The 72089-nt window shown below is 34.8% G+C and overlaps 5 protein-coding genes and 1 pseudogene across 5 annotated transcripts; 4 read left to right on the top strand and 2 right to left on the bottom strand.

The window, feature by feature from the left end:
- Positions 1-3590: 3590 nt before the first annotated feature.
- On the bottom strand, positions 3591-14435 carry LOC25482881 (DNA topoisomerase 1 alpha). The gene is made up of 16 exons (XM_013611491.3): positions 14239-14435; positions 11556-12820; positions 10893-11087; positions 9611-9691; positions 9153-9212; positions 8902-8996; positions 8653-8809; positions 8413-8538; positions 6462-6545; positions 6242-6332; positions 6030-6163; positions 5089-5157; positions 4906-4995; positions 4694-4782; positions 4436-4604; positions 3591-3925 (listed from the first exon to the last, which is right to left on the bottom strand). The coding sequence occupies exons 2-16, from the start codon at positions 12744-12746 to the stop codon at positions 3857-3859; spliced, it is 2700 nt and encodes an 899-aa protein (XP_013466945.1). The 5' UTR covers positions 12747-12820; positions 14239-14435; the 3' UTR covers positions 3591-3856.
- A 31689-nt stretch (positions 14436-46124) lies between these two features.
- Positions 46125-46989, top strand: LOC25482880 (non-specific lipid-transfer protein). Its single transcript, XM_013611490.3, has 2 exons — positions 46125-46533; positions 46756-46989. The coding sequence occupies exons 1-2, from the start codon at positions 46184-46186 to the stop codon at positions 46763-46765; spliced, it is 360 nt and encodes a 119-aa protein (XP_013466944.1). The 5' UTR covers positions 46125-46183; the 3' UTR covers positions 46766-46989.
- Positions 46990-51629: 4640 nt separating this feature from the next.
- LOC25482879 (non-specific lipid-transfer protein) lies at positions 51630-52409 on the top strand. The gene is made up of 2 exons (XM_039834424.1): positions 51630-52025; positions 52248-52409. Exons 1-2 carry the CDS (start codon positions 51676-51678, stop codon positions 52255-52257), a joined length of 360 nt encoding a protein of 119 aa, XP_039690358.1. The 5' UTR covers positions 51630-51675; the 3' UTR covers positions 52258-52409.
- A 3212-nt stretch (positions 52410-55621) lies between these two features.
- Positions 55622-58335, top strand: LOC25482877 (benzyl alcohol O-benzoyltransferase-like; annotated as a pseudogene).
- A 2401-nt stretch (positions 58336-60736) lies between these two features.
- On the top strand, positions 60737-63051 carry LOC25482876 (benzyl alcohol O-benzoyltransferase). The gene is made up of 2 exons (XM_013611486.3): positions 60737-61344; positions 62134-63051. The coding sequence occupies exons 1-2, from the start codon at positions 60907-60909 to the stop codon at positions 62947-62949; spliced, it is 1254 nt and encodes a 417-aa protein (XP_013466940.1). The 5' UTR covers positions 60737-60906; the 3' UTR covers positions 62950-63051.
- Positions 63052-65383: 2332 nt separating this feature from the next.
- LOC25482875 (soyasapogenol B glucuronide galactosyltransferase) lies at positions 65384-67316 on the bottom strand. Its single transcript, XM_013611485.3, has one exon. The coding sequence runs from the start codon at positions 67133-67135 to the stop codon at positions 65624-65626; it is 1512 nt and encodes a 503-aa protein (XP_013466939.1). The 5' UTR covers positions 67136-67316; the 3' UTR covers positions 65384-65623.
- Between the last annotated feature and the right edge of the window lie 4773 nt (positions 67317-72089).

The raw sequence follows: 72089 nt of genomic DNA, 5'->3' as shown, positions 1-72089 counted from the left end.
AAAGATAAAAAAAAAAAATCTACCAAAAAAAAAAAGATAAAAAAAAAAAACCAAATTATAACTCTAAAAAGTAAAAACCATTAAATCAACTGAAACTAAGAAACAAAATAAAGAAAAAATAAAATATGTTAGCCTAGAAAAACATTATGTTGACCAACTTTATTTGTGTGTGGCTCTTAAAACCTCGTATGTTCATGATTCATGAGGTGATTAGGCCCTAATCATTAGGGGTAGTATCGGTATTTTAAATTATTTCCCGCAGCTTTTGCTTTTGACAAAGATTATGGTTATTCTTGTATCAAAACATTGAAGGAAGGAATATATGTTTCTTTTTTTGCTAATAGAAGGAATAAATGTTTACTACTAAAGGTTAAAAAGAAGAAGAATATTTGTATGATTGCGATAACAAGCAATGGATTGATACACATAGTAAAGTGTGTGGGGCATTTCATTCCAAAAAAAGTAACATGCACGTAAATTATCTTGGATAGTAACATGGTTTCAAGTTGAACCGAATTATGATGCCAATGTTGGGGCTTATGTGGGTGCCTACAGTCAGGTGGATCATTTCATTGGACTAAGAAAGATCACACAAGTGAGGTTGGAGACCACATTTTCACTCAAAATCTTAAAGCATTAAGTATATGGGTTCTCACACTTATATTTTACTCAAAATTCTTCTATCCAATGTGAGATTTTAACTAACATATACGTTTCGAGGGGTTAGTGTGGGAGCTAGTCTTATCTTTAGAGTTGAGTAGTGTTCTTGGTCATTTTTTGGGGCTTGGGGGTAATGGGAGGAAGGTTAGGGCTTTTGTGGTCTGACATTAAGTTGTGTGGTTTAAATGAAGGTCTCGGAAAGCATCAACTACCTGGTAAGATCAAATTTACCTCGTGAAAAGAGTTATTGTCAACATTGAATGATTATTTTAACATCAATGACTACTTTGACTAACATAGTGCACAATCAGTAACTATTTTAAAATTTTCATACATTCAGAGACTATTGTGCCTACTCCTTACACGACCAAAATGACTATTACCCCTTAATTAAATCCTATGTATTTGATCAAATTAGTAGGTTTTTGATATGCTAAGCTCCTATAAAAATATATATGCTGATAACAAAATTAATTTAGTATATAAAGAAGCTAATTATTCTTTGATAGAGCAATCTTTTTAAGCAATTTGAGAGAGCATGTTGTCACATGTTCTTGTCAAGAGTTTTGGAGTAACTTCAAACTTTTCTTTATGATGAAGAAAATATGTAGATACGATCTTCAAGAAGTCTTGTTTTTTGTTGTTGGAGAACTTGTATACAAATCAAGCTTCTTGCGCACTTTTCAATAAGCACCGTACTTAAATCCTCTCAAAAAAGAAAAAGGGGTCATCCTTAAATAGTATGCCAGGATTAAGGGGATTGTTTTCTTATTGAAGCTAGCCTAATTAGGTTCACTAAATTAATTAAATCTTATTTGATTATTTTAACAAACAAAAGAAAGTGCAAAAGCATCATTTTCTATAACTAACATCTTGACTATGTTGTCACCTCGGCAACACAACAATCAACCACAGACTACAACACCTTGAACGTGTTTCCTCCGTTTCACAATACTTGTCGTTTTTAGAGCATAATTTTGTTTCACTTTACTTGTCGTTTTCAAGTTTCAATGCAACCTTATATTGGTTTGTCAATAATACTCTTACCTATTTATTGTAGAGATAATGAAATAATAAATATTCAAAGATATTATCGAAAATACACAAGTAGAATAACACTCGAGCCATAAGTTATGTAAACCTTGTTCAAGAAACCAACTTGTCTACCCCGCCCAAGGGCAACACAAACTCATCCAGTAATTCATTGTAATCAATCTCCATATCCTCAACATCCCTCCTATTCTTCAACCCAAACTCTTTAGTTCTCTCAATACTAACAACTGGTGGCGTTTAATTTGGGGAAGGAAAGTTGTTTCCCACCATGGGAAAGCTAATTTTGACCATTAGATAAACTAGAGAACATACTTTTATCATAGACACTCAACACCAGATTTTTTTCCATATTGGCCCACCACTTGCAGCTGCCCCAACTCTCTTTTCTTTCTCTCCTTCCCGAATTTGGCGACGCTTGCATGCTTCAACAATTCCAGGATGAATATAAGAGGAACAGAGTGATGGCACATGCTGGAACTTGATTTTTGAGAATTTGACCCCACATCTATGTCTCCACAACAAACACAAAAACACCATCACCTGATTCACCTCTATTGTCTCGTTTGCAGTATTATAAAGTGACTACCAAGAATGGTGAAGATCCATGGCAGATTGAGTGGTGAATCTGTGTTCCTCGTTTTAAAAAATTTGTGAAATTAAATGATATTGAAACAAAGCCAATTCAATTTGTTATTTTCTAGAACAACACCCATATAAAACTTGGAACTTTGAGTTTTCCGGCAGCAGCCTAGTGGTGTGTGGTGGTGGTCAGAATGAGAGGAAGAGAGTTGAAGTAGCGGTGCATGTTGTTGTTGAGTGGTGAGTGTGGAAAAAAAATCTGGTGTTGAGTGTCTATGATAAAAATATGTTCTCTATTTAATTTAACGGTCAAAATTAGCTTTCCCATGGTGGGAAACAACTTCCCTTTCCCAAATTAAACACCACCCTAACAACTAGATTGTTTATGCATCAAACTTCACCTACTGTATTGGCATAAAGTTACTTCTACGGTAGATTGCCTCCTAACAAGCGTTTCTTTACCGTCACTAGGTTGACAAGTGACAAAGTCAAGGATCATGTAAAATGACAGGAAATCTCACTTTGTCAAGTGGAAACAATATGATGGAGCAAATAGGGTGAGTCGTCGAGTTAGTCTTTCGTTCGACAACCACGATTTATTGAAGTGTATAAACAAATAGGGTGAGTCGTCTAGTTAGTCTTTATTTATCCTGTAAAATAAAGTACACTTTAAAGAACTACTACTAGTACTACTACTACTACTAATTTCCAACTTTAAAAGCATTGAATATGACCCTTGAGGTAAGCAACCACATATAATAATAACAATAAAAAAAATCTGGTGTTGAGTGTCTATGATAAAAATATGTTCTCTATTTAATTTAACGGTCAAAATTAGCTTTCCCATGGTGGGAAACAACTTCCCTTTCCCAAATTAAACACCACCCTAACAACTAGATTGTTTATGCATCAAACTTCACCTACTGTATTGGCATAAAGTTACTTCTACGGTAGATTGCCTCCTAACAAGCGTTTCTTTACCGTCACTAGGTTGACAAGTGACAAAGTCAAGGATCATGTAAAATGACAGGAAATCTCACTTTTGTCAAGTGGAAACAATATGATGGAGCAAATAGGGTGAGTCGTCGAGTTAGTCTTTCGTTCGACAACCACGATTTATTGAAGTGTATAAACAAATAGGGTGAGTCGTCTAGTTAGTCTTTATTTATCCTGTAAAATAAAGTACACTTTAAAGAACTACTACTAGTACTACTACTACTACTAATTTCCAACTTTAAAAGCATTGAATATGACCCTTGAGGTAAGCAACCACATATAATAATAACAATAAAATAAACAAGAATGAAACTACCAAACTTTGCCTCATTATCCACATTTAACCATGGTTATCACATTAAATAATAAATATGAATGTTTGACAGTCCATGAAGAAAGGGGACAGGGATAACTCACCCCAGATTAGTTAAATGAACAATTTGCAACTTAAATTTCCGCTGAACTTAAATAAAAAAATTATTTTGATTTCATGTAAAAGGAATGGGCAAAAAAAAAAAAATGTTTTTCCCCTGCATAATTGTATTTGTATGTCTTCATCTTATAGGTCTCAGAATCTGAAGTCAGGATCTACATCCATTGCCCAAGCAAACTTTTCCAGCAGAGTTTTACTGAAAATCTGAGCATTTCAAGCCCAAAACGAGAGTATGTTTGTCAGAAAGCCAATCAAAATCAATACTATAGTTATTACATAGATCAGTTCAAACCAAAAACAACATTTCGGGGACTACAGCAAAAAACGGTATATGTTATACTCCCTCGGGTTCTATATATACGGAAAAGTTGAGTCAACAAAAGTTGATGTATCGGACCAAGTTTTAGACCATATACATCAACTTTTTTTTACTCAGCTTTTTCTTATATATAAGATCGGAGGTAGTATGAGATATCAAAAACACATTAAAGCATTTATGGATTACTAGTCTGATTATGGTGGGAAGCAACCTAGCTTCCAGAAAATAAGCAACATCATACAAACAAGGGAAAGTCCAATAGAAGATTGACTGTTATTTGTTTTTCATCATTTGGGGGAAATAAATTTACTTCATGCACATTATTTTCGACATTTGATCGAGAGAAGAAATACTAGAATCAAATGTAATCATTTAAGAAGTGAAGAAGTCCAGACCTTTTCAATAGGAACCTCGTGCCGCTTGCACCAGGCAACTGATATCCTGGGATCTAGGTAGTTTATCTTGGACGTGCCAAGTGCCACAGTTTTTAAATCTTCTTTAGTCATCATATCACGTTCCATTTTCTTAATTTTTGCGCTGGTTTGATCCATCTTTTTCTTTATCCTGTATGTTACATAAATCACAATCACATGTTATACTACTTAATAATTATAATAATGAAGTGTAAGGATGCTAAGAAAGCTGTATATTACGCTTCAGGAGCCAAGTTCCGTTTGGTCTTTAGAGGCGCCATTCCTTTTTTTGCCCTGTCGTAATCTGTTTTCAGCTCCTTCAAAAGAGCCTACAATTACAAAGTGTCAGCTTCGAGTATATGTTTACATGCCCTCTAAATTTCAAACAAAATGAGCCGGTGAGGAGAAATTGATCCACACCATGGTTTCCAAATTCTAAAGAATATTATCACCTTAAGTTCATCAATCTTTTCATTCAACTTTGAAATTTGTGTGCCGTGAGATTTCGAAACAGCACGTTGATGATTACAAATGATTGCAACCTGTTATGGAAAAGACACGTCGATGCAACTTAGCAAACCAGTAAAATACACAACAATCTGTGCACATTAACAAAGGAATTTTGTGAAGTCTACCTGCTTGTTTGCCTGATTATAGACAAGAAGTTTTTCTGCAACATCTCCATCTTTAGTATCCTTATTCAACTGTTGTCATATAATTCAAGTGAAATTAAATATACAAGACTTGAAACTACATGACAGAATTAAATCAACAATAAACCTTTAATTTGATCTTTTAAAGCGTGATATGACTTCAATATAGTTTTTAGGCTTAAGTGCAGTTTTTCCCCCCCTATTTTGACAGAATCGGAATTTTACCCCCCCTATTTTAAAACTCGGAATTTTACCCCCCCAATTTTCGGAATTTTGCCCCCCCCCCCCCCCACCCACCACATTTGAGTGCATTTTGGCGGTGGTGATTTGGATTTTAAAATATTATCTTATTATCCACCTAATTAATTATTTAAATCAAATAATTTTTAATTACAAAAAATAAATAACTTTTTAAAAAAAATCGAAAAAAACTTTAAAAAATACCTTAAAATGCAGAAAAAATTCTAGAAAATAAAGATAAAATGTAGGGAATAAACGAAAAAAAATTCCATTAATATTGTTTAAGCCACATCAGCCAACTCCCGAAAAATATTAAAATGGAGGGGTAAAATTCAGATTTTTAAAATAGGGAGGCCAAAATTCCGAAAAACATTAAATTGGGGGGGTAAAATTCCAAGTTTTAAAATAAGAGGGGTAAAATTCCGATTCAGTCAAAATACGGGGGGCAAAACTGCACTTAAGCCTAGTTTTTAAAAGGAATTGTATAAATTCAATATGCTTTTAAAAGAGCTACTCTCCTAATCAGATTCTAGAGGGTGGCGAGGTAACCAACATTAACGCCACACAGACACAAATGACAAAGGGATTAATTGAGATTACATAAAAGCAAAGCAGAAAACAGAAAAATTTCTTTTTAACGACAATCTGAATGTCTGAGCACTAATTTGCAAAGGACTTTTTACCATATCATCCAAAGTGAATGATGCATTGAATGTACGGAAGACTTTTGCTGTCAGGTTGGGCATGAGTTCCTTCAGATGAGTATTTAATGTATTTGTATCCAGCTCGTCAAAAAGTTGCTCGCTAGGTTTTTTACCTGATAATTGAGAAAAGCAGATACTTAACGACCTCAGTCTAATAGGCAAGATATCAAAAAGTGTAAACATTTTCTCACCTTTTTGGAACTTCAAAATGGCATTGTAAACAGGAAGCTCCACCTCAACTGTATTTTCATACCTGATAGAATCTTTACCAAGGAAGTCAAACTGCAATAAACCAGCAAGGAATCACGGTCATTATTACCCTTTTAAGTATTAGCAGTTAAGAATAAACCAATTTAAGACGGAGGCAAAAAGGACAGACAAAAAAGTAGACAGATGTTGAAGCTCAAATACCTTCAACTTGTTGTCACCTTCTGCAGTCACATTTTCTACTTTTAATGTGCAACAACCAACTGTGTCAGCAGCTTCGTCGTCATCCTGAGCAAATATAAATCATAAGCAACTATATTTGATTTGCAAAAGTCATGGTAATTTCCAGACAATAAAACGCAATGAAGAGATAGGAAAGGTATATGCTTGGAACCGGTCCTTTTTCAATTCAAAGAATAATTTAGTTCAGCAACATCCATATTAATGTAGTTCAGTTGTCCAAACTCCAAACCTTCTTCAATAGCAGATTTTTCAAATGGTAAAATAACAACCAACAAACAAAAGCCTTTTCCCACTACGTGAAGTAAAACAATGTCCCCTTGGAACTGACTACAATAACCAAAGAATATTCTAATCAAATTATCACCCAAAAAAAGGAACAAACAGAAACACACCAACAATTGTATCTGGTTGAGAGAACTGCTTCAGTAGAATAACAAGACCAGAAAGCAAACTACCTAACAGGATACCTAGAGACTTATAAAACAATCATTCAATTTTTTAACGCCTTCCTGACACACTTGCAAGACTTATAATAGATAGTATTAACTGCAGCCTTGTGCTATGTTTTCTACGTTCATGTTATGAATTCTATACATTTGGTCAAACAGTTACTAAAATGCAAGACCAAAACAGATACAAACCACTGACATATGACATTGTTTTCCTTGCTTGAGCTTAAAGTCCTCGTAGGTTGAAATTTATAATAACCATTCAGTATCCCGCATTAGATGAGATACTACCTGAAAAAAATGTTTTAAAACTGAGACATCCCTTAGCTTAGAAGTCAAGGTAGAGTTGGGTTAGACTCAACCCTTACGATGGTATCAGTCTAACCAAGATCGGTTGGACCGCTCTCTATCAGGCCAAATGGGTCATGCTGCAAATGTCTAGTCTTTGGCGTAAGTGGAGCTGTGTTGAGAGTCTCACAGTGGATGAGATATAGCATAAAAATGTGTTAACAGGTGGCTCACCTTACAAGACAGTTTTGTAGGGTTGAATCAGACCCAACCCAGATTTCAACTATCAAGGCCTATTCAAGATTCATTGAACCACCCACTGTCGGGCCACTCGGATCACGATTTAGATGTTTAGTCCTGGGTATGAAGCGGTGTGTTGAGAATGCCATATTGAATGAGGTATGGCCTATAAAGTGATTATAAGTTGAGGCATCATTCACCTTACAAGCCGGTTTTATGGGGTTGAGCTAGGAGTTAGCACCAACCCAAATTTTAAGAATAATGTAATACAATTTAATAACTAAGTTTTAGATACAATAAACAGGCTTGTGTGAATAAGCTACAAAAAAAGCTCTCCTATCATGATATAGGAAAATTCAAATTACTTTCCACTTTCTCACCCATTTGAAGCATCAAACACTGACTATGATTGTGGGCACGTACTTTGTACAACAAAATGAACGTGAAAAGATGAATTTTATATTATAAAGATTATAATTTAACTGAATAATGACACATGTATTTTTATTGGACTACGAATTTGATATTGTAAAGATTATACTTTAACTGAATAATGACAGATGTGTTTTTATTGGACTAGCCACGCATTTCCAATGCTTTTGGCAAATGCCATATCATGAAGCATAAATAATTGCCATGAGATGGAACTGTTACACTTTGAAAATGAAATAAGGTGATTAGCACACACTGTTTTCAATCCTCTTGGTAAAATCTTATATAAAATTTGAAAAATACACATTGAAGGAATAAAATATTTTCAATAATACTCCACTTTCCAAGTATTTAGCATACTTTGACTTACAGATGACTTGAGCATTGACAAAATAATATGTATGTATCTGTCTTGTCCTCTTTTAGCACATCTATATGTTATTTAAGGAAGGGGGTAATTTCTAGCGAACAAACAAGCAAAACTGCAGATATTATACTTGTACCTTCTCATTGCCAGCCCTCAAAGCTAGTTTGTCGATAAAATAAGTAGCAACAGCAATTTGCTGCTTTTTAATATCTTTGCTCGTGAAATCTTTCGTATATGCCGCCCTAATTCTCTCTATATAATTCTGCACCCAGATGTTAAGGTATTCCAAAATTAAAAAGGTTCTTTTAAATATCATACAAAATATCATGTGAAAATGCAGAATTAATAAAAGCTGATAAATAAAGCATGAAAGCACCTTCAACGCCCTTGCTTTCTCATACTTTTCCTTGTCGCTTTGCCCCTTCCAAGAACTACTAGCTCCCAGAAATATGTATTTGAATAACTTTGAATTGATTGGGTCATTCCAATACGCCAACCAAGTAACTGTATTATCATGTCTTATCTCCTTCCAGCTGCCAAGAGCACACAAATCAATGATTTCAGAAGATAGCAATGACTTCCAATCCATAGTATTCATTTGCTTAAGTTATGGAACAGTAAGTACCTTTCACCAGGAATAGGACATTCAGGAATTGGTGCATCCCTTCCAATATTAATTACAACATCACTTGGACCAATGCGTCTTTTCAATTTTCCCATCTAATAAAATAAAGTATAAGATGTAAAGTGCAAAAATTTGTCAGATACTTGTAAATATTCTCAAGATGCAGCTAAACAGTATGAAAACCATTATATCCTAAGCAAGTTTACATTTTTTTTTAATTTCCAATAAACAATAACAATTATCATAACAACCTTGGGATGCTCTCCACGTCCACGGAACAGTCCTGGTGGTTCAGCTCTAAAATTGCCAACCTAAAAGATTTAACAAAAATTAATCATAAATAGCTTTCAAGAGAGAAAAATTGAAACTAACAGTTTCATAGGAACATTTCAAATGTAAAAGCTTAGATAAAGGTCAACAGGAGAAAAGTTGAGAAGAAAAAAAATCATGAAAACATAACCCACTCAAGTTCCATTAATGCACAAGATAATCCAACCAAAACAAAAGGGAAAAATTGTGTTTCAGATAAATCAATAGTTGTTTATCTCAGTCTCTAGTCCCCACCCTAGAAGAAATTGTCAATTACTTTGTTTTCCTAACTACGCTTAAAAGGAAACTTCTTGTTAGCCTACATTATGCTGTGAACCGCTGATCAAACATTAAAAAGACAAACAAGTTTGGGCAGAGAAAGAGGGAGAGAAAATTAAACCTTCTCTTTAACACCATCAACAATAGCCCACATGTATTTCTCCTCTTGTTTCATTTTCTCCTCCTTCAGGGCCTTCTTTTCCTGATAAAAACAAGAGAAGAGGGTCAACACTTAAGCATCTTAAATTAATAAAACACGCTAATGATCACATCTCAAGCTAACTAAGAAAAAGCTTCACAAAAGGAATATACATGCATAAAGATGTATATGCCTGTATTAACCAGAACAAATCCCATATATTAAAATCCAAAAGCTTCAAAAGGGAGTATGAGGTTTACCATGTAAACTTTATAAACTAGCCTAGGTTCATATCAACTTCCTTCCCAAAGATTGAAAAAGAAATGTAAACAAATTTATGCAATTTATGATGTACTCAATTATTTGGACTATAGTTGTCAGAACTAGATATCAGATTGTTGAAACACATAATTCTACATGATATGCAAATCTCAATGATCCTGAACCCAACTCAGAACTCGTTATGTTGGGACTGGTAAAATTGCAAGCATGGACATTAAACTCTGTATGAGATACATGTACCCCTGCTGAGACACCAAATCCAACCATATTCCAGCGCAAACTCAGGGAAAAAACCTACCAAATTTAACCCTTCGTCTATTCTGGAAGGTTGTAAGGGAAAAAAAATTCAAGGCTAACAAACTGCAACGAACAGAGCAGCAACTTCAGTTTTGCGACAGCAAACTGAATGCTTGGACTCTAGAACTTCACTTGGGTGCCACCTGGGAGGATACGGGACATGTTCTTTCCGTGATTTCCACTGCTTCTGAGTTGTCATTTCAAGTACTTTTGGGAAAGGTTGTCTTCCAGAAGTGGGAAAACGATATTGTAAGGGTATGCCGTATGATGATATTAGGAATTAGGAATAAACAAATGGAAAGCTTATAACTTATATAACACACTCTGTTTCCTTGTGTTCTGTCAGTTACTTCTATCACGGCCTTGAAATTTCTCAGACTTGAAAACGTTGTATAATTTTAATTTGAATACTAATTTATTTAATGTTAGGTGTTGTAACATATTTTGCCTATCACACGCTTTACATGGCTAAATATCCTTGTCCAATCCAATGTAAGATTTACGAACTTGACAACTATGATCCGGAGAGTAAAAACTAAACCAACCAAATGCAAAATTAATTCTCAAAACAACTAATATATGCATGTGGTATTAGAAGCACGCATGATATCCACGTAAAAACCAAATGATGCTTTGAGATATTCATTTCTATCATTTTCAAATGAAAATACATGAAACAACTTACTGCTGCGCTCATTTGTTTCTTCTTTTCCTTTTCAATTTGGCACCAATCATAAATCGGTGTAAAGTCACAATCTTCCAAATTCTGAATCACATGATTTTTTCCCAATATCACCTTCCAGTCAGTCCAAAAGTTTTCCTTGAATTTTGCTTTTTGCATGTATTCTGTATCCCGCATGACCGCATATAATGTGGCAACCTGCATATACATACTAAGTTTATTATAACTCTGAGAAAAAGACTTTTCAATATGAGAACTCTCATAAAAATAATTGACACACCTCAATTTCACCTAGAACTAAAATTTAGAAAAATAAAACTCTTAGGATTTGGATAGGGTCTGACTCAGCCCCCCAAAATCAACATGTAAGGTAAGAAATTTCGCTCACTTATAAACAATTTTTTGAGCTAATAACACATCTAATCTGAGACCCTCAGGCCTCAACACACCTCCCTCACGCCCATGACTGGACATCATGAATGTGATTCTGACAGAGCCAAACTCTACCCCACAAAATATACTTGTAAAGTGAAAAACTTGTCACACTTATGAACACTTTTTCCAAGTCAAATAACATCCACTGTGAAACTCACAAAAACAAAACAAACAAAAAGAGCAAAAAGCCACCCAAAACAGTAAAAACATTTTTAACAGACAAAATCCTACCTCCTCTTGTTCAGGGGTCAAAGTCACCGGCTTCCCCTTATAGAGCATCTTTACCCCATGGGGCTTGTACGGAGGTGGGAAGATGATACCATTGTGAACCAAAGTAGTCCATTTTTTCTGCCCATCACCGGAGCTTGGAGGAAGTTTAGTAGATTTGAACTGTTCTGATTTATTGCCTGGTTTTTTGAAATTTGCCTTTTTCTTAAAAGATGGAGCAGAAGCCTTGTTGACTTTAGTGACGTTTGTCAGCTTCTTCACAGAAGATGATTTATTCACTGATGTGGCATTCTTATTCATTCTTTGGGAAAGAGGAACATCATCATCATCATCGTCCTCCTCCGCAACCTTCAGTTCAGATTTCACCGATGTCTGTTTAACATTAATCGATGGAGCTGGATCTGAGAGTTTTGATTTCTTAACAGAAGAATGCAAGGAATCAGTCTTATCTAGTGGTCTCTTAACAGGCAGTGTAGACGGCCTAATACCAACATTGGAGCCATGTTGCTGTCCTTTCTGAACATTTGAAAGTGGTTTCTTCTGATCAGAGCCACCATTGTTATTACTAGATTTTCCCAAATTATTATTATTCTGTAGCCGCCTTGCTGACAAAGGAATATCATCATCAGAGTCTTCTTGAGATTTCTTGACAACAACAGGAGTTGTTTTCTTAGAATCTTCATGAGATTTCTTGACAACAACAGGAGTTGTTTTCTTAGCACGGTCACTGTTCATCTTCAACCTAGCACTCAATGGTATATTATCCATCTCGTCTTCGGATTCTTCACAACTTTCTTCCTTACCATGTTTGCTAGAATTATTTTCCTCCTTAGCATGAACATGAACGGGAATTTTCTTCTCTATAAGAGACTCTTTTTTATTTCCTAATGATGCAAATTTTGAACTTCCTGAAGGGGACCTCACATATGTTTTGAGATTTGTTGATGTTGATGCTTTTGATATACCCACAGAAGATTCCACGGCAGATGCCTTAGCCGTTGAGACAACCTTACCGTTCTGTGAGCTAGAACTTTGGCCATTTGCAGAAGGCACGTCAGGCGTCTTTTTAAATGACCGTCCGTCATGACTATGAGAAGTTGACTTCCTTGTTTCTGAATGCAATTGAGTACTCTTCGACACTGAACTCCTTTTAAAAATTACTGGCCCGTCTTCATCATCAAATTCGTGCGCCATATTTAATTTACCAGAAGCCTCCACAGCTATTTGTCAACTATGGAGTGTCTTAGCATGTAATCACAACATATGCTCTGCAGGGAAAAGCAAGAAGTTATTAGTACTAGTTACTCGGCTAAAATCACATAAGAAACATAAATGACAACAATGAAAAATTATCAATTCTATATAACAGAGACAGTGAATGTATGTTCTAATGCATGTGTATATTGAATTCTGAAGCTAACTGAACTTATGAAACATTCGCATAGTTGTCAATTTAGTAAAAAATTTAAAACTCATTATAATCTTTACGTTGAAGATGCAGCCCCATGAACCAAAAAGAACATTCAAATACCAATTATTGCTTCATAATTACGAATATATGAACCATATACCAAATGTTAGGGTTTTTAAATAGCGGATTTAGGGTTATAGCGTAACAGAATTTGAAAACCCTCTTTTTCCACCATCCACAATCAACAACACCGCCAAATGCTAGGGCTTACAATAAAAAAGTAACAAAAAAGTGTAGAAAAAACAGAAAACGAAGATTGAAAATTCATATCTCCACTATATATGCAATAACCAAATTTAAACAATATCCAGTCAATAAGAAAGAAGCATAAATTAAGACAGAGTATGTGTATAAGTCGGTATCGTTTCTACAAAGTAAGAGCAAGCCTAACATCAAATTTCCACAACCAACTAAAGAAATGAACTTTCCCATCTTCATAATGAATAAACCCATTATCAATCGACAGAATAAGATAAATTTGAACAAACCCTTTTTTCCACTATCTGTGATTAACAACATCCCCTAATGCTAGCTAAAATGCCTAAGGAAAACAAATAGAGTTCTAGGGTTTGCAATAAAAAAAACAACCAAAAAGTGCAGAAAAAAAAAAAATAATCAGCCAGCAAAATGAAACTGCATAAGACAATCTTGTTTAAAAACAAAACATAAACCACAAACACAAAAGGAAGATTAGAAATTCATATCACCAAAATCTATATTTTTTATGAACCCTTCCCCCTGTAATCCAGAGTTCGGCCAGGAGATAAGTAAAATTCGGCCAAGAATTGTTCCACCCAAAATCGAACTAGGGATTTCCCGATCAATTCTTCCTATGGGGAGCTCATTACCCAATTCATTCCAATCACATAAAAAAACTGAATTGAAACAAAATCAAGTCAATAAGAAGCAAAAATTAACACACAATTTATCAAAGAATTGCAAGCTTAAGATTAAATTTCCACAACCAACTAAAAAAAATATAATCTTTCAAACTTTCCAATGAATCCAATCTTAATCATAATCATAATAATAAACAAAATCTAATACCAATCAACAAAATAACATAAATTGCATGCAAAAACACATAAGATCGACCAAAACACATATTCCACACAAACAACAAAACCAAGATGAATAAAAATTTGATAACAGCTACAATATCAAGAAGTAACAAACAAAAGGGTAACTGAAATTGATGATTATGAAGGGTAAAACCTTGTGATTATGCTTTTGCTATGGTTGATGATGGAGATGAAGATGAGTGAGGAAGAGAACGAGGTTGAGATTGTGTGGTCGGAGGAAGGAGGGGAGTTGGGGAGTAGCTGAAGAACAGGTGTGGCACGGCAGATGATTTGATGAAGCTCAGGTTGCCGGTGACCGATTATCTAACATCTATATATTTTGCTTTCGTACAACGTTTTTTTGTGTTCCAAAATCACTTTTTCGGTTTTTTTGATTTTTTTTGTTCAATGGGCTTATTGATAATGGATAATGGATTCAAGCCCATAAATCGTTGACTTTTACTTTCTCCACCCTATCCTATTCTCGCGCGCCCTATTTTTTCTCAAAATACCTTTTGTTCGGATTATATAATCCGAACTAAGTTTGGATTATATAATCCAAAACTTTACAACCCTTTTGTACCTGAATCACCCTGGAGGATCTTGATGTTGAAGTGTTTAGGATAGGTTCGAATTATATAATCTGAATTTGTTTTAGGCAGTTTGGATTACATAATTTGAAACGTGTCAAACACACCATGAAAAGTCAAAAATTGGAGGGAACATGGGGTGTTTCGGATTAAATAATATGAAATGTCTAATAAACATTTCGGATTATACAATCCGAAGTGTATCAGCACACAGACATACAAGGTCTGTTTTGGCTGACACATGCATTAGGCTTTTTATTTAAATCGGTTCTATACATGCATTGTTCAGATGTTCAAACTTAAAATTCAATCCGAAATAGAAATTAACGACACAACACAATTTTCAAACATTAAATTAAAAACACAAATTATCCAAATGTTACAAACCAAATGTCAATACATAAAATTAAAAATATAAATTATCCAGATATTACAACAACATAACATATAAAATTAACCCCTTCCCCTGCCCCTACCACCCACAACATCACGCCTACGGCGGTAAACTCATCCTCCATAAACCTCTACCAAGACTCCTTCCAAATGAACTCATTCAGGAGACCCTTGCACAATCACACCATTGGACACACATCATAGACATGGTCTTTGATACGGCCCAACCTTCGGACCAGATCCAAGTATGAGAGATGAGATAAAACCATCTAATGTAGCCTGCCTTCGCCTCCACACCCTGAATAGCAAATTCCCCCAACTGCTGAGCTGTCAGCACATGATCACCATGGTTCGCACAACGGTAGCTGATCTAACTTAAGGTCATCTGAACAGGTGCACTATCATTTGGAGATCTTGGGACGGACTGCATGTACCCAAACTGGCGAATTGCTCGATCCGACAGATATCTCACCTTGCGGGTACCGTATTTGAACCATCCATAGTAAAGACTGACTTGCTCAAACGAACATACAACACAATGTTCAGCATAATGGGGCCATGAAAACAATCACCTGATCCAGATGGTTTTTGTACTCGTCTGGTGGAGACATACTCCTGAGCGGTACAAACATCATGGCGTGTGGATGGTAACATTCCCGATATCATCTCCATACATCCTTGATACCCATACCCATACCCCTTGAAATGATGATACACCCAAGTCTGCAACAAAGACAACCACATGTAAATATACAAACAATAATGACATACGTTTGAGGGCTACCAAGCCATGAAGGAAATCCACTATAATAGTGTTAATTCAAAGTCCTATGTGAACAACCTCTGGTTCACACGTGAACAGTCCCAGTTCACTGCATTCTCACTTAATCCAACACCGTGTAATTTCTATCTAAGACTCTCCTAGATATGAGATCCCCCTCTCACTTCCTCTCAACCACAATTCCAGTGATTGACTTAATGATAATATCATAAATGGAGACACACTCCTAGACAAAGAATCAACTCTTGCTTACAAGCTTTTGAGTGATTCTGAGTTTACAACTCAACTACAGTCCAACTCAAGCATCAACGTGATACAAAAGTGGCTCAAAAATAGCAAGGACAAACTAAAACCCTAAAGACACTTTTGTAAATGATGGCTTCGGTAGTGAATTAGGTCTTAGTCTTCCTTTTATATAACCTAATTAAGAATGAGCTTGATGCATAAAACGGGCTAAACATACAGCTGATCCACACGGTCTTCAGCACAATATTTAGAAGCAAAATATATTTTTAACAAATATATTTCCATCAAATATTACTTCCATAAATATTTTTGCAACATACAATACAAAAATATTTTGTTGCCCATAAATATATTTTTAGCAACAATATCCTTGTAGCACAAAAATATATTTGAAGTAAATCATTTATATTTTCTCAAAATATATTTTTACCAAATCTATTTTAGAAATACAATTCAAATATATGGCAACATTAAACCGATAAAGGAAGCTTCTGGAAACACACGCCTCTTGGACCACAAGTCACGTGAATAAAATCTTCAATCAAATCTTCAAGAATTTCACACACAAATATAATCTTCCAAGAATGCGAAACAAGGCACGATGTGATGTCGTACCAACATGTCAAGACATTTGTTCCGACATCTTGCTAGAACTCTTGTTTTAACAAAATGCAGCCAACACAAGTCTACAAACCTAACAATATTTATAGGGCGCATGAATACCTCATAAGATGGAAAAGTAATTGTCTAAATTGTTTTCTTATATTCAACGCAGTCTTGATCAGTTTCAAGGCAAAAATTCATCGGATATAAAATAAAAATTGCACGAGGTTACTTATGGTATGTATAACTCTTTCAAAAAAATATGACTTGATACAATTAAATGTGGTTTAATTTGAATCGGTTTTTTTATATCCAAAATACATTTATAAGAAATCCTATTAATTAATAATTTTTATGAAAACTCGTATCCAGTTCAAGAATTGACTAATCTAATGGGTACAATCTCAACGTCCACTAATAGAGGGCCCGTTTAAAGACAGAGCAGAGCTCCAAGGACTAGACTATCATAATTGGCTTCGAGAAGAATCGAATTTGAACCTTGAGAGGAGCGAACCCAAGATCTCAAACCAATACCAATGTGAATCGAACTTAAAATTTCTACTAATATTAATATAACATATACACAGTATAATAAAAGGGTCGACGTAGAAATCACAAATGCTTTAACTAAAAAAGGAAGACTCCGAATATGAGTGGATAAAGCCTTATGCCGCATAGAGAATAAGATTATGAGTTGAAAATCACAAATGCATTAATCACTAAGGCAATGTTCAAATGTGAGCGGTATAGAGATTTTGCATCGTAAAGAACAAGAGTATCAAATGGAAACCACAGATGTGTTAATTGTAAAAGGTAGTTTTCCGTTGCGAGTGGCATAAATCATTATGCTTTAATTGCAAAAACAGTTTCCCAATGTGAATGTAATACAACCTTGCAACACATAGAGATGAAGAGTATGAGTTGAAAATACAAATGCATTAATTGCAAAATGAAATTTTTCAATGGGAGTGGCGTAAATCCCTTCGTCAATCTCTTGTTAAGAAACATTCATTTTATTAAGGGTTAATAGTGTTTTACTCCCCTGTAATATAGGTCATTTTCGGTTTTCCCCTATAAAATTTTCTTTTTGGATTCCGTCCTTGTAATTTGAAGTTTTTTGCTTTTGGACCTTCATGAATTTTAACTGTACAAAATCGATGATATGGCAGGGGGTAAACTGAAATTTTCTCAAATTAACAGGAGGTAAACCAAAATTTGCTCAAATTGTAGGGGATAAACCGAAATTTCCTCAAATTACAGGGGGCAAAATTTTTCATGAAGGTCTAAAACCAAATAATCTTCAAACTACAAGGACGAAATCCAAAAAAAATAGTTTACAGGGAGGAAAACCGAAAATTACCTATATTACAGAGGGTAAAGCACTATTAACCCTTTTATTAAATCTAGAAGTCATAAGTACGCATAGTTATTCAATTTATGACAATAATAAATAAGATTAAATAAAACTTTTAGAGTAACAATCAATATGAAAACAAAAATGGAATAAACAAGTTCAAAAACATATTTGTGAAACGCATGGAAATGAGTAGGTAAGAGAAATTATTCTCAGCCCAGTCAGTTCTACAATGCAATACTAGTACCAGTGTCAACAAAGATATGACTAGTAATTTTTACATATTTACTTAAACAATTGTATGCTTTAAAATACAAATCCGCACATATATGAATAATTGATCCTAACACAAGTATAAATCAAATATCAATTGATAAACTACTATTACTCTATAAGAAATCAAATGAAACTTTTATAAGTCAAAATTCCTAACTTTATATAATTATCTTAATCAATAACAAACATCTCTCAAATAGACTTTACCATTTTTTTCTCTCTCACAATACCTCAAACTCGCTTTTATTTAGATCATATAGTGTACATACTTTGCAATCATCACTCGAAATTCATTTACAAAGCATCCTTGCAACTTAAGTTCTTTTCTTTTTCCTTTTCATAACATTGTCTTGATGAAATTTTTGTGTGTAAGTTGTATTGAAATAAATAAGTTATGATTCCTAAGACTATTCTAACTAGCTCAATATGTTTGTTAACAAAACTTCAGAAAAAGTGATGATGTAGAAATTACGTACCAACAAAATTAAATATAATAAAAAAAACATAGAGAAAACATTGCCCCATTAACAAATATATATGTTAATAATATTCATAACTAAGCACACTCCTCTAGTAAAAAATAACTAAATTATGGTAACAAAGTTGTACTACAATATGGAAATAGTTTTAAAGAGTAATGAATGAAGAAAGAAAAAAGAATATATATATATATATATATATATATATATATATATATATATATCATAACATGTCGCCAAAACAATTTATAAGATTATTAATCGTTGTTATTTTATTTCAAGAGCAAAAGCTAATATAATTATCTGAGCAAAACAACATTGAAAGAAACAAATCACTTTAAACATTGATAAGTTTATTTATTTGATGAAATAAGAATTATTTCAATTTTGAATAAGAGTGAAAATAAATTAATGCCATGAGGTAAATGATATAAGAAGTAGAAACCAAGTATATTAAAGAAATTATTCTTTAAATTCAAGGTGGATCTTTCAAAAGATTATGACAAGATCGTATCAAACTTTATTCAATAAGTGCTGACCACGGTAAGAATATATAAATCTATTACGCACCTTATTATGCATCTCATTACTATTATTAAATTCAATATGTTATGGAATGGAAACCACTTTGAATTTTTAATCTTTGAATTGGTATCCATCAAGGGGGTCATATTTCTCGATATATCTTTGTACTTTGTAGTGATGTAGGCCTAGTTGAGGTTAGTATAGTGCATATGCACCATTTACCAAGATAGTAAATCATATTGGGTGTTCTACCTCCCTAATAAAATCTACACAGTTCAACTTCTCAACCTCTACCAAAATAGCAATTCTTTTCTCCATGCTTATACAACTCTTCCTTTCAGCGGTCAACCAATCAAAGAGCACCCCATCCAACTTCGGTCGCTCCCACCAAGGCGACGTGACATGATTAGTAAAATAAGAAACCACGTCTTAACACATCTCCTCTTGACACATCTATGAAAAAACTTTGAATTCACATCACCTTTTTTCAACTAGTTTGACCAAGATCCTTGCACCAACATACCATTTTTAGCCTCTAGAAGCCTCCATAAATCACCAAACATAGTTTTTCGAACATGAACCTCTATCCCATTCAAGAGGCCTACCTCTCCCTTTTCTTCTAATTCAGCAATATCCTACTATACATCTCCACATATTCCTCCCTATTACACTCCTTCAAATGATGATCCAAAATAATATAATCAAAGAAAGTATGTGGTTGAGTCGTCTTATTGTTTTGTTTTTGTTCAAATAGAGAATAAAAACATTACTTTTAAAAACTTTTATAACGAAAACTAATAGAAATCTAAAATACATTTAACTGTATATTTGTGACTCTTGAAATTGTGTTATCATATTTCTTTTCAATTTTAAGGTGAACCCGTTCAAAATTCGATTTTCTTTTGTTGTTTTTCTTTAGAAAACTCAAAACAAACATTTAAACGCGATTACAGAGCCCTGTAAAGGTCGTTTGATGTATTTTAATATTTGAACTAATGTACCTTCAATCTTCTTTTTTAAAAAGAAAAATATTTTTAATGTTCTTTTTAAGAAAAACATAATTGAATTGAACAGTAAACGACCGAACAGTAGTCAATCCCATATGCTTCTTACTTTAATCCACTGGTATTGCGTTGACTTACTCCTTAGCATGTGCGTTTTTTTCCTTCTTATTCAGGAGCGATGGTTGAAATTAATGGTTTAATTCAATTGGTATTTGCATAGGATAAATGCAACTCTTTTTTGTATTTGATTGAAGGTGAGAGATAAATAACTCTTCAATATGCAATAGTTTAATTAAACCACGTTGATGTTTAACTTAACATATGTATAGATGCCATCGTGTGTATTTCTCCAACTAACAAACACTTTTACTTAAAGTTGAGTTCGCCCATATGGTGTTAGAACATTGGTGTGAGTCCTCGTGAGCTTAACTCAATTGGTATGAACAATGTATAATAATATGTAAGGTCGGGGGTTCGAACCCCACCACCACCAAAAAGAACATTGGTGTGAAGTTGAAAGGAAATTGAAAAGTTGACAAATTAAACACAAGTTATGAGACTTTAAGCTAGTGTTTTATGAATTAAAAAAAATAGTGTTATGTCCCATATAAAATATAACACACATTAATATTGTTTATATTGTGATATTAATTTTTAAATAATCAATAATGATAAAAATGATAGTAATGATTAATTTTTATTCGTGCGTATTTACTTCCTATTATTTTAGCATATGTTTGTTGTTATAAGATTGATAATCCAATTAAATTTCTTATTTTTCCTTCCGTTCATATCCAATTAAGAAAAGGAGAATTCACGCAATTCAGTGTCCAATTGAGTTTCCTATGACAAATAAAAAAAAAAAAGAACTCTAACGAGTGTCGTTTTCCTTCAAAAAAAAAAAGTGTCCTTAGAATATATTTTTTTTTTAAGGAAATGTCCTTAGGATATTATTTAAAGTATTAAAAGTAGTAAGGGGGCATATGGCACTAGCTTGTTAGCAAAACTGGCAAAAAAAAAAAAAAAATAGTAACGGAAATCGTATCATCTAATTTGTGGAGAATTTGTTTTAGAGTCTAATATATAGAAAATACACATGTTAAGATACCGAATATAAAAATTATGCGTTGAAAATTATCCCAATTTATTTTTTTAAATTTTACAAATTACTTTTCTCAATAAATACTTTTATTTTTAGAATCCTTAACATTACTACTTTTTTTCAATAAATCCCTGGTAAGTAATATGAATACTTACTAATATTGAATTATCCAAAAATTTACTTTTAAGTTATACATATATACTTCCCTAAAAAAAAAAAGTTATACATATACTGTATACTTTTGTAATTTTTTTTTTACATATATACGTGTGAAAGTCTTCTTTATTATAAAAAAAGAGTTATTTATAATATATATCTTATAGATTCTTGGAGTGATGAAGTGGTACAGGAGAAGGCTATTCAACTCTATTCTGATTTGGAAATAAATTCACATCCTATGACTATGGTTTGCTAGCTAGTATAACCTTATCAAATGCTATTATTGTTAGTGACTTTTCAGAAACAACAAGTTTTGAAGGATAAAGATGTTAAAGAAATTAAGCATATATATTATGAGTTAAATATATTTTTGGTCTTTATAAATATATCAATTTTTTGTTTTAATCCTTTTTTTCTTTTTTTTAACTTTTAATTCCTTAAAAAATTTTCAACACCACTTTTGATCCTTACTTTTAAGTCAACTCTTGTTGTATAGCCTTCATATTTTAGATAAGAATCTCTCACCAATATTTTTTTTTTTACAAAACATAAACAATTCATATTTTTTTAAATTTTTTTGGAATTTTTTTTATAATATTCTAAACAAACCTTCATGAAAATTTCCATTCAAAAATATGAAGGCTACATATGAGTTGACTTAAAAGTTTGGACCAAAAGTGATGATTGAAAACTTTTGAGGGATTAAAAGTTAAAAAAAATAAAGGAACTAAAACGAAAAGTTTGTATATTTATAGAGATCAAAAACATATTTGTCCTCGTGAGTTTAACTCAGTTGGTAGAAACAATACTTAATATATGTAAGATCCGATGTTCAATCCCCGACTACCACCTTAAAAAGAGATCAAAAACATAATTAACCTTAAAATATATATTAATGAGAAAGAGAAAGTGACAACTATTAGATATTTAAATAATATTTTACTACAAGTGAAGTGCCTTAAACCTAGAAGATTTTTAAAACAAAGAGCAAATAATATGCATAGGGAAGCCCAGTTACGTAATACTCACTCAAATGGTAGGAAAAAAAATGGTAGAAAACCTAATGAGGAAAATTTTTCTTTTCTTTCCATTGTTTTTTCTATTAATGGGTTAGGCTTATCCCTCACTTTTTTTTTGTTTTTAATTTTATCTTAAGTAAATATTTAGCTTAGGAATACTATAGAAATTCTGAAATTGACATTCATAGTAGCTATGATTACAGTTGAGCGTATAAGCCAAATCTTATTCAAAATTGCACGATTTTCGTTTTTCTATTTACAATAAAAATTTGAAGCACTACTTGTGAATAAAAGTCTTCATAAAAAATATAAAGAGGCAATTGATCACGTTAATTTTTATCTTATTATTATTTAATTCACCAAAAAAAGATATCGTTCACGTTAAGTTCAAGTACGACACATTTTTGGTCAATTCCTTTTCTGTTAATATGGTTGAAAGTGGCTTAATCCTTCCAAAGTTTCACATATAAATCTTAACAAATCTCCTCAATTAAGCCTTTATTGAGTGAACTTTATCCATATATCATGATGCCGGTGTTCAGATATGTTTATTTACAAGTAAAAATATAGGCTTAATTAATGATTTAGTCCCTTAAGTTATTTGTTGGTTACATTTTGGTCCCATAAGATATTAACATTACGTTTTGGTCCCTTAACTTGTAATCTGTTAGTCAAATAAATCATTTCTGTTAAATTTTATAAAAAACTATTAATCTTCATCATTGAACCCAGAATTCATCACTCTTCATCATCAAAACTCAAAATTCATCACCCATTCATCTTCATCATTAAATCCAGTAATTAATTTTTTCCCCAAAGATAAAGCTTTCAGCTCCAAATATTTCTATGGCTTTTAAGTTGGAAGATTTGTTGTTATTGTTGTTGTTTTTATTGTGCTATGAATGAAAAGAGATGAGGTTGTTATTGTTGGACTTGTTATAAGTAAATGATGTAATGAATTGGGGTAGACGAGAGAATGAAGAATTGGGGTAAAAGAGATGAGGTTGTTACCGTAACTGGGAAAGGTAACCCACATGAAGTATGAATGTGAATCCATGAAGTTGATTTGAAGTTTGATAAATATGGTTTTGAATTTGGGGAAAATTGAACATTCAAGTTTTAATTGAATTATAGAGTTTGTTGGGGTTTTATTTTTTGATTTTTTTGAGTTTGGTGTTGAAGGGAGGTGATGAAGTTTTTAGATTTTTCAATGGAGCTGATGAATAGAGTTGATGAAGGTGGTGAATTTTATTGAAATTCTGGATTTAATGATGAAAGGGATGAAGATTAATAGATTTTCACCCAATTTAACGGAAATGATTTATTTGACTAACGGACTATAAGTTAGGGGACCAAAACGTAACGTTAATAACTTATGGGATCAAAATGTAACCAACAAATAACTTAAGGGACCAAATCATTAATTAAGCCAAAAATATACTATGAGAAGTTATAGATGTATTCATCCTTCCTAAAATTTAAAAACAATAAAATAAAAGTAAATGACGTATTCATTTAAAAGTATTTTGTTGAGATGATAAGAAATTTCTTTCGATTTAATTAGAAGGTTTGATTTCGAGAAATTTTTTGGAGAGACTTCATCACGACTCACTACTGTTGTACGCGTTGGTTGGGAAGCCACCAAAGGAGATCCAATTGGGGCGCTATTTCATATTTGTTTTTGTTGAGATTTGTCTATTTAATTAAATTTTCACATCATTCTTTACAAAAACCAAGGAAACTTATTTAGTTTACGAAAAATAAAATAAAAAATCAAATTTGGTTTCATTTTTTTTTTTTTGGTCAAAAAAGAAAAATGACGTCTAAAAAACAAAAAAAAAAATGAGTAATAGTTTTTTTTTTTCAAGAATAGTTTTTATAATATTTTGGTCCATATTTAGAAACTAAATATTTTATAAATTATTGATTTGTGCAACCAATTTGTAGATTCAAATATTTGTAAAAAAATAAATTATACTCCAGTAGTATACGAGTTTTAATTATAGAGTGTTTATAATTTTCGAATAATGGATTTTTTTTCCTAAATATAGAAATAGATACGAGTTTTTGCCGCATTAAATATCTAATTCTCTGAATATTATTATTAGACACTTATTTATCATAGTTCTCACTTATTTTGCCGCGTTAAATATTTACTTATTTTTCCTAAATATAGAAATAGATACGAGTTTTTTTTACACTTATTTATCATAGTTCTCTCTTTTCTCCTTCCATATCTCACAATCTCGGCCTCTCTCTTCTCCATCACAATAGCTATCGACCGGCATCGTCTCTTTGCTGGATAATGCATTACCACATTGCACTCGGACTGAAAAATACTTTTATTTTTATTAAAAAAATATATCCACTACTAGGATGAGGCGGGATACCCGAACCCATCGAGGACGGGGATGAGATTCTATTTCTCATTCCCGCTGGGTATGTGTAGGTGTTATCATGGTTTTTGGGTGCCAAGCCATTAATTGGACTTGAACCTTTCGACCGTTGATATCTCTCTTTTTTCTTGGGAAGGGTAAAAGGAGAAAAACCCTTAAAAAGTTCTAGATTCGGGGGTCGTTTTCACTACGGGAAGGTGTTAGGCACCCGGAGCGATTATGGTATTCCATAAGAACCGTTCTCCTAAGTTTATTTCTACGCTTTAGTTTTATTGCTTATTTGTAAAAAAGGGAAGGTATGATTAGTGAAGAATGGGGGTGAGAAGAAGTAGAATTTGATTTTATTTCGGCTTGGAGGAGTTTTGACTCATTGCCTACGTACCCTTTTAAGGGATCAAAACCGATCGTAGTTCATTCTCAAAAAATGGTTTTTGTTTTCGTTGGTTGATTTTAAGTTTGAAAAGAGATTTTGAAGAATAGAGATGAGAGGCCTCAAGGGCGTGAGATTTGGAAAAAAAGTGAGGTGGAGTTAGCTTTTTCAAAATGAAGTCCAAGTATAGTTAAGATTTGTTAGAAATTTTACTTAAGAAAATAAAAGGGAAAAGTTATTGGAGTTTTGACTCCATTTTTTTTATAAAAATATTTGAAGTGAATTTATTTGCGTATTTTTGGAAAAAGTTGGATTTTCTCTAAGTGTTCGAAACTAAACGTTCACCCAATCATACAATCCTAGGCATACATCTAGGGTGAGTGTGTGCGTGCCGGTGCGTCATAGTGTCCATAGTCCATATTACAAAAATTGCCTAAATACATTCTATGGCCCCTTTGCCAAGCTACAAACCAATGATAACAAATTACACCACTAAATGAATTAAAACTTGCAAAAACAAATGCTAAGCTAAAGAAAGGGGAGGAGGTAGTGGAATGCTATGAAATGTATGACACATGAGATGAAATAGTTAGTAAAATGAAGCATAGAATAAAAGAAGTGCACAAAAATATTAAGAGGAAAGACATAAAAGAGACTAATAAAGTGACAAAATGTGCATGAAAGTGGCCCTAAAACTCTAGCACGTGCATGACCTATGATCCTTTCATTATGGCAAATTTTTAGAAGTCTTGCTTTGTGCCATAAGGTGAGAATTAATAGGACATATTCAAGCTAAAACTCATGACACATTTTCAAGACATTTTGCACCTTATTTATTATTAAAACACATACTAATTGCAAGGCAAGAAGAAAAATAAGATTCATATTCACAAGCAGCAAGCCACACATAGGATCAGCAACAAATTTGTCATAAAATTGCCTATTAATCATTCACAACATATGCCATCAACTTTTGAGAGAATGCTAAAAATGCACAAATTTGTATCAAAATACCTAATTAAACGAGAAAATGTCACATGTATTTTTACCATTTTTTAAAACTATTGAAAAGTATCACAAAAGCATGAAAATACATCAAGAAACATGTGATAATTTTTTAGAAATTTTATTAAAAAAAATTAAGTATGCAGAGGTTCAAATAGCAAAGAAACAGGGTGCAGGCAGCAAAAAAGCAAAAAAACGTAAAAGAAACTTGAGCCCAAACCCAAAGCCCAAACCTAAAAGATCCGGTTGCACAGGAACCATACGATTGATCCAGGATTCTGAAACCCTAGATCAAACGGCCAGGAATCAAAGGGGAATGGACCGGACTGGACCGGTCCGGTTCGCTGGCTTATAAAAAGGAAGGAGCTCCGGTTTATTCCATTTTGCTGCTCTCATTCTCTCTCTAGCTCTTCTCTCTTCTCTCATCTCTCACCTCTCTCTAACCTCGCCGCCGGCGAGGATGAAGCTACGGCGGAGACCTTGAAGGTCCGCCGGAAACTTCATCTTCTCCGGCGAGTTCATGCAGTTTCCGGTGACCTAAATTTCCAGATCTTAAAGATTTTCACATCTTTTGATTCGTCCTTTAACCCTAAACACGAATCCAGCAAGAAATTTCTCAAATACAGCCTGAAACGACGTAGATCTAAAACTTTTCATACGGTTTTGAAATTGATTTTGATCTTTTTGAAATAAAACGTTCAGTTCCTTGAAGATCTACATCGTTTCGTCGTTTTACTACTTTTCTGGTACTTGTTCTTGCTTTCAAAACTTAGATCCTTATGGATCTAGGTTTTGTGTTTACGGTTACGGCTTTATCTATATTCTGGACATTTTAGATCTTGTTTGCTTGCGTGATTTTTACAGGTTTAAACTGTGATTTTATTTTCTGAAAAGAGATTCTGAGTTTTACCTGAGGTCTTGGTTGAAACCTTTAATGGAGGAGATCTTCGGAAAATTTGATTCTGTTCCTGATGATTCTTGATTCTTCTGCTTGCTTCACCGGTCCAGATTCTGCAGATTCTGCTTCTTTCCTTCTTCTTTTCACGCTCTGTGATCAACGCTTGAGCTTGCTTCAATGCGAGCTCGCGTTTGGAATTGCAGAGAACGATCAATTCAATGATGAAGATTCCACAGAATCTCTGAGAATTGATCCAAAAAACTGTTGATTCTGATGAATTTTTGATTTTTGGAAAACGGTTAGGGTTTTGTGTTCTTGGTGTTCTTGAGAGATTCTGAGAAACTTTTCTGTTTTGATCCAATTGCTGAGAAAGAGAAAATTGAGTTTGTGTTTATGAGTTGGCGTGTAATTAATGGCTCTGAATCTGACTCACTGTATTTATAGCTGACATGTGTGCATTGGAACCAATGGAATTGTGACATCTGGACTTGTATAAGAGTGGCACGGCCTTGGACAAAAAAATGGAATTTGGACCTTTCTGCAAAAATAAGAACTTAAGGACTAAACTGCAATTAACCAAAAAGGACTGAAATGAAATAAAATAAAAAACTTTTGGACAAAAATGCAATTTTGGAACCTCAATTGAGGGACCAAAATGTAATTGAAATAAAATTGAATAAAAAACGCAATTTGACCAAACGTAAAGCGGAACAAAAGTAAAATTGACAAAACGGACTAAAACGAACCAATGGCCTAAATGAGGTACTTCAAAGTAACCTCTCTATGCCAAAATTTTGTGTGAAATGACCAAAATGCCCCTAGGGCTAAAAATGACCTAAACAGATTCAAATTGACTTGACACTGACTCAGATGCAAGTTTGAAATGAATTTAACAAGGTTTACTGATGAAATGTTAAAAATCAATCTGAAAAGACTCAGAGACAGTCACAAGGATGAAAATGGGTCCCACTGCAGGAAATGACCAAAATACCCTTCTGTATGACTTTTTGTAAATTTTGAAATAAACTTGTAGGAAAAGCAATGTAATGATTCAGAGACACTTTTGAATGACTTACCAGACAAGCAAAGACATTTTGAAAGGTTTTATGCAAGAAAAACATAGGTAAAATTGTGATTGAAAATACTGCGAGGCAGAGACAATTTGAACTGTGCAGTTGAAATTTGATAATTGACAAAGTTTGAAATGAAATTGGGCCCAGTATTTTTAGGTCCAAAAACAGGGTATAACAGCTGCCCCTATTTAAGTTTCTTTGTCTGGAGAGTCAAGAGACGGAGTCTTTGGCTTGACAGGACGAAGATACTTAAATATTAGCATTTGCACTGTATTTGGACGTAAAAATACGCCTACCTATTTTCAAATAATATGCATGCTATGCATCATTTGGATTATGAATGCAAGACCTCATGGGGATTGGAATTAACAAAATATGTCGTATCCATTGCGGGATTGGTAGACATTGACAAAGATAATGAATAGCAGAGTAACGGGAAACTAGAAACAAGTTGGACAGGTACAAGCTGTTCTTGGATTCAAACTAGCCACTTGACCGGGAATGAAACAAACAGACAACTGCGAGTTGTTCTTATGGATTCGAACTGGTCACTTCACAGGGAATAGAGGTTACTGGACAAACATGAGTTGTTCTTATGGATTCGAACTGGTAACTCACTTGGGGATATTGGAAAGTGCGAGTTGTTCTTACGGATTCAAACTAGTGACTCGACTGGGAAAAAGAGAAAATTGGCAAGTACGAGTTGTTCTTACGGATTCGAACTGGGGACTCGACTGAAAAAAGAGAAAATTGACAAGTACGAGTTGTTCTTATGGATTCGAACTGGTTACTCGACTGAAAGCAAGGCAAATAGACAGGTGCGAGCTTGTTCTTGGATGCGAACTGGTTACTCCACCGGACAGAAATAGATAGACAGGTACAAGCTGCTCTTGGATTGAGCTAGCCACTTGACCAAATGGAAACATATTGACAGGTACAAGCTGCTCTTGGATTGAGCTGGGCACTCGACCGATAACATAAGCAAATTGATAGGTACAAGCTGTTCTTGGACTTGAACTAGCCACTTGACCAAACAGAAACATATTCACTGGGGATTAGTTTGTTTGACAAAATATAGATTGAGATTGACTTGACGTCGATTTGATTTGAAAGGTAGAAATTGAGACTGATGTTATTGGCTCACAAGGTTTTGACAGAGAACCTGACATGAGTATTGAATTGAGACTGATGTTGACATTGGAAACGCGATATGCATGGATGATATAACAATTTCATTAAATGCATGGGTACGTAATATGCATGATTATGCATGTATGAATGCTTGTAATGCATGACTGTTGGCATTTTGTAGGCACGACTTCACGGGGAAGACAAGACATCAGAGTATTGGGCACGTAGTGGCTCGTGCTATATTACACATTCTTGGAAATCCTCTTTGGAGATGACGTTGTTGGGAGACGTTTCGGGACCTAGGCTGAGGGCCGGTAGCTATGCAACTTGCTGGGGATAGAATCTTGGGAGACTCTACTGGAAATAATGCCGGATGTACCGTGGATGTCGCATCTGTGGTCAATGTTTTTTGCATGTTATTTTCTCAACTTTCATTCATCATTTTTTTGCATCCCATTTTTGCCTGGATCGCCCTTTCGGGTTTTCGATCCACCGGGGAAATAAATTCTTTTCAATGCCCCATTTTTGCCTGAACTGCCCTTTCGGGTTGTCAATCCAGCGGGGTGCTCATTTTTGCCTAAGTCGCCCCTTCGGGTTTTCAACTTAGCGAGCCTATTCATTTTCATGCATTTTCATTCTGTTTTTTCATTCTTGCCATTGACCACAGACCATCCTGGAGGAGAACCTGCTTGTAACATATATTGAAATAGACATCAACATACTCTCGCTCATGCATGTTTCATTTGAATGTACCCTGTTGCTCAGGTTTGCTTTTCAAAATAGACAAAAAGTTTTCAATTTTCAAAATGTTTGTTTCAAGCATTGTCATTATCAAAATAGAAAGAAAATATTTTTGTATATAACTTTGAAAGTAGAAGAAGATAGAGTTTTCAAACAAAAGCAAAGGCTCAAATTGATGTATAAGAGCGGTGGTCAGCCAAAGGCATGACTCCACGGATTCACAAAGCTTGGAAAATGGTAATTTTATTGGTTGGTGGTACATTGAACACAGCAATCATTACATTTCCTGGAAACTTTGAATTCGCAAGCGTAGGAGCTTTAGATGAAGATAGTCATTAACAGCAGCAGATGCCCCAAGGGGGACGGTGGTTGGTCAGATATAGTTACTTGCCTTTTGTTTCAATCTCATTTTTGCATGAACCGCCCTTCTGGGTTTTCGGCTCATCGAGACGCTCATTCTTGCCTGAGTTGTGTACAATCTCAGCGAGCTTTTCGTATTTGTTTTTTTTTTTTTTTTTTTTTTGTCCCTTATTTTTGCCTGGACCGCCCTTTCGGGTTTTCGATCCACCGGGAAGCGCATTTTTGCCTAGGCCGCCCTTTCGGGTTTTCGACCTACCACGCTGTTCTTTTCATATTTCTAGGCAAAGTATTTCTTGACTATATCGGCATTCACTGGATTTGGAAGTTCTACACCATCCATGTGTGTAAGGATTAAAGCACCACCGGAGAAGGCCTTCTTGACAACATAAGGACCTTCATAGTTAGGCGTCCACTTTCCCCTTGGGTCGGGTTGCTGGCTTATCCTCCTTTTCAATACAAGTTCCCCTACCTTGAATTCTCGAGGATGGACTTTCTTGTCAAAGGCAGTCTTCATTCTTGCTTGATATGACTGTCCACGAGCCATGGCATCCATACGTTTTTCCTCAATCAAATTCAACTGATCATACCGGCTTTGGCACCATTCAGCCTCAGATAACTTTGCTTCCATTATCACACGGAGAGATGGGATCTCCACTTCCAAAGGAAGAACTGCTTCCATACCATATACAAGAGAGAAAGGGGTTGCCCCGGTTGAACTGCGCACGGTAGTACGGTAGCCATGCAGAGCATAGGGTAATATCTCGTGCCAGTCCTTGTAAGTAGTTACCATTTTCTGGACAATTCTCTTGATATTCTTGTTGGCGGCCTCAACTGCACCATTCATTTGAGGTCTATAGGGAGAAGAGTTATGATGCTCAATTTTGAATTCTTCACAAAGAGCTTGTACCACATTGTTGTTCAGGTTGGTACCATTGTCAGTAATAATCTTGCTGGGAACACCATATCGACAGATGATGTTATTCTTGATGAACTTAGCTACCACTTGCTTGGTCACATTGGTATAAGACGCTGCTTCAACCCACTTGGTGAAGTAGTCAATTGCCACTAAGATGAAACGATGACCATTTGAAGCCTTCGGTTCAATTCTTCCAATCATGTCGATGCCCCACATTGAGAACGGCCATGGGGATGAAATAACATTGAGAGCGTGCGGAGGCACATGAATCTTATCAGCATAGATTTGACATTTGTGGCATTTTCTGGCGTACTGGTAGCAATCATGCTCCATGGCCATCCAGTAGTAACCTGCTCGTAACAACTTCCTTGACATAGTATGCCCTGTAGCATGGGTCCCGAAGGTACCGTCATGTACATCATGCATTAACTGCTCCGCTTCATGTTCATCAACACATCTTAACAGTACCATGTCATAGTTCCTCTTGTACAGGATATCTCCATCTAACAGGAATCTACTGGCCAATCTTCTCAAGGTCTTCTTGTCTTGTTTGGAAGCACCCGACGGATACTCACGGCTCAGCAAGAACTGTTTGATGTCGTAGTACCAGGGTCTATAGTCAACCACATTTTCACCAGCCTGATCGATCACATCCCCAATAGCAAACACATGTGAAGGTCTTTCAAGGCGTTGCACTTTGATTAATGGCACATCATTCCAATGGTTTACTCGAAACATGGAGGATAGAGTAGCAAGAGCATCAGCCATTTGGTTCTCATCACGAGGAATATGGTGCAACTCAACCTTTGTAAAATATGTCAGAAGACGTCTCGCATAATCACGATAAGGAATCAACTTAGCATGGTGGGTCTCCCATTCACCCTTTATCTGATTGATGACGAGCGCAGAATCTCCATAGATGTCGAGGTGTTTGATTCTCATGTCAATTGCTTCCTCGATCCCGAAGATACATGCTTCATACTCAGCCATATTGTTGGTACATTCGAACAAAATTCGGGCGGTAAAAGGAATGTGATGCCCCTGTGGGGATACAATGACTGCCCCAATTCCTTTACCATAAGCATTGACAGCACCATCAAAGACTAAACCCCACTTGCTATTGGGATCTGGACCTTCATCAATCAACGGTTCTTCGCAGTCTTTGGATTTCAGATACATGATCTCTTCATCGGGGAAGTCGAATTCAATTGGTTGATAATCGTCAAGAGGTTGGTAAGCAAGGTGATCGGCAAGAATGCTACCTTTGATTGCCTTTTGAGTTTTGAACACAATATCGTATTCAGACAAAAGCATCTGCCAGCGTGCAATCTTCCCAGTAACAGCAGCTTTCTCAAAGATATACTTTATCGGATCCATTCTGGATATCAGCCAAGTTGTATGATTCACCAAATAATGACGCAGGCGTTTGGCAGCCCAAGCTAGAGCACAACAAGTCTTCTCAAGCATTGTATACCGCGTTTCACAGTCGGTGAACTTCTTGCTTAGATAGTAGATAGCATGCTCTTTCTTTCCAGTCTCATCTTGTTGACCCAGTACACATCCCATGGATTCATCAAATACTGCCAAATACATAATCAAAGGCCTTCCTTCCACGGGTGGGACAAGGATAGGTGGTTCCAGCAGGTAATTCTTGATGCTATCAAAAGCTTCTTGGCATTCATCATTCCACACAACAGGCTGATTCTTTCTGAGTAGCTTGAAGATCGGCCCGCAGGTCGCGGTCATGTGAGATATGAATCGGGAGATGTAATTCAAACGCCCGAGGAAACCTCTGACTTGCTTCTCAGTCTGTGGAACTGGCATTTCTCGAATGGCCCGGACTTTATCAGGATCGACTTCAATGCCCTTTTGGCTGACAATGAAGCCTAATAACTTCCCGGACCTGACACCGAATGTACATTTGTTGGGATTCAACCGCAGCTTGTATTTTCTCAACCTTTCAAACATCTTTGTTAAATATTCAACATGCTGCTCCTCATCTGTTGACTTCACAATCATGTCATCCACGTATACTTCGACTTCTTTGTGAATCATGTCATGAAACAGAGTAGTCATTCCCCTTTGGTAGGTGGCACCAGCATTAATTAGACCGAACGGCATTACTTTGTAGCAGAAGGTACCCCATGGAGTGATAAAAGACGTCTTTTCTCTATCTTCAGGAGACATTTTGATTTGATTGTAACCGGAGAAACCGTCCATGAAGGAGAACACCTTAGACTGAGCAGTGTTATCAACAAGCACATCAATATGAGGTAATGGAAAGTTGTCTTTTGGACTGGCTTTGTTCAGGTCTCTGAAGTCAACACACATCCGGACTTTACCATCCTTCTTTGGCACAGGCACAATATTGGCAACCCATTCAGGGTACTCAACTGTCATGAGGAAACCCGCATCAATCTGTTTTTGAACCTCGCTCTTAATCTTGAGAGCCATATCTGGATGAGTCCTTCTCAATTTCTGCCTGACGGGAGGACATTCAGGCTTGGTGGGGATCCGATGCTCCACAATCATAGGATCTAGACCTGGCATATCTTCATACGACCATGCAAAAATATCCGGATATTCCCGGAGGAGTTGGATGATCTTCCGTTTAACCCCTTCCTCTAGAGTAGCACCAATCTTGATTTCTTGCTTGTTTTCCTCGGTACCTATGTTGATAAGCTCAATCTCTTCCTGGTGAGGCTGAATGGCTTTCTTTTCTTGCTCAAGTAGCCGAGTGATCTCATATGGTATGTCATTACCTTCCCTATCTTCGGCTTCATACACAGGGAATTCAAAATTTGGAGGAACCGTAGGATTACTGTGTTCAACGGGTTTATTATGATTCAACCTGCATATAATGATTGGATGATTTTAGAAAGGGAGTTTTTTTTTTTTTTTTTCATGCAGATTTTTGAAATTAATAAGAAAATACAGACGTTTTGGTTTTTTCTGGCATTACCATTGTTTCCAAGGGAAAAAGCACTAAAAAAAAAGTAGTCGTGGAAGAAACGACAAAATTTATTAATCAACGGCAATGCCGAAACAAACATGCCCTTACAGAAAATATCACTTTCGCTTTGGGTAGAGCGAGAGGATTGTTATTTTGAAAACAAAGCATTAAAGCAACAAGACACATTACTCGGAAACATGCATGATTGAAGGAATGTCAATGGCATCCCAATCTCTCGCAATGCCTCCTGGTGTAACAAAAACAGGCCTGAGACCAGATCCAGTTGCTTCTTCAGTGATAGCATTAACAAACCCTGCACTGTGGAAGACTCCCGAGGAAACCCTTGATGACGGGGAGAACCCGAGACCTTCTTTACGCTTGTTCTCACAGAGCTGTATCATCTTGCCCCAACCGGCAGTCTGACCTTCCTGGATAACCTTCTGAGCATCTTTCAATGAAGCCATAGCAGCCCCAGCTTTCTTAGGCTCTGCACCTTCAATGGTCAAACCTTGGAAAGCAGTCCCTTCAGCAGACCCTGCTTCAATACAAGAGAAAGAAGTCAGCTGGCTGACTAAGTATGCTTCTTCTCCATGAACGGTAACAAGCTTTCCATTCCTTATGAACTTCAACTTCTGATGTAAGGTGGAGGTTACCGCACCCGCATCGTGTATCCACGGTCTTCCCAGCAGACAACTATAGGATGCATTAATGTCCATCACTTGGAAGGTAACCAAGAAATTCTCAGGGCCAATGGTTATCGGCAAATCTATCTCCCCCAGCACATTCTTTCGAGATCCATCAAACGCTTTGACCAAGAAAGTACTCCTCCTCAAAGGGGTCCCACGGTAGCTCAACTGATCTAGAGTTGTCTTGGGCATTACATTGAGAGAGGAACCGGTATCCACCAACACATTCGATATCATGTCTGATTTGCAATTCACCGAGATGTGCAAAGCCAGATTGTGACTCTTTCCCGCTTCCGGCAACTCTTCTTCACTAAACCAGAGGTTATTGCAAGCAGTAATATTTCCCACTATGCCACTGAAACGATCTACCGTAACTTCGTGGTCAACATAAGCCTGCTCCAGCACTTTCAACAAGGTATTCCTGTGAGCCTCGGAACTCAAGAGTAATGACAAGACAGATATCTTCGAAGGAGTCTGCAGCAACTGATCAACGATCTTGTAGTCACTCCTCTTTATTATCCTCAGAATCTCATCTAAATTCGAATCCTCTATAGATTTGCCTGGCTGGTTCACATCTGTAGCAATGGGTGAAACAACGGTTGGAGTTGCTTCTTCGACTGGTGGAGTGATTGGCGTAGCTACCTTCTTCTGAAATAACGGCGGACGGACTTTCCCGCTTCTTAGCGCTGCAGAAGTCCCTTCGGCAATATTGCTTACTGTGGCAAAGGAGGCTAGAGGCACCTCTACTCCATTTTCTATCATAGTAGCGTTGTATTTGTATGGAACAGCCTTGTCTGAAACATAAGGAATTGGTCCCGGCAACCTTATCACCAAAGGCTCGGCACACTTCTTCAAAGGTACACTCTTGACAGGCGGATCGTGAAAAACTGGCACAATCACGCAAACATCACTGACAGTCAGAAAATTATCATTCATCAAGCTTTGGATGTCGTCTTGAACAGCATGGCAACCCAAAGGATTACGAAGGCATCCTAGACACTTGGCATGATCGTGGCTGAACAGAGAAGCTTTGCACAGCTTGATGTGTAGAGGCACCAGAGGAGTTGCGACATTGCGGACATCAAGTCTAGGAGCTTCTTCACACACTTCGATCATATTCACAGCGGCATGATTTGGGAGCGGATTGTCGAGGACATGTGGGACATTATTCTCAAAAGTCAGCTTTCCCTGATCAATGAGCTTCTTCACGATATACTTCAAAGCATAACACCCCTCGACATCATGACCTAAGGCACCTTGATGAAAATCACATTTGAGATCAGACCTGAACCTTGGAGGCAACGGATCAGGTGGGGGCTTACCCTGTCTAGTTGTACAATGCCCTCTCTGGAGTAGAGTTGGAAGAAGCTCTGCATACAACATTGGTATAGGAGGAAAAGTTGGTCTAGCTTGCTGATTTTGTTGTTGTTGTTGAACCGGCATCTGTTGCTTCATCTGTTGGGCAATTGCATTGATGGGCACTTGAGGTTGACCCGGTGGCAGAGGGTACTGATGATAAAACGGTGGGAAGAACGGATGCTGAGAATACGGCATATATGGGTATGACGGAGGCATTTGAGCTGCATTGATAGGAGCAACGGTAGCCATTGATTGACCGGCTCCAGCCGACACCATTCCCACTTCCGTTTCTTTCTTCTTGTGGTGTCCATTACCATACCTCTTCGACGCATTCACAGAGGATTCAGCTTTCTCAAACACAATGATTCCATCCCTGACAGCTTCCTCAAGACGGGTTCCCATGGTGACCATCTCTGAGAAGTTGTTCGGGGCAGCGATGATCATTCTCTCAACATAATCTTTCTTCAAGGTCTTTAAGAACGTCTGTGTCATTTCTTCTTCATCTAAAGCAGGAGTGATACGGGCAGCTGCCCCTCTCCACCTTTGCGCATATTCACGGAAACTTTCCTCTTTTTTCTGAGATAGGGACCTGAGAAACTCCCTATTCGGCTTCAATCGAGTGTTAAACCCGTAATGGCTCTTGAAAGCCGCGGCTAGTTCATCAAAAGTATGGACATCGTCTTTGCTCAGACTAGTATACCACTCTGCAGCATCTTCCATCAGACTGTCTTGGAAGTAATGGATCATAAGGGAATCATTGTCCTTGTAGTTGCCCATCTTCCGGACATATTTGACAATATGATTTTGAGGACAAGTCAGCCCATTATACTTGTCAAACTCCGGGACTTTTAACTTTTTTGGAACATCTACCTTCGATACTAAGCAGAGGTCCTGGGTTTTAATGGAGTCTCCACTTCCCCTATTGGCCTTAATTTCCCGTCGGAGCTCTTTGGCAAGTTCTTCCATTCTCTCTTCCATAGTTCCGGTTGTGGCAATACTCCCGCGATGCGCATTAGCATGGACAAATTGAGGCACCGTATTCACAATGGGCTCGGTAACAGTTGTTGCAGCTTGAGTCAAGGCGGTACTAACAGGAGTTAAGTTTGCCCCTGAGATTGGGCCATTGTTGGTAGTACCAGAGGTCCCTGCCCCTGTATTAGCAGTATAGTACGGCGGAAGTCCGTAAGGATACCCGGATGGCATGATAAAGCGGGGATCAGTTGTTACGGTAGGAGTCACATTTGCAGCTGCAGAAACTATAGGGACTGGTTGTTCCTGAGCAGCCAACAGAGCAGTCATAGCATCATGAGCTTTGGCCAATTCCTCCTTTAAAGATGCCAATTCGGTACGGAGCTGCGTGTTCTCTTCTTCCATGGCCCTTTTCTTTCTTCTGTATTCTCTGGTTCGATCGGTTCTATCAGGTTCGTAGACCCTCTGAGCACGAGCCACTTTTCACACTGCGGCAGAGGAACCAGGAGATAGTGAGCACTTGGAAGCCTTTGTGACTGATGCATGATGCATATGATGCATGATATGCAAATGCAAATGCGAAAGACTTATTTTTTTCATCGAAGGATTTTTAAACAAATTAGAAATTTTGCAAATAATCAAAACTACATAGCATTTTCAAAAGGAAGACTTTGAAATTTCAACAAGATAAACAAATGAAGCCCTCAAGCATAGGAAGTAGTCGGAGCATCATCGGACTCGGAATCTGAATCACAGTATCTGGCAAAGAAGTCTCGTCGTCCTCGAGCTCTCTTGGAATCCCTCATAAGCAGCTCGTCTTTCTCTTCCAATTCCCTCCGGACCTTAGCTAGCTCCTTCTTCAACATCAGGTTCTCATGAGTCTTCTGCTCATCTCTACCATCCAAAGTCATGATTAGATTCTCAGCTTGATTGTACCGAGCTTTCCACACTTGCTTCTCACGACTTTCCATAGCTAGATGCTCCTGATACATATCCTGAGTCGTGGGGAGTAGAGGTAGCGGCATAGATGGAGTGGATGAAGACACGTATCTCATAGCTGGATAAGGCATACCAATCTCCTCAGCTCGGTCTATCACCCACTGAGTATAAGCCTCATGAGCAACACCGGTTCTCACACCTAGATGCTTCACACTCTTCCTTCGAACCTTGGACCAAGCATCCATGAAAGCTTTCCTTTGTCCGGTAGGGGCATTCGTGTAGAAGAAGAATTCTGGAGATGTAGCAAGATTGATGGGCTTCGACTTCATAGGGAAACCAAACTGTCTCATAGCAAGCTCGGGGTTGTAGTTAATTCCTCCACGAGTACCAAGAAGAGGTACGTTGAGAAAGTCTCCACAACCCATAATGATTTCCTTCACTTGAGCGGCAGGAGTGAGCCAGACGACCTCATTAGGAGCGAGAGCCATAATCCGCTGCGAGTAGGACCAGTTTTCCGAGTTGTCATGGAAGGAACTCGGAAGGTGCGAAATAAACCACCTGTACAAAAGAGATATGCAGCAAAGAATATACCCACGGCCCTTGAGAGTCCTGTCATGAATGGCGTGGTAGGTATCCGCTAGCAAAGTAGGAACCGGGTTCTTGGAATGGAAGACCTCGATAGCATTCATGTCCACGAAGTTGTCGAGGTTCGGAAAGAGAATGAGCCCGTAGATAAGCAAAGCAAGGATAGCCTCGAGTGTATCCTGACGAGTAGTACTGAGATTAGCCTGATCAAGAAGATACTTCGAAGTGAACCCCCGGATGTGAGACTTGGTAATAAGATGGTTGGAGACGTCGGAAGTCTTGAGGTAGAGATCCTTAGCAATAACCAGAGGAGTAAGAGAAGTCCCGGGACCAGTGAAAGGCGTCTTCTCGGCTATAGGTAAACCCACTAGATTGGAGTAAGCCTCGAGAGTAGGAACCAACTGGAAGTCCGGGAAAGTGAAGCACCGGAAGCTTGGATCATAAAATTGCACTAGAGTGTGCACTAGCTTCTCGTCCACATCGGTTCGGAGCAAAGTAAGCAATCCCCCATACCGGAGTCGGAACCTTGTTTGACTCTTGACCTTGAGTGCCAACTCTCTCAAACTAACCAAATCCACTTCCTTGAACTTGTAGCGCTTAGTCTTCTTCATACCTGTGATTATTTACAAAAATTTCCATTTGTTTAAGCCCTTCGATGAATGCATGAAAAAATGTTTATGCATGAATGCATGTATGCATGATTGTGTTTGTTAAATAACTAAGTGGGTTGAGTTTCAAAGTAACGGGGCCACGGATGGACACGGCGTCCGGTGAACTAAGGCTTTGGATAGTAGTAACCAAGGTTCTAACACAGTTCCCAAACTGCAACCTCTCTCACATATATCATGGTAGTACAGGACGACACCCGTTCCATGATTATTTGTGAGAAGGTCTAGTTTGAGTGTAGTATCGCGTGACGACTAAAGTTTGAGACAACACTCAATTTAGCCACCGCACTACGTCCTAAAAAGGCTAGGATGGGCTTGGTAACTACGGTTCATAGCTTCGTCGAACAATTGAAAGTGAAGTGCCTAAGCATGACAACACACGCCGACAATATCACCCTCAAAATGTCTCAGCTATGTGAGATTGATCGCATAATCCAATACACGAGGCAACCCCCGGATCGAATTGTCGATTATATCTCTACCTAAACATAGGTTCACTCAGCCCGGGTATAGGACTTTTGATATTCTCACCCCACACGTCAAATGAAAATAAACAAGTATTTACATATGTAAGCGATAAAACAAAGCGTAAATATAAACTAAGGAAAACTAGGCGCGACCCGCTAAAAAAGAATCCCCAGTGAAGTCGCCATTTCTGTTATCATGGTTTTTGGGTGCCAAGCCATTAATTGGACTTGAACCTTTCGACCGTTGATATCTCTCTTTTTTCTTGGGAAGGGTAAAAGGAGAAAAACCCTTAAAAAGTTATAGATTCGGGGGTCGTTTTCACTACGGGAAGGTGTTAGGCACCCGGAGCGATTATGGTATTCCATAAGAACCGTTCTCCTAAGTTTATTTCTACGCTTTAGTTTTATTGCTTATTTGTAAAAAAGGGAAGGTATGATTAGTGAAGAATGGGGGTGAGAAGAAGTAGAATTTGATTTTATTTCGGCTTGGAGGAGTTTTGACTCATTGCCTACGTACCCTTTTAAGGGATCAAAACCGATCGTAGTTCATTCTCAAAAAATGGTTTTTGTTTTCGTTGGTTGATTTTAAGTTTGAAAAGAGATTTTGAAGAATAGAGATGAGAGGCCTCAAGGGCGTGAGATTTGGAAAAAAAGTGAGGTGGAGTTAGCTTTTTCAAAATGAAGTCCAAGTATAGTTAAGATTTGTTAGAAATTTTACTTAAGAAAATAAAAGGGAAAAGTTATTGGAGTTTTGACTCCATTTTTTTTATAAAAATATTTGAAGTGAATTTATTTGCGTATTTTTGGAAAAAGTTGGATTTTCTCTAAGTGTTCGAAACTAAACGTTCACCCAATCATACAATCCTAGGCATACATCTAGGGTGAGTGTGTGCGTGCCGGTGCGTCATAGTGTCCATAGTCCATATTACAAAAATTGCCTAAATACATTCTATGGCCCCTTTGCCAAGCTACAAACCAATGATAACAAATTACACCACTAAATGAATTAAAACTTGCAAAAACAAATGCTAAGCTAAAGAAAGGGGAGGAGGTAGTGGAATGCTATGAAATGTATGACACATGAGATGAAATAGTTAGTAAAATGAAGCATAGAATAAAAGAAGTGCACAAAAATATTAAGAGGAAAGACATAAAAGAGACTAATAAAGTGACAAAATGTGCATGAAAGTGGCCCTAAAACTCTAGCACGTGCATGACCTATGATCCTTTCATTATGGCAAATTTTTAGAAGTCTTGCTTTGTGCCATAAGGTGAGAATTAATAGGACATATTCAAGCTAAAACTCATGACACATTTTCAAGACATTTTGCACCTTATTTATTATTAAAACACATACTAATTGCAAGGCAAGAAGAAAAATAAGATTCATATTCACAAGCAGCAAGCCACACATAGGATCAGCAACAAATTTGTCATAAAATTGCCTATTAATCATTCACAACATATGCCATCAACTTTTGAGAGAATGCTAAAAATGCACAAATTTGTATCAAAATACCTAATTAAACGAGAAAATGTCACATGTATTTTTACCATTTTTTAAAACTATTGAAAAGTATCACAAAAGCATGAAAATACATCAAGAAACATGTGATAATTTTTTAGAAATTTTATTAAGAAAAATTAAGTATGCAGAGGTTCAAATAGCAAAGAAACAGGGTGCAGGCAGCAAAAAAGCAAAAAAACGTAAAAGAAACTTGAGCCCAAACCTAAAAGATCCGGTTGCACAGGAACCATACGATTGATCCAGGATTCTGAAACCCTAGATCAAACGGCCAGGAATCAAAGGGGAATGGACCGGACTGGACCGGTCCGGTTCGCTGGCTTATAAAAAGGAAGGAGCTCCGGTTTATTCCATTTTGCTGCTCTCATTCTCTCTCTAGCTCTTCTCTCTTCTCTCATCTCTCACCTCTCTCTAACCTCGCCGCCGGCGAGGATGAAGCTACGGCGGAGACCTTGAAGGTCCGCCGGAAACTTCATCTTCTCCGGCGAGTTCATGCAGTTTCCGGTGACCTAAATTTCCAGATCTTAAAGATTTTCACATCTTTTGATTCGTCCTTTAACCCTAAACACGAATCCAGCAAGAAATTTCTCAAATACAGCCTGAAACGACGTAGATCTAAAACTTTTCATACGGTTTTGAAATTGATTTTGATCTTTTTGAAATAAAACGTTCAGTTCCTTGAAGATCTACATCGTTTCGTCGTTTTACTACTTTTCTGGTACTTGTTCTTGCTTTCAAAACGTAGATCCTTATGGATCTAGGTTTTGTGTTTACGGTTACGGCTTTATCTATATTCTGGACATTTTAGATCTTGTTTGCTTGCGTGATTTTTACAGGTTTAAACTGTGATTTTATTTTCTGAAAAGAGATTCTGAGTTTTACCTGAGGTCTTGGTTGAAACCTTTAATGGAGGAGATCTTCGGAAAATTTGATTCTGTTCCTGATGATTCTTGATTCTTCTGCTTGCTTCACCGGTCCAGATTCTGCAGATTCTGCTTCTTTCCTTCTTCTTTTCACGCTCTGTGATCAACGCTTGAGCTTGCTTCAATGCGAGCTCGCGTTTGGAATTGCAGACAACGATCAATTCAATGATGAAGATTCCACAGAATCTCTGAGAATTGATCCAAAAAACTGTTGATTCTGATGAATTTTTGATTTCTGGAAAACGGTTAGGGTTTTGTGTTCTTGGTGTTCTTGAGAGATTCTGAGAAACTTTTCTGTTTTGATCCAATTGCTGAGAAAGAGAAAATTGAGTTTGTGTTTATGAGTTGGCGTGTAATTAATGGCTCTGAATCTGACTCACTGTATTTATAGCTGACATGTGTGCATTGGAACCAATGGAATTGTGACATCTGGACTTGTATAAGAGTGGCACGGCCTTGGACAAAAAAATGGAATTTGGACCTTTCTGCAAAAATAAGAACTTAAGGACTAAACTGCAATTAACCAAAAAGGACTGAAATGAAATAAAATAAAAAACTTTTGGACAAAAATGCAATTTTGGAACCTCAATTGAGGGACCAAAATGTAATTGAAATAAAATTGAATAAAAAACGCAATTTGACCAAACGTAAAGCGGAACAAAAGTAAAATTGACAAAACGGACTAAAACGAACCAATGGCCTAAATGAGGTACTTCAAAGTAACCTCTCTATGCCAAAATTTTGTGTGAAATGACCAAAATGCCCCTAGGGCTAAAAATGACCTAAACAGATTCAAATTGACTTGACACTGACTCAGATGCAAGTTTGAAATGAATTTAACAAGGTTTACTGATGAAATGTTAAAAATCAATCTGAAAAGACTCAGAGACAGTCACAAGGATGAAAATGGGTCCCACTGCAGGAAATGACCAAAATACCCTTCTGTATGACTTTTTGTAAATTTTGAAATAAACTTGTAGGAAAAGCAATGTAATGATTCAGAGACACTTTTGAATGACTTACCAGACAAGCAAAGACATTTTGAAAGGTTTTATGCAAGAAAAACATAGGTAAAATTGTGATTGAAAATACTGCGAGGCAGAGACAATTTGAACTGTGCAGTTGAAATTTGATAATTGACAAAGTTTGAAATGAAATTGGGCCCAGTATTTTTAGGTCCAAAAACAGGGTATAACAGTAGGGTAACGGGTAAGTATATGAGAATAGGGTATGGGGACGGGGAAGGTAAAACCCGTCCCCACCCAGTCCCAATGCCATGCCTAATTATTATAAATTGTTTTGATATTTTCGCATATATTAAAAAGGTATAGTTAATTTTATATTAGAACACAAAATCATGAGTGATTTTATAAAACTATCTTTCATAAATGATATGTGAAAGTGAAATTAAACAAATAAACAATGAAAAATATAAGGGTCGTGCTAACGAATACCCCAATGATACTTTTTAAGGATTCTTAATTAAAAAATTATTAATTGAAAAAACTTAATACTTCAATTTCCGATACATTGAATACACAAATTTCTATCAAATTTACTATCTAAAATTCTTTAAGAGTGTCCTTAGACCCTACTCGTTAGCATTTATCAAAACAAAATAAGAAAAAAAAAACATTAATGATAAAATAATATATGTTTGAGAGAGTATAACAAAACAAAAATATTTATCAAAATAATATTTAATAAAATACAAAGGAAATATATTCACACTCCGGTCACTATTATAAGCAAAAATTTAAATTTTAGATTTATCCAATAAATGATGTATATGGTCTTTATTATAGACCATATACATCATTTAATGAATGATCTTAAAATATTGATTTTTCTTTATAATAGTGATCGAATAATGTCATCTTTATTTATTTAGATGATAAGAAATTTTTTTCGATTTAATTAGAGGTTTGATTTCGATTTTTTTTTTAGAGAGACTTCATCACGACTCACCACTGTTGTACGCGTTGGCTGGGAAGCCACCGAAGGAGATCCAATTGGAGCGCTATTTCATATTTGTTTTTGTTGAGATTTGTCTATTTAAGTAAATTTTCACATTATTCTTTATAAAAACCAAGGAAACTTATTAATTAGTTTACGAAAAATGAAAAAAAAAAATCAAATTTGATTTCATTTTTTTTTGGGTCAAAAAAGAAAAATGACGTCTAAAAAAAAATGAGTAATAGTTTTTTTTTTTCAAGAATAGTTTTTATAATATTTTGGTCCATATTTAGAAACTAAATATTTTATAAATTATTGATTTGTGCAACCAATTTGTAGATTCAAATATTTGTAAAAAAATAAATTATACTCCAGTAGTATACGAGTTTTAATTATAGAGTGTTTATAATTTTCGAATAATGGATTTTTTTTTTTTAAATATAGAAATAGATACGAGTTTTTTCCGCGTTAAATATCTACTTCTCTGGATATTATTATTAGACACTTATTTATCATAGTTCTCACTTATTTTGCCGCGTTAAATATCTACTTATTTATCCTAAATATAGAAATAGATATGAGTTTTTTTGACACTTATTTATAATAGTTCTCTCTTTTCTCCTTCCATATCTCACAATCTCGACCTCTCTCTTCTCCATCACCATAGCTATCGATCGGCATCGTCTCTTTGCTGGATAATGCATTACAACATTGCACTCGGACTGAAAAATACTTTTATTTTTATTAAAAAAATATATCCACTACTGGGATCGGGCGGGATACCCGAACCCATCGGGGACAGGGATGAGATTCTATTTCTCATTCCCGCTGGGTATGTGTAGGGTATGGGGACGGGGAAGGTAAAACCCGTCCCCACCCAGCCCCATTGTCATGCCTAATTATTATAAATTGTTTTGATATTTTCGCATTTAATATTAGAACACAAAATCATGAGTGATTTTATAAAACTATCTTTCATAAATGATATGTGAAAGTGAAATTAAACAAATAAATAATGAAAAGTATAAGGGTCGTGCTAACGAATGCCCTAACGATACTCTTTAAGGATTCTTAATTAAAAAATTATTAATTGAAAAAACTTAATACTTCAATTTCCGATACATTGAATGCACAAATTTCTATCAAATTTACTATCTAAAATTCTTAAAGAGTGTCCTTCAAAACAAAATAAGAAAAAAAAAAAACATTAATGATATACTTATATTGTAAAATAATATATGTTTGAGAGAGTATAACAAAACAAAAATATTTATCAAAATGATATTTCATAAAATACAAAGGAAATATATTCACACTCCGGTCTAACATTTTTGGCATTTTGCCAGTTGAGCTAGGACTTCTGGATGATGTATATGGTCTTTATTATAGACCATTTACATCATTTAATGAATGAACTTGAAATATTGATTTTTCTTTATAATAGTGATCGAATGATGTCTTATTTATTTATTTTGATGATCGTTTACTCTTGAGATACTGATTGTGGATAAAATACTCCTTACAAGGTACGTAAATGCTAAATATTGGAAGTTGAGTTGTCATCTATTCTCTATAAATAGATAGGCACCATAACACAACAATTCACCAATCTACACTCACTAACACACTAGAATTGCATTTCCAAATCATGGCTAGTTCAATGCTTACCAAGGTTACTTGTTTGGCTATGATATGCTTGGTTTTGAGCATTCCACTGGCCAATTCTGCACCTTCATGTCCTGAAGTGCAACAAACTTTAGCACCATGCGGTCCATACTTGATACAACCAGGTCCACCCCCTCCCCCTGAACCATGTTGCAATGGGGTTAAGACTTTAAATGACCAAGCCCGAACTCAACAAGATCGTCGAGATGTTTGCGGTTGCCTCAAATCCATTGTGGCCAATCCCAAACTCAATCTTCCTGCCGTTGCTTCCCTCCCTAAAGACTGTGGTGTTGACATTGGCTATGTGATTAGCCCTGACATGGACTGCAGCAAGTATATCTCTCACCATCAACCCTCTTTTTCTATTTCATATATACTCCTTTATTAGGGTTTAGGGTTTACATAAAATTTATATAATCTGCTGTGTTGTTACACATTTACAATATGTTAGGGACTAGAATACATGTGTGTGTTTTTTTTAGGAACTAATATAAAAGAAAAACAGTAAAAAATTTGTAAAGAAAACTAATATCAATTTCATTTTACTAATTGCAGGGTAAACTAGTACTGAGCAGCTTGCAGGGTTGAAGCTTAATGAATAAAGTAATAATTGGTTTTCGGTAATAACCAATATCGACAGAATAAAGAGGATGACTTTACTCTTATAAAAAAAAAGATGCTTAATTTCTCTGGTTGTAACTTGTAACTGAATCCCCACTAGGGATCACTATATATAATTAAAATAAAATCTGAAATGTTTCAGATCAAAATATTCCATGTTTCAGATCACTCTATTAATTCTTACATTGAATTGAACTAGTTACATTTTACAGTAAATATTACTATAGTGCTTGTACCAAAAAAAATAAAATAAAAATTACTATAGTGCGTGTGATGCACGAAGTTAATTATATTGAGAGTAATATCTAATAGATTATAATTAAAATACAATATATTTTTAGGTAAAATATATAAAATAATGACAAAATATAAGATTAACAATCTTTAATCGGATTATCTAGAGGGTAGAAGATCGGGGTTGGCTGGGGGTGGGGTTATAATGAAATGACAATTTTTTTTGATTGTACCTTGTTTATTTTTCTCTTAACATTTTCATTATTCCTTTTGATTTTGAGAGTCTTTTCCCATTGTTCTATATTCCTTTTCTTCGAAACCTGTACTTGTGAGCCATTGTCTTTTTTGTTTATGTTTTTGCCCCTCAATCATTAGGTAACCATATAACCATAAAAGTTTGCAATATTTGGATTTAGCTAGATCGTAACTATTTCAATCAAACTGAACTTAATAGCAAATTCAACATCATTTCTCTATTAGGTATTGCTTTTAATTTCAATAACCTTATTGACACTAGTGAAAAGACGGGTGCACACGTGCCTGTTTTTCCGTTTTTTTATTGCGCTAACGTTTGAAAATTACGAACGATGTTTTTTTAATGATATTTTGATTTTGATTAAAACTAAAAATATAAATGTTTGTTGCTTTTAAGTTTACAACAAAACAAACTAACCATGATTATCTATTTCAATGACACTCACAATATAACAAAAAATGTAAGAAAACCTAATGAGGAATTTTTTTTCTTTTCTTTCCATTGTTTTTTCTATTAATGGGTTAGGCTTATCCCTCACTCTTTTTGTTTTTAATTTTATCTTAAGTAAAAATATTTAGCTTAGGAAAACAAAAATAACTATAGGGGTGGAGCGAACCTTTCCATATGAAGGCATGAAGACGGTTGACGTGTAATACTATAGAAATTCTGAAATTGACATTCATAGGTATATAAGCCAAATCATATTCGAAATTTTGCACGATTTTTGTTTTTCTATTTACAATAAAAATTTCAAGCACTCTTGACCCAAAAAAAATAAAAATTCAAGCACTACTTTTGAATAAAAGTCTTCATAAATATAAAGAGGCACTTTATCACGTTAAATTTTATCTTATTATTATTTAATTCACAAAAAAAATAATATCGTTCACGTTAAGTTCAAGTACGACGCATTATTTGGCCAATTCCTTTTATGGTAATATGGTTGAAAGTGACTGAATCCTTCCAAAGTTCCACATGTAAATCTTAACAAATCACATATATCATGATGCCGGTGTTCAAATATGTTTATTTACAAGTAAAAATACACTATGAGAAGTTTTTTCTTTGACAAGATATACTATGAGAAGTTATAGAGGTATTCATCCTTCCTAAAATTTAAAAACAATAAAATAAAAGTAAAAGAGGTCCGTCAGAAAAAAGTAATAGAGCTATTCATTTAAAAGTATTTTGTTGAAATGATAAGAAATTTCTTTCAATTTAATTAAAAGATTTGATTTCGAGAATTTTTTTGAAGAGACTTCGTCCCCGGTGTTGTACCAGTTGCTGGGAAGCCATCGAAGGAGATCCAATTAGGGTAATTTCATTATTATTTTTGTTGAGATTTTGTTATTTGAGTAAATTTTTATCTTAGTCTTTATAAAAAATAAGGAAACTTATTTAGTCTTAAAAAAATGAAGAAAAAAAATCAAATTCGGTTTTTTTTTTGTCAAAAAAGAAAATGACGTCTAAAATAACATAAAATTGAGTAATAGTTTTTTTTTTCTTCAGAATAGTTTTTATAATATTTTGGTCCATATTTAGAAACTAAATATTTTATAAATTATTGATTTGTGCAACCAATTTATAGATTCAAATATTTGTAAAAAATAAATTATACTCCAGTAGTATACGAGTTTTAATTATAGAGGGTTTATAATTTTCAAATAATGGATTTTTTTCTTTCCTAAATATAGAAATAGATACGAGTTTTTGCCGCGTTAAATATCTACTTCTCTGTATGTTATTATAAATTGTTTTGATATTTTCACATATATTTAAAAGATATAGTTAATTTTATATTAGAACACAAAATCATGAGTGATTTTATAAAACTATCTTTCATAAATGATATGTGAAAGTGAGATTAAACAAATAAACAATGAAAAATATAAGGGTCGTGTTAACAAATGCCCTAACGATATTCTTTAAGGATTCCTAATTAAAAATGCCCTAATTTCTGAAGAATGGATATTTTTTTTCCTAAATATTAGGGATAGGATCAAATGACACCATGGTGTCAAATTAAATTTGACACCAAATCATAACCATTAATTCAACTTTAATCCAACGTCTCTCATCAATTCATTAAATGTTCACATGCTTGAGCAAATGATCTAAATTTTAATTTTAGAAACAATTTATTCTTTCTTTTTTGATTAATTATTTACCAAAAATTCTCTAATGGTATTATTATAGTTTCTTTACACTATTCACTGTTATTTTTTTTAAGGGTTTATCATCCTTATTTCTTTATTCCTATTAACCTTTTCTATTTTGATTTTTCTTAGAAGAACCCAAAGAAAATTGATTTATAAAGAGCACCAGAACGATTGCACCCAAAAATAAAAATAAAAAACTTATGTTACTAAATGAAAGCAAAACACAAATGCTAGAACATCTGATATAAGAATATTAGCAGCATGCATGAACTTAAGAATACTACCATATCAACAAATGAAAGAGTAGCCAATACAAAGAGGATACAGAGATGATTGAACAAAGATTAGTAAATAGAATCTCTAAAAAATTGTAGGGAGAAATCAAATGGCAAATATTTATTAAAAAGGAAAGAATAAATTGTTTCTAAAATTAAAATTTAGATAATTTGATCAAGCATGTGAGCATTTAATGAATTGATGAGAGACGTCAGATTAAAGTTGGATTAATGGTTATGATTTGGTGTCAAATTTGATTTGACACCATGGTGTCATTTGATCCTATCCCTATATATATATATACACGAGTTTTTTTTGCTGCGTTAGATATCTACTTTTTTTTTTTTATATATTATTATAAATTGTTTTGATATTTTCACATATATTAAAAAAATATAGTTAATTTTGCATTAGAACACAAAATTATATGTGATTTTATAAAATTATCTTTCATAAATGACATATGAAAGAGAGATTAAACAAATAAACAATAAAAAACATGAAGGTCTTGCTAACGAATTAATGCCCTAAGGACACTCTATAGGAATTCTTAATTAAAAAAACTATTAATTGAAAAAAAAACTTAATAATTCAATTTCTGATGCATCGAATGCACAAATTTCTATAAAATTTATTATTTAAAGTTCTTAATGAGTGTCCTTAGAACACTCCTTATCATTTATCAAAACATAATATAAAAAAAACATTAATGATGTATTGAAATTGTAAAATGATAAACACTTTTTTTTTTTTTTTATCCATAATGACATTTAATAAAATACAAAGAATATATATATATATATATATATATATATATATATATATATATATCTTTCGTTCACTATTATAAGCAAAAATCTAAATTTTAGATTCATCCAATAAATGATCTTTATTATAGACCACATACATAATTTAATGAATAAATTTAAAATGTTGATTTTTTTTTATAATAGTGGTGGCGGTTTTGTTGAATTTGAATGTATTCAGAAGGTTTATCATCTTTTGTTTTTTTCATCAAATTAAATATTTACATCGGAAAATTCTTCACTTCTGACCAGAAAATGATGTAGTTGTTGTACTTGTACCTTCTCCTTCACCGTTATCGTTCCCATCCTCTCTGTTCTATTTTTTTTTCTTTTCTCTCTTTCCTTATTTACTTTAATATTTTTACTTTAAATGTGTACGAGGTGTCAATTTTTAATTGGATGTGACCAAATGAAATGGTTTGGTCCCGTGACCATCTAAGCATTGCTCATCAGAGGATGTATTTTTTATTCGGATCTTTCTAACTGGTGGTGAGTGCCTCAGACTAATGGTTAAAGAATTTATAAAAACTTAAGATGTTACTTTTGATATCAAATAATGATTCCACAACATTTTTATAAAAACTTACTTGTACTTGGATCATTCGTCAGCATTCTCCTTTTTATTTTGATGGTCCTTTACCGTTGAGATATTGATTGGGGGTAAAATACTCCTTAGAGCATCTACAATGGAGACTCTCATCTTTGAGGTCTTAAATGAGTACCACATTGACACATCACTTTTTAATAATTTTTTAATAATAGTACCTAATAGGTACTCAACCACTCCAATGAAGACCCTTTAACAAAAATGTCTAATTGGGTCTCGCCAATATTATTTATTTAATATACTATCTATTTTAATACACTTTTTAATTATTATTTTAATAAAAAGGTGATGTGGGCACATTTAAGAATGATGTCTTAATTTAAACCTTGCATCTTTTAAGACCCTCAATTTTTTTCCACAATAGAGGTACCTATTAGATACCAGATCTTAAATGTTTAAGACTCTCCTATTATAGATGCTCTTACATTGGAAGTTGAGTTGCTGTCTATTCTCTATAAATAGCCATAACACAACAATTACCAATCTATTAACACACTAGAGTTCACTCACACAATCATGGCTAGTTCAATGCTTACCAAGGTTACTTGTTTGGCTATGTTATGCTTGGTTTTGGGCATTCCAATAGCCAATTCTGCCCCTTCATGTCCTCAAGTGCAACAAACTTTAGCACCATGCATTCCGTACCTAACAAACCCAGGTCCACCCCCTCCCCCTGACCCATGTTGCAATGGGTATAAGACTTTAGATGGCCAAATCAAAACTCCTGAAGATATTCAAGATGTTTGCTATTGCCTTAAACCCATTGTGGAGAACCCCAAACTCAATATTTCTGCCCTTGCTTCCCTCCCTAAAGACTGTGGTATGGACATGGGCTATGTGATTAGCCCTGACATGGACTGCAGCAAGTATATCTCTCACCATCAACCCTCTTTTTCTATTTCATATATACTCCTTTATTAGGGTTTAGGGTTTACATAAAATTTATATAATCTGCTGTGTTGTTACACATTTACAATATGTTAGGGACTAGAATACATGTGTGTGTTTTTTTTAGGAACTAATATAAAAGAAAAACAGTAAAAAATTTGTACAGAAAACTAATATCAATTTCATTTTACTAATTGCAGGGTAAACTAGTACTGAGCAGCTTGCAGGGTTGAAGGTTAATGAATAAAGTAATAATTGGTTTTTGGTAATAACCAATACCGACAGAATAAAGATGGCTTAATTTCTTCAGTTGTAAGTTGTAACTGAATCCCCACTAGGGATCACTATATATATAATAAAAATAAAATTTGAAATGTTTCAGATCAAAATATTAAATATATGATGGACATTTGGATTTACTGCCATCTCTCTTAATTCTTACATTGAATTGAATTAGTTTCATTTTATAGTGATTATTGCTTTAGTGTTAACCATAACCATAACCATAAAAGTTTGCAATATTTGGATTTAGCTAGAAAGTAACTCTTTCAATCGAACTGAACTTAATAGCAAATTCAACATCATTTCTTGTTAGGTATTGCTTTTAATTTCAATAACTTTATTGGCATACTCCCTTCAAATATAGGGTTTTATATTTTTTAACACCAAAATTGATTGGATATATAATAAAAGTTGCATAACCCACATCTAGCAAAAACTATAAGTGCACCCACTACAATTATGAATTAAAATAAAGAGGGGGAATTTGAAAAGGAGTCAAAGAAGAGGGTGATATTAATTTGGCAAACCATCTTATGCGAGATGTGAAAAGTTAGAAATGACAAGATTTTGAACAACGTGGTAGTTTATGAGGTGGAGGTCGCTAAAATTAAAGTGATAAGGTGGCATATAACATTTTAATTAACCATATTGACAACGCCTATTTTTTTCCTGTGTAATTTTTTTGATAGAATATCAACGACAACAATTTTAAATTACGTTGTTGTAATACATTATTTTATAGATTTGTTTTTTTGCAGCAAATTGGTTGCTACTTGTTCTTACACGCAGAAATTAGAATAGTTTTTATTGAATTTATCCATTAAAGCAACACCTTAAAATCGTTTTCGTTGAATTTTTTTATTTATTTAAAAAACATATGCTAATTAAATTGTTCTCTTCTCTCCTCCCAAACAACTTTTGTAACAACTAAATTTTGGATCCGTCACTTCGTCGAAACCACTAAGAAATGCCTTCAACATCCAAAGATTACACACTATCGCTTCCTCAATACATGGATTATATTATCATCCGCATATTGGAGATGTGAGATCACCATACAACCCCACATAAACTCAGCCCTTAAAAAGATTACGTCTCACCGCATTCCTAATCAACCCACTATAACCTTCTGCCACTAGAAGAAACAAAAACAGAGCTCGTGGATCCCCTTGTTTTGACCCTCTTTGAATGTTAATCCTTCCGCTGGACTACCATTAACAATAATAAACACGCTTCCCCAACATACACAAGCCTTCATCCAAGCCACCCACTTCGCACAAAACCCCCCCTTCACCATCATATACTCCAAAAGCCCTCAAACTACCGAATCATACACTTTTTTGAAATCCACTTTTAAAATCAAACATTGACCTTTAGTTTTTTTTTTCCTCGTAAAATCCACAATTTTATTTACCACCATCACCCCATCCACCAAATTTCTCCTTGCGAGAAAGAACGATCAGGAGGAGAAAATAATATAATTCATATTGCCGACCAACCTTCTAGCTAACCTTTGAAAGGATCTTATACAAAATTCCAAGTAAGGAAATCAGGCGATAATCATCCAACACTAGAGGAGATTCAATTTTTGGAATCAAAGCCACAAAATAAGAGTGTAAGCATTTAGGCACAACTTCATTCACTTGAAATTGATCAAACTGCATCCTTGCTTAAATGCCAAAATTCTTTGACAAAAGAAAAATTAAAACCATTTTACCCCGAACTTTTGTTCCGCCTTCTCTCCTCTACCACCAATTCAATTTTCGACAAGGAAAAATGAGTCACCAAGCTAGAGTTCTCATCCTCGGTCAACCAATCAAAGGCACCCCATCATACTTAGGTCACTCCCACCAAGGCGACGTGACATGATTAGTAAAATAAGTAACCACCTCTCTTCTCACCTCACTTGGATTTTGAACCCACACATCATTCACTTTAGTGCCTTGACTGCATTTGAGCTAAATCTCCTCTTGACACATATATGAAAAAAACTTTAAATTCACATCACCTTCTTTCAACCACTTTGACCAAGATCTTTGCACCAACATACCATTTTTAACCTTTAGAAACCTCCATAAATCACCAAACATAGTTTATACGAAAAGAAAGAAAGAAAATGTTAAGCGAATAGTAAAAAATATACATAAAGGTAAAGGTCAATTAGAAAGATGTATGAATAACATTGTGGTACATTTTAATCAACAGATAACATATTCATATAGGTAACTTCTGAATGATTTTTTCTCGAATTTACATCCCAAATACGAAGTATGCGAACCTTCAATTCCATATTTGTTTTCCCCGCAACTATAGTAGAAATTGGAGTAAACGACATGATTGAATTGTAATTTAAATGTTAATATTAAAGTAGAAGAATTTAACTTCTATAAGAGGAGCATCAATGTTGAAGTGATCTATTATAATGTGAATTAGCGTAAGAATTTTGCAGCTTCTGAAAGACTTTATGTGTTAAATTATTGTAAGAATTTATTAGCCATTATTATTATTGGTCCGTTTCATTTTAAAACTAGTTATTATTTATTTTTGGAAAATGTTAACTGGTGCCCCCGTGATACTGGTTAAGGATATGAAAAAGGAAATTATATAATAGTTTGTATAATTAATTTATAATAAAGTCAAAAACAGTTTCCTTTTATGGTAATGGTGCATTTCATATTAATTTTTATTATATGTTTTTTTTATTAATGAGACAATGAGACAAAACAAACTATTGAATGATTAAAACCCATGTGCTATAAAAATTTCTCTAGAAAACCCGTGTGTTGTATTATTTTTTTTGTGGTTGCCGGGATTTGAACCTCAGACCTTGCATATATTATGCATTGTCCCTACTAACTAAGCTAAGCTCACGAAGACGAGTATCAACATTCTTAAAAAAGTACACGAGTTATTGTTTTATTTGGTAAAAACTATAAATGTATTTGTTTTTTTGACCAAAAAAAAGAATGATATTATTTGGTCAAAGAAAAAAAGAAAAGATATTATTTTTGTCAAAAAAGAAAAGAAAATAAAAAGAAATTATATTATTTGGTTTTGAAGCCTTTAAATGTCATTTATTAAAAATTCAAATGAACCATTTGTGCATAATTTCTTTTTATTTTCTTTTCTTTTTTGACAAAAATAATATCTTTTCTTTTATTCTGGCTCACTAGTATATATATACAGCATCTCTACCTTCACTACTTGCATCAAAATCATTATCAATCTATTTACCATTTAGCTAGAATTCATTCTTCAATTGTTAACAGCTGTTAATAGTTTTTTAATAATTATGGCCAAATCTCTAGTATTCAAAGTGAAGAGGCGTGACCCTGAATTGATAACACCATCAAAACCCACACTTCATGAAACAAAGCTACTCTCAGACATTGATGACCAAGATTCATTACGTTGGCAAGTTCCTTTGATACAATTCTATAACCATGATCCAAATATGGCAGGGAAAGATCCTGTTGATGTTATTAGAAAAGCATTAGCAAAAACACTTGTATTTTATTATCCATTTGCAGGTAGATTAAGGGAAGGTCCTGGTAGGAAACTTATGGTGGATTGCACTGGAGAAGGTGTTTTGTTTATTGAAGCTGATGCAGATGTTACTCTTAAAGAGTTTGGTGATGCTCTTCATCCTCCATTTCCTTGCTTGGATGAGCTTCTTTATTATGTTCCTGGTTCTTCAGATGTGATTAACACTCCATTGATGCTTATTCAGGTATAGTATTGATCTTTTCACCCTACATATTATCGGAAAAATTTGGATGATAGTCGGCTATGATTTTCACGTTTTAACGTTGTCTCTAGGTGAACATTTGTATTGAGATCACACGGTTCATATTTCAAAATCAATATAAAAAAAAAAAAAAAAAATTCAAAATCTGCATCGAATTTTGACTCCTTTGGTTTCGATTCAACGAAACGATACGTTGATTGCGTGATTGTATGAAAATCGTGACAAATCTGATTCTTATTTTTTATTTGATTTTAACGAGTCTCTAAAATATTTTATATCATATAATTTTAGGCCATATTAAAAATAAGGTTTAAATATAGTTTTGTTACTTGCAAATATACAATTTTTTTGTTTTATTCTTTACAAAATTTGTTAATGTCAAAAGTAGTTCCTATAAAATGTGTGTACTTTTCATTTTAGTCCTTAAATTAGTATTGAAAGGACGAAAACTAAGTATTCTACATATTACAAGATCAATTCAAACATAAAATATTTTTTGTAAGGATCGAATTCTAATGAAAAGCAATTTATTTTATCTTTTCAAGGTCTAAATAAAAGATATTTGGCTTAAATATATATTTCATCATTGCAATTAGGGATCGTTTAAAAATTGGTCTCTATATTCGCTAATCCTTGCAACCATTAATCATTTAAAATTTCGTCCTTTGACCAACTTAATCACTGCCACGTCACTAATTCGATGACGTGGCAATCACTACCACACATGAAACTCCAATTTTGCCCTTAAGAAGATGACAAAATATTGAAGAAAGAATTGGAAACCCAGGGGTAAAATTGGAATTTCATGTATCTCAGTGATTGCCACGTCATCAAATTAGTGACATGACAGTGATTAAGTGGGGAGAGGGACGAAATTTTAAATGATTAAACAATGCAAGGGTAAATTGCCAAGATTAGCGATTACATGAACCAATTTTTAAACGACCCCTAATTGCAAGGATAAAATACATCTGAAAAATAAGTATTATTATATTTGTAGGACAAAGAGATATTAAAACCTAAAAGTTAAAATGAATTGAAGCCTTATTGAAATATTGCCAAACTTTTAAATACTCTTGATGTTATATTGCTATGTTTTTCCAACTAAGCTAGAACCTCAAGTTTAATTCACCTCATATCAATTGATCTTAATAAATCTTTAATCATTCATTAATCCATTTGCAACCACGTGCAGGTAACACGCCTCAAGTGTGGTGGTTTTATCTTTGCTATTCGTATGAACCATACATTGAGTGATGCATCGGGCATGCTTCAATTCTTGAGTGCCTTAGGAGAGATATCTCGTGGGATGAGCAAACCTTCAATCTCACCGGTGTGGAGCAGAGAGCTTCTTAATGCAAGGGATCCACCAAGAGTGACATATAATCATCGTGAATACGATCCAGAACCCGACAACAAAGGAACCATGTTTCCCTTAGACGACATGGTTCACCGCACTTTCTTCATTGGTCCGACCGAGGTAGCTGCAATTCGCACTCTCCTTCCACCTAACCAAATGCAACAATACTCCAATTTTGAAATCATAGCCGCATACTTTTGGGTTGTCGTACAATAGCATTTCAACTAGATTCTAACGAAGAAGTTCGCATAATCTGCATAGCCGATGCACGTAGCAAATCTGTTGACCAACAACTTCCATATGGTTACTATGGTAACGCTATAGTATTTCCCGTTGCGGTTACAACTGCAGGAAAACTAATTGAAAATCCGTTGGCTTATGCATTGAATTTAGTTAAGAAAGCAAAAGCTAGTGTCAACAAAGAGTATATGCATTCAGTGGCAGATTTAATGGTTATCAAGGGTCGTCCTCCTTTAACTACTGCAGGATTGTATCTAGTGTCTGATGTTACACGAGCTGGATTTCGAGATGTTGATTTTGGTTGGGGGAAAGCTGTTTATGGAGGACCAGCTAAAGGAGGGGATGGTGCTCTTCCTGGTCAAGCTGTCTTTCATATTCCATTTACAAATGATAAAGGAGAGAAAGGTTTGGTTATACCAGTTTTTTTGCCAACTCAAGTCATGGAGAGGTTGGTTAAAGAGTTGGATAGTGTTCTTAAGAACAACATTAACCAGCCTACTAAGGGTGATCACAAATTTGGCATTATTAAATCTTCGTTGTAGTCCTTTAAATATGTTTTTGTTGAATTTGCTTTTTATCGAGGGTTATGTTTGGTGTGATTATATATGTATACACCTAGATGTTGCGCAAGAAAAAATACCTTGATTAAAGCAACACCATAGTCCTTTAATTTAAACTAAAGTTTTAAGAATGTCCCTTTTTTTTTTCTTTTCAAGTTAGTCGGTTATCTTTAAAAATATTTGCACCGTTAAAACTAGTTTCATCCTCAGTACATTTGTAGTACAACTTTGAGTCCAACAAGGAAGATAGGAAATTGTATTGCATCTCTTTCCTTCAAGTGAGAATGGTAGGTAATTAAGCTTCCCTTTACTTTTGCACTTGTTCTAAGTAGTAGAGTACCGATCCCCTCTCTTATGGCGGTGTGGGAGGAGGAGTACTTCCCTGACGGTGATTATAACTCGATAAGGAGGATCCTAGTTGTGCGTATCCCTAAGTGGTTATGGAATTATAGTGTGGTCATATGAGGTAGTGGGTGAAGGAGTGGGGAGTTGGCGGAGCGTAGTGGACAAGTTAGTGGAGATCATAAGGTGTCTCACTATTCCACCTCTCCTAGACTTAATCAAAGGCCCATGTGTTTCATGTGGAAAGGCTTTAGTCAAAGCATGAGGTGTATTGACCACATGGGCGGGGTCGCCTCTTCTTCTGGGGAGGTCATGTGGTTCCTTAGTTGACATAATTCTCATGGCGGTACACAATCCCCGAAGAACGAAGCCTAAAAGGGCGAAGTACTTGGGTAACGTGTCTTGAACATTCTTATTTGGTAGCCAATTTCAAGGTCGCTGGTTTGACACCCTCATCGTTCCTTTTTTACATATTTAACTTATACTTTTACAAATTGTATTAAAAAAAACATTTTCAATGGGAATTGAACCCACATTCTCATGCTACATTCAAACTACTCATACCACTAGGCAAGTCATCAATTACTGCTTCTTCTTGAAACCATTTAATATATATTACATAGAAGTTTGGCACCCCCAACAAATTAAGTCAAGATCCGCCACTGAGTGAGATGTCTTGGAGATAACACGCAATTGAAAGGTTGCCTTTTTCATCTTGTTCTTTTGTCTGGTTGTGTGTGTATAGGTATGAATATTTTTTTTTTCCTTTTTTGAATTTCTAGTGTATGGGTCAATCGAAAAAGTAAAATGTCGTGTGCACTCGTTGGGATGTATACACCTTGAGATACTGTAAGGGACTTGGATCCATTAAGCTTGTGGTCATGAGTTCGATTCCTAATTCATGCGTACGGAAAAAGTTTGGTTGGGAGGCGATAACTCAACTTGTGTGTCCCACAGGTTTCTCAACAGAGATCAGTCACTATTAAGTGGCAGTGGAAACTTCGTGCCAATATCTTGGTAAGTCAACAAACATATTATATTAATGATGTGATAGAAAGAGAGAGATAGAAATAAAATGTGGCCTTAAATGAGTATATGAAAATAAAGGATATCTAAATATTATTGTTGATCGAGAAATAAGTGGTAATAAGGCTCATGTACGAAATATGCTTGCTTGGTCACAAATTTAAATAAAATTTATTTAGTCACACACATAAATAAAAGAAATATGAAAAAGAAAATAACTACATAAAAATATTAAAAACACTTTCTTTTAACACTCTTTGTAACACCACTTTTAAAAGGATGAAACTAATGTAAGTTTCATTACTCTACGTGAGATTCATTTCTAAAGTGTGAGACGTACATATGTTTCAACATATATACCCCTTAATTTATCCTCTGCTTCCGGTTGGCGCGCAATCCCTTCTACAGCTTGTCTTGCAGCTGTGTCACCAACTCCAAATCCAATAGAAGCAAGCCGGCCAACCCAGCGATAATAGAAGTAGCAGAAATTGGAGCCATGATAAGTTTTGAAGTGAGTGCAGGGTTATAGAAAGACAATTTTTTTGGTACAAATAGAAATACATTTTCTATAGCACTCAACTAACCAATTTCTCCTCTTAACCGAGTCTTTCTCAAAATCAAATTATTTATGTGATGATACATATCTATTAAAAAACTTAATCAAAGGATTGCGTTGGTATTTTTTTAATAAATTTGGTTTTACACTTGATTTTTTGTTTGACCAAATAAGTTTCTGATTTCATTCATAACAATGTCATCAGTACCACGTAGTGAAAAAAAAAGTACTTTTTAAAACAGGAATCAAAGTCAATAGCCATTAAAAAAATGCTAACAGCATTAAAAATTGGACATGGAATTTATTTAAAAACATGTTTTCTAGTAACCGATTTAAAAAGTGTATTTTGTAGTAATGCTCATCCATTACCGCGATCAAGATATGTTGTACAAATAAATACAATTACAGAAAGAAAAAAAAATCAGCCATTGAATCTTTATCAGATGATCTAGGTTACAACTTTACCAACCCTTTTTTTTTTGGGTACAAAACTTTATCAAACCCTATCTTGTGTGATATAAACAAATCCAACAATTGAGACTAAGACTTCCTTAAACATATTTTTTTTTGGTACAAGACTTCCTTTAACATTAACAGCATCAAATCCGTTTACATCCATTACATATGGTGCATTATATTATATATACAACACCTCCATATTCAGCACTTGCCTTGCATATACCATAGCATCCAAAACCATTATTAAGTATTGTTAAATTATAACCTCCCTCATTAGATCATAATTATGGCCCAATCTCTGGTATTCAAAGTGAAGAGGTGTGCCCCTGAATTTGTAAGACCCTCAAAACCAACACCTCATGAAATAAAATTACTTTCAGATATAGATGACCAAGAAGGGTTACGTTATCAAATGCCTGTGATACAATTTTACAACTATGTTCCAGTTATGGCAGAGAAAGATCCTGTTGATGTTATTAGAAAAGCATTAGCAAAAACACTTGTGTTTTATTATCCATTTGCAGGTAGGTTAAGGGAAGGTCCTGGTAGGAAACTTATGGTGGATTGCACTGGAGAAGGTGTTTTGTTTATTGAAGCTGATGCAGATGTTACCATTAAAGATTTGGGTGATACTCTTCATCCTCCATTTCGTTGTTTGGATGAACTTCTTTATGATGTTCTTGGTTCTTCAGATGTGCTTAACACTCCATTGCTGCTTATTCAGGTATAGTTTTTTAATCTTCATAATATGCTTCGTTTGGTTCGGGTATTTGGTTTAAAAAACCAAGGTATCTCTTAAACTAATCTAATGAAAAATATTATTTTGTTGGTCGGCCTAAAGCAAGGGGTTCGATGGCCTTAACCTAAGGCCGACCCTGCCTATCCTATTGATTTTTTCGCACGTCATATGCAGTTCGGATTATATAGTTCAAACAACATAATCATCCCATAAAAACATTCAGAACATGTTAAAACATTTCAGATTTTCGAATCTGAATAGACGCACGAGAAACTCATAGGATGGAAAAAGTAATTCCTAAAATTCTACGATGTAATTTAAATGTTTTTTAAAGTTTGCTCTTTAAATTGTATATTTTTAAACCCTTGTCCAATTCAATTATTTTATGTCCCGATAAGTTTGGTTTGATGTTAGTGTTAAAAGTAGGGTTGGTAATCCAACCCAAATAAGAGACCCAACTCAACTTATAAACACCACTATGGACATACAAGTTACTAATAATTGCCGTTCAACAAAAAAAAAAAGAAGCTAAATAATGTACACTAAGACCACCTATTTGGTATGAATTAGAGAAATCAAGACCCAGCCTCATACATATATTTGAAAAATATGCTAGATGCAAACATAAATATATAACCTAGCTAATGTATTGAACTGAAATTTAATTTTGAAAATAATCACATGTGTTTGATTTTGGTCAAATTTTAATTATTTTTTGAAAATAAAATTATATGTATTCATACATTCACATACTTGAAGTGAAATTGTGTGCAGGTAACACGTTTGAAATGCGGTGGTTTCATTTTTGCTCTTCGTCTAAACCATACGATGAGTGACGCTGCTGGTTTGGTCCAATTCATGAATGCCTTAGGCAAAATTTCACGTGGGATGAACAAACCTTCAATCTCACCAGTATGGCATAGAGAGCTTCTAAACGCAAGGGATCCACCAAGAGTAACATGCACTCATCATGAATATGAACAAGTTCCCGACACCAAAGGAACAATTATCTCCTTAGATGCCACAATTCTCCGTTCTTTCTTCTTCGGTCCCACTGAGGTAGCCGCAATACGCGCTCTTCTTCCACCTCACCAACAAGAACACTCTAATTTTGAAATCCTCACTGCATTCCTTTGGCGTTGTCGTACAATTGCGTTACAACCAGACATCAACGGAGAAGTTCACATAGTCAACACGCATGGCAAGTTTATTAACCCACCCTTACCAAACGGTAACTACGGTAACAGTTTTGCATTTCCTGCTGCGGTTACAACTGCAGTAAAGAGCCGGCCTCATTTTACTGTGGTGAGATCATATCTAGTGGTTGATATTAAACATGCTGGTTTTAGAGAGGTTGATTTCGGTTGGGGAAAACCTTGTTATGGAGGACCAGCTAAAGGAGGAGTTGTTTCTAGTTCGTATATACCATTTAAAAATGCTAAAGGAATAGAAGGTTTGGTTATACCAGTTTGTTTGCCAACTAAAGCCATGGAGAGGTTCATTAAAGAGTTGGATGGTGTGCTTAAGAACAAAATTAACCAACCTACTATGGGTGGTCCAAAACCTAGATTCATAATTTCTCCCTTGTAAACCTTGAACTAATGTTCGTATGAATTTCCTTTGCTATGATATGTGTGAGACTATATATAGCATGTTGCAAGAAATAATGACGATGGTCAATTTTATTTTATAGTCAAATGTTTTTAGTAACTGTAGTTTTTTTTTTTTACAAAAACAAAATGATATTCATTCATTTAAATCGATAGAGTACATCACATACAAACATCGCAGAAGAAGTAAAGGGTGAATATGCGAACAAACTCACAGCATCCAAGTTAATAGCATACAACGGCAAAATGCCTACAAATAATATGATAAAACCTAAGTCACCAAAATACCCATGCTTCCGGATCTGCAACGTTGACGCCCAAATCATTGGTTGAATTTGTAATTGACTGATGTCGATCTTTCAATAGAACTAAATGAACACCGCGACAAGACGCGAAATCAAACGCCGCACAAGACGACGAACAACACAATGCCGCACTTGGACGACAAAATCACAAAAAACACAAATGGAAAAACTTGATATTTGTAAAAACCACTTATTTACATTGAAAGAAAAAGGGAAAAAAAGATGTAGAGGAGTGATTCTAAGTCAAAAAATGACCGAAAACCACACCTTCTCGATGAATGAAGAAGAAAGAAAGTTCAGAAAGAAGTTGGAGTTTCTCTCACTAAAAAACTAAGGGCGGCTTTAGTAAATGTAGTTGTTATGTTAATTTTGAGAGTTAGAATTCAAGAACTCTATTAAATTTTCTGTCTCTTTATTAAGTTTATTAGAGATGGATGGATTGGATAATGTGCTTAAGAACAACATTAGCCAACCTACTAAGGATGGTCCGAAACCTAGTCTCGTTATTTCTTCATTGTAAACCTTAATTAAAAATGTTTGTTTGAATTTTCTATGTTGTATCGAAAACCACCAATTGAATACAAGTTGTATATATGAGGAGGGATCAAAGTACATTGATGTAACAATTACCGTTCGATTGTAAGTTTTACATACACCAATCTAAAATCATTTGATATGTCTTTGAGATCCATAAAACTTAAGGGCCAACACAATTCAACCTACAAGGATCTAACACAATTGAGTCTCCTTGTCTTTCCAAAGTCTGGCCACAACTTTGCCCGTTGAGAAGTTACGACAATGGTTAAATACAAAGTTTGTGATGGTTTGCCCAGTTTTACTCACACACAGAGTATTTTACACTTTCTATCTTACCACAAGAACAATCTATCTAGGTGTATGTGTATAACAATGTGTTGCACTATGTAGATTTTCTTGTCTCTTCCACTGAAATTTAAGCCTTGATAAGATATATCATCGTCCTTAGCCTGAATCAGAACATTTGTCTTCATGCATGTATGGACTCGAACGTTCTCAATAATATCTTGTTTAGCATAGCATAACTCGTATACTAGTCACTCTTCAAATTTCTTTGATTGTGAGCAGACGATAAATCCTTTGTAATAATTTTCTACACATGAAACAAACAATAGAGCATAATTTTTTTATTATACTTTGTTCCCTACTTTGTATCTTCTGGTTTCGGCGACTTTGTGTGCACGCCCTGTGCCGTGGAGAACCAGTTGAGCAATGCATAATCCCATTTCACCGTGTTTATATTCAAATATTATAATGTGGGTATAAATAATATTTTTAAATATATTAACTATTTATCAACGATGATCTTTAATCGAATAATATTCAATTTTTTTGCACAGAACGATCAAGTTAAATAACAAGACTAATTATATTTTTATTTTGATAATTAATTCATTGAAATAAGCTCCCAACAACGATTTTGCTTTGATTTGGCATTGAACACATCCACATGAGAAATCCATCCACCTTCTTCATTCCGATTCATGGAAGCAGCTGCAGAAAGATCCAATCCAACCATGCGCTGCGGTTGTAGGCGAGGTGCCAAGATGGATTGCTGCTAAAGGCACTGCAGGAGTTTATATCATGGCCGAATCTTGTGGAGAAGCTCTCTCTTGGTATAATAGTTTGTGGTAAAAGTAAAAGGTAGCGAAAATCTTTACTTTCATGATTCTAACATAATACAACCGTATTCAGTCCAACACAAGTTTTTTTGGCTCAAGAACCGGCTAAATCTCACCGTCTACTAGCGGGTGTCTCAATTGAAGTCACAACAATATGGACTAGCCGAACATAAGAATTGTCAGCACCGAAAGAATTTGAACACTCTAAGAATCTAGAGAGGAAAACACTCTAAGTTGTAAGTCTACACCAATAAACCAACCCCTAGGGTTTCAGTTCACCAAGTTCATCAAAATTTAGTTGAAATTTTGAGAATGATTAGTTTGATCTAACATAAACAATGATTAGAGTACAAAAATATATATGGTACAAATACAACTAAACTATTATAATTTCACAAGTTGTACAACACTCTTATGACGAACACACTTCTAAGCATTCTGATGAACATAGTGATAGAAACTTTTACCAAATGTAAATTATTTATGAATGAATAACAACGTAATAATATTGATCTAACCTCTAGACAAAGGCATTATTCTCAATCAGAATTTCATACAAATACAATGTTTGCATAGACATTGTTACAAAGGAAATAAACACACTTATTGAAAATGACCACTTAATTAACTTCCCAAAACATAAACACATGCATAAGGTCTAACACTTAGTTCCAATGTAGAATGATGCTTACTAAGTTGATACCAAATCAACCTCCAATTTGTTATTAACCTTTTTTTCAAGTTTGAATGACTTAAGCTCCTCAATTAGTTGTTTCAACTTAGTGTATGAAGAACCACCAACCTCTATAGCTTTCTTTGCAGCACCACTAAGTGCTTTAGCTTTCTTCCTCATTTCTAAACACTCTTCTCCACCTCCCATCAATAAACCTATTGCCTTTCCTATCTCATCCCTCTTAACCACATCATCCCCAAACTCATTCCAGTTTCTCCATTCCTTTGCTCCAACTGCCACACCAATCTTCAACACATCAACCAACAATCTCTCATTGAAAAACTGTTCAGCAAACAATGGCCAAGTTGCCAATGACAAACCTGCATTTACACTTTCCATAATAGTGTTCCAGCCACAGTGAGTCACCACTGCTCCAACTGCAGCATGCTCTAGTATCAGCAGTTGTGGTGCCCAACCCCATATCAAATAGCCTTTGTTGCTTTCCTTCATTCTCTTCTCAAACTCCGTAAAAAAATCACCATCTTCAACATCTTCAATTTTCCTAACAACCCAAATGAAATCATGGCCAGAATGTTCAAGTGCATGAGCTATTTCAACAAGCTGAGGAGTAGGGAACTTGTTCATGCTCCCAAAACTAACATAGAGAACAGAATCATCTTTCTTAGAATCAAGCCACTTAAGCACTCCTTCATCTTCATCTTCTTCTTTACCATGCCCTCTACCCGCTTTATCCGAATCATCTTGGTTCACCCATAGAGAAACTGGTCCCAGGCTCCAACTCTTGGTTCCCATTGCTGTCTTGTAATGCTCCTCATATGTACTCTCAATCTCATGACTATCAAACAGTGATCCATAGCTTTTTCTCTCTGAATCTTTAATCATTTTCATCAAATAAGTGTAATCATTCGGTGCTCTAAGCCAATCCGGAAGTTGTAAACGTTTCATTTCCACCTTGTGAGGCAACCCAGGAAGAAGAAAACTCTCGCTATTCAATTTAACTTTCGCCTGAGGTGAGAAGTGTTCAATAGAGTTCATTGCAGAATGAGCAAAGTAACTTCCACTAATACAAATTAACCTTGGAATTCCCAATTCATCAGCAACATCAACACTCCAAGGATAGAACATGTCAGTGACTATGAAATCAGGTTTCATGTCACGGAATTGTTGTTTGAATTGCTCTTGGAGAATGATGAGTCCCTGATAGATTTTCGAACGTATCTCATTAGGAGTGTCGGCGTTGAAGCTTTCCATTCCTCGTGCCAAACCAGGTACTTGTGGAAACATGACAACATGAGTTCTAATGGGACGACCGCGGCTAGAATCGCGGTCGATTGAGGTTTGAAAAATGGCTGCATTTGATGGTGTGGTGATTATGGTTACATCCACACCATGCATAGCAAAAAGCCTTGCTATGTCTACTACAAAAATGAGGTGACTTTTTGATATAAAAGGAAGAAAAACAGCTTTTAGCATTGTTTCTTCTTCAACTTTGACTCCAAGGGATTCCATCAGAATCTGGTTTTTGTTTTAAGGCAAAGGTTGATAAGAGGAAGAGAAAATGTGTTTTTTTCTTACCCTGATGATGATGATGATGTTCTAGTCAGTGCATAATCAAAGACAAAAGAGAGCATGCATGAACGAATGAATTTTGGTTACAGAACATGAATGAATTGGTATATTATTGGTGATGTTTTGTATTCCTATATATATAATGGGTATAAGTTTGATGCATTTTTTTATTTTTCTATTTTACTTTCATCTTTACCATATTTATTCATTTAACTGCATTTATGTTTTGAATAGGGAGGAATATGGCAATTAAAACTGCATTTATGTTTTGTTTGAATTGACTTATTTTTGAGTTTATAAAAAATAACATATATAAATAAATAAGTTTTTATGTTAATTCATAAGTTTATTAATGAAATTATTAGCTAGTATTTTATGTAAATTACCTTGATAAACTTATGAATAATACATAAATTTTCATTTGTATCTTCTTATATATTAAAGTTAACATGTAAGCTCTAATTTTAACCTAAACCCTATTGTATAATTTTACTGTTTTAACCCTAATGCTCACACCTAATCTCCTATTTTCATGACCAACCCTAATGCTCTCACCTAATCTTCTTTTATATATTAAAGTTAACATGTAAGCCCTAATTTTAACCTGAACCCTATTGCATAATTTTACTGTATTAAAGTTAACATGTAAGCCCTAATTTTAACCTAAACCCTATTGCATAATTTTACTGTTTTAACCCTAATGCTCACGCCTAATCTCCTATTTTCATGAACAACCCTAATGCTCTCACCTAATCTTCTTATCTTCTTATATATTAAAGTTAACATGTAAGCCCTAATTTTAACCTAAACCCTATTGTATAATTTTACTGTTTTAACCCTAATGCTCACACCTAATCTCCTATTTTCATGAACAACCCTAATGCTCTCACCTAATCTTCTTTTATATATTAAAGTTAACATGTAAGCCCTAATTTTAACCTAAACCCTATTGCATAATTTTACTGTATTAAAGTTAACATGTAAGCCCTAATTTTAACCTAAACCCTATTGCATAATTTTACTGTTTTAACCCTAATGCTCACACCTAATCTCCTATTTTCATGAACAACCCTAATGCTCTCACCTAATCTTCTTATCTTCTTATATATTAAAGTTAACATGTAAGCCCTAATTTTAACCTAAACCCTATTGTATAATTTTACTGTTTTAACCCTAATGCTCACACCTAATCTCCTATTTTCATGAACAACCCTAATGCTCTCACCTAATCTTCTTTTATATATTAAAGTTAACATGTAAGCCCTAATTTTAACCTAAACCCTATTGCATAATTTTATTGTTTTAACCCTAATGCTCACACCTAATCTCCTATTTTCATGAACAACCCTAATGCTCTCACCTAATCTTCTTATATATTAAAGTTAACATGTAAGCCCTAATTTTAACCTAAATCCTATTGCATAATTTTACTGTTTTAACCCTAATGCTCACACCTAATCTCCTATTTTCATGAACAACCCTAATGCCCTATTTCTTCAACAAAACAAATCGCCCTATTGGAATAAAAGGGTTTTGAAAGATTATAGCAATATTTTTTTTGTTAATATTACACTTTTCATCCAAATTAGAACTGAACTCTCTTTGTTAAATATCTACCACAAAATGCACAAGAATTTTGCAATCTATATAAACAGGTGGAAGAAACATTTCAACAAACAGTTAAAGGGTATCATTTACGGTAAAGGCCAAATATTCGATAAAACGAAAATGATTTAAATAAAACATTTTACATGTTGAGGTTAAGAATGAGCTATTTTTAGGTACATAATATAACATTAACATATAATTTTTACGAAAGAATGAAGTAACATTTTGTCAAAAAAAAAAAAAAAAAGATGAAGTAACATACCAATAATATAACATTGACATATAATTTTAACAAAAGAATGAAGTAACACACGATTGATAAAAATTAATATTTTTAAGGTGAATAAGTGTGGTGTATGAGGTTCGAATTCCAACATCTGCATATATTTGGGACCACATATTTCATTCTCTTTGATATGCATTGAGATTTGTTTTTGTCTACTACATCTACAATGTATATGACCCGTGCGGCAGCACGGGTGGAAAGTCTAGTTAGTTTTTTATTTTCATTCATACTGATCTTTTAAGTTTATATAATTGAAATTTCCTTAAAAACAAGTTTACATAAAAAGAACTTAGAAACGTGCATGAATATACTATAATAGAATCGATTGTACATTCCACGTGAAACATGCATGAATATTTAATAATTATCTCTCGGTGCCACGAGAAAAACATAAGTGTCAGCGAATATAATAGAACTTAGGTTAAGTCTTGTACCAAGAAAAAACAAAAAAAAACTTTGGTTAAGTAATAAATTATGGAATGATTCTGTTTATCAATTGCCTAATTTATCTCCTTAAACTATGCCTATATTAAGATGGTAATCATCTAATCTATATAATATAAAGGGTTAATTAAGTTTTTGGTCCCTATAAATATCTGCAGTTTTGTTTTTAGTTCCTATAAAAATAAATCACACTTTTTAGTCCCTACAAAATTTTCTGTTAGTGTTTTTAGTCCCTGTTAAATTAAAATTTGTTTAATTATGCTTAAACTTCTAAATTTTTGAAAGATTTTTTACATACATATTCATAACATCGTAAGACACTCTTTTGTGATTCTTTTTTAGATTTTTAACATGTAATGAATTAAATATGAATTTTTCTAAAAGCCAAATTTTCAAGATTATATTAATGAAAATTTGGACCTAATAATAAAATTTTAAGTTACTTTTTTGCGGAGGAACTTTGTATAATATTCTAAGTAAGTATGTGAAAAATATGTTACAAATTTAAAAGTTTAAGCACAATTAAGCAAATTTTAATTTTACAAGGACTAAAAGTATGTGTTGGTCCATGTTAAATTGAAATTTGTTTAATTATACTTAAAATTTTATATTTTTAAATGATTTTTAACAGACATGTTAAGAACATTATAATAATCTCTTTTATAAAAAATTAGAATTTTTTAACATTGCAATGAATTAAATATAATTTTTTTAAAACGCCAAAAATTCAAGATAAAACTAACGAAAATTTGGACTTAAAAATAAAATTTTGAGCTAATTTATTGTGGTAGAACCTTTTATAATGTTTTAAACAAATATGTAAAAAATCATTAAAAAATTTAAAATTTTAAGCATAATTAAACAAATTTTAATTTAACAGGGACTAAAAACACTAACGGAAAATTTTGTAGGGACTAAAAAGTGTGATTTATTTTTATAGGGACTAAAAACAAAACTGCAGATATTTATAGGGACCAAAAACTTAATTAACCCTAATATAAATTTAGGACCTATTTCATGTCCCATTATAGAAATTATTTTCTCTTCTTTTGGTTATGACATGTGGCACCATAAACTAAAATGTTAATGAACCCCTCAAAGTATGGTTATGGCACGTGACACCATAAACTAAACCGAGCATTCTTATGCAAAGAAACAAAATAGCAGACTACACGGCCCTAAGGAAACCTGTAGTTAGGCAAGCCTAGTCTATCCCTAACGAAATCAAAAAGCAATTCCGAAGGTAGCACATCTAACCAAACCGAACCCTGCATAGTGTGACCCATATTTGCTAATCTGTCCACACAACAGTTACCTTCACGAAAGATGTGAGAAGAAATAACCTGAACACCAAGGCCACGGGCATTATGCCACCTGTTTCGAAGCGAAATGGGCACCAGAGAGGGGCTGGAAAATATCAGCTAAGCACTAGATGAGTCACTTTCCAACCAGATGTGTCGCCACCCATGAGAGGACGCGTGCTCCATGGATAAAATAATAGCAAGAACTTCCGAATGGTAAACCGAGGCCTCCACAATGTTACAACAGAAAGCACCAAGGAAAGAGCCCCTAGAGTCGCGAAAGAGACCGCCACAAGCCGCGTGGCCAGCAAGGACATAGCCATCAGTGTTAACTTTCATCCAAGGAGAGGATGGAGCCTTCCAAAACACCGGGATGATCTCTTTAACAGTGCGACAATGGGCAGCAACCGCAAAAGAATCTAGGAAATGTGAGTCTGATGGCAAGCAATTCCTAGTCGAGGTAGTACCAGACAAAGCGACCCAAGAGTGAATGCGGACCTTTGTGGAGTGAAAAGCTGTAGCCGTCGAAGAGAACCGAATGTTATTCCTAGCGAGCCAAATAGCATGCACGGTGTGAATTACTGCCGCTAGGTAAATATCCGCTATCTGAGAAGAGCACTGAGCAGGAATACAAGATAAAAGAGAAAGAGCTGAGGTACAATCTATCAAACAGTTAAGTTTACCACCAAGCCAAGTCCATAAATTAGTTGCAAAAGGGCACTGAAGAAATAAATGAGCAGAAGTTTCATTTGTGTTTAAGCAAAAGCAACAAGCAGAAACTATTACACAACCCCGCGTACGGAGGTTCTCATCAGTAGGCATTCGACCTTGGATAAATCGCCAAAAAGTGAATGAGTGTGAAGGAGGGATGCACCCCTTCCAAATCAGCGCCGCCCACGACAACTTTGGGGCTGCCGGCCTAAGGAAATCCAACGCAGATTTTGCAGACAAATTACCATCTTCAGAATGAGACCAAACAAAAGTGTCCGGAAGAGGAACACGTGGTAAAACAATTGAGGCAAGTCTGCCCGTAACCGCTGCAACCAAAAGAGTCGGAGGCAAGTTCCAGCCCCCATCAACAATAATTTCCGACACTTTCCCGTAAAACTCGCATGAAAGTAGGAATCAATATGAAACAAATCAACAAGGGCAGCACCAAGCCAATTATCATTCCAAAGCGATATGTTCTCACCCGTGCCCACAATCCACAAAGAATTATCAGTTACCGTCAGGACATGTCATATGACTCAATCAA

This window comes from Medicago truncatula, chromosome 1 (assembly GCF_003473485.1).
Source record: "Medicago truncatula cultivar Jemalong A17 chromosome 1, MtrunA17r5.0-ANR, whole genome shotgun sequence".
Lineage (NCBI taxonomy): Eukaryota > Viridiplantae > Streptophyta > Magnoliopsida > Fabales > Fabaceae > Medicago > Medicago truncatula.
Note: the sequence above shows the minus strand (reverse complement) of the source record. Positions and strands in the feature narration are given on the sequence as shown.

Bases quoted from the DNA above. Each gene is read 5' to 3' on its own strand.
- LOC25482881 (XM_013611491.3), bottom strand. From the start codon at position 12,746: ATGGCGCACGAATTTGATGATGAAGACGGGCCAGTAATTTTTAAAAGG. The intron at 9,213-9,610 runs GTTTAATTTTCT...TAAATCTTTTAG, and splicing joins TTGATGGTGTTAAAGAGAAG to GTTGGCAATTTTAGAGCTGA. The intron at 3,926-4,435 runs GTCTGGACTTCT...TGAAATGCTCAG, and splicing joins ACGAGGTTCCTATTGAAAAG to ATTTTCAGTAAAACTCTGCT.
- LOC25482876 (XM_013611486.3), top strand. From the start codon at position 60,907: ATGGCCCAATCTCTGGTATTCAAAGTGAAGAGGTGTGCCCCTGAATTT. The intron at 61,345-62,133 runs GTATAGTTTTTT...AATTGTGTGCAG, and splicing joins CTCCATTGCTGCTTATTCAG to GTAACACGTTTGAAATGCGG.
- LOC25482879 (XM_039834424.1), top strand. From the start codon at position 51,676: ATGGCTAGTTCAATGCTTACCAAGGTTACTTGTTTGGCTATGTTATGC.
- LOC25482875 (XM_013611485.3), bottom strand. From the start codon at position 67,135: ATGGAATCCCTTGGAGTCAAAGTTGAAGAAGAAACAATGCTAAAAGCT.
- LOC25482880 (XM_013611490.3), top strand. From the start codon at position 46,184: ATGGCTAGTTCAATGCTTACCAAGGTTACTTGTTTGGCTATGATATGC.